We start from the raw sequence: 72,089 nt of genomic DNA on the forward strand, positions 1-72,089 counted from the left end.
TCTCTCTCTCTCACTAGTTTTAATGGGGTTTTCATTTGCAATTAAAGATCCCCTGATCCACCCACATTTTATTTTCATAACATCTTAATCTTGTGTTATAGAATGTATACTCTGCCTTGCATTATGGTTATTTGTGTACATGTCTATATTTTGCACTAGGTTCAGGGGTGGGAGTTAGTAGGAAAGATAATCTAGGTGAGTTTCTTCTTTCTCTCCCCTTGGGACATAGTGATATTTTTACACGTATCATGTCCTCAATAGGGATAATTGTTAAGTGAATGAATGAATGAATGAATGAATGAGCATACAGCTGTGATAATACAGCTGTATTTAAATACAGCTTTAAATCTCTTTCAGGATTGGGAAGGTGATATTATTTGTAATTTATTTTTAAATCCCCAAAGAACTCATGACTTAGTTGAGTATTATTTGATTAATTTATTTCCATTTTTTTTAAATAAAAAGCCAAGTAAAGGAAAGATAAAGGGTCCTGAACCATTGCTCTGATCCTGGGTAATAGAAAATTATGTGGGCACAGAGTGGAAATTGTAAACTAACCCATCTGTTACTTTTTTAGCCATGTCTTTCTTCCTAAGAAAATAGCATGTGATGAGGTTACAAGTGGCAGTGGGTGGCACCTTCATCTTGAGATACACAGTTAACAGGTGCCCTGAGTCTTGTTTAATTCACTGGGAAAACCAAGAGTAACTGTGGCCCAGCAGCCACAGAACAGCAGTGGAATATCTCAAAGGGCATGAGTGTAGTGAACGCTGGACTATCCTACTTGTATTCATAGTCCTCCACTATTTTTTGTTTATTTCAGTTTATTTTTTCATGAGAATGATTTGGTATCTGTGTAAGAATCCAGAGGAGTAGTGCTGCTAGAACAGTAAACCATTTTTAGAAAGATTCACTTTGCACATTTTCAGGCTGGAGTTGGAATGCTCTCATGTCACCTTCTAAGTGGTACAATTATGGGTTTGGACCAAATAATACCAGCCTCATGTGGAAAGGGGAGAGGTGACTTCTTAATATGGAGGGTGTGTGTGTGTGTGTGTGTGTGTGTGTGTGTGTGAGTGTGTGAGTGATGGGGGTACCGGGTAAGTACCTCTTCATACATATGCTTAGGGTCGCTCTGGCTAGAGGAGCCACCCTAGCTGGTGTTATGTGGAGACCAAGTGTTTTTCCTGTAGAGGGAAAGGCCTTGGTCACAGGCACTTTTGGTGCAGCTGATGTGACTGCACCGGAGCTCAAAGTGTTGGCTGGGGCCAGCTTCTGTTGTGTGAAGACTGAGCTAAAGTTTCTCATTCTATCAGAGTTCAGCTTCCCTTTGATCGCAGAGCACCTGGTCCTGGTTATGTTTTTATTATGGTTATTATTTCATGTTCATTTAATACCCTCAAACTAGTGGGTTCGATTTCCAAATCTGTTCTAAGAAGGGGACCTAATTTCCTAAGAAAATGTGCAGCATCTCTCAAAATAGATTGCAGTCATGGTCATGGGGCCATCGATGACGTCTCTGGAAGCAGAGTCCAGTGGAAGGTTATACCCTGCTTGGGTGTGAGCTTGGCTTTGCCATTTCATATCTCTGTGATCTTGGGCAAGTGACATTTTTTTTTCTTTCTCCACATCTGAGTTACTTACCTGAAAATAAGATAAAAATAGCTCTTCTGTCATAAAGTCAAAAAGATTAACAGATCTCCTTATGACATATTTAGTGCAGTACTTCACTAGCAAGTAGCACAGAACATGTTAGCGATTATTGTGAAAACTTTGTGTTCACCACATTGAATTTGTAAAAGGATGGAAATAAGAAAAGGCTAAATCAATGCTCGCATTTATGGGTGGAAGCTTCTTTGTAATAAAACTGAATTCCTCTCCTCACCTGTCAACTGACCTAGGACTCCCTCAGCCACTCTCAAGACAGAAATCGTCAACAAATCCACATCTTTATATTTTGAACTGGTGGGTTGGCATACACATGTCTACCCTGGAACAGGAATAGCAGAAGTTGCCGAGATGCCCATATCCCCACTTTAGCCCTTTAAAAACACAGCTGCAGTAGAACCCTTTGTGTGTTGTTATATGACATAGGGACCCATTCAGAGGGTTGTTTCATTTTCTGCTAAGCTTTCTCACTCTGTTGCTTTTCATATAAATAAGTGAAACATTTTTTTTTAATTAAAAAAAATATGAGATCAGTTAGGAATGTCCTTGTGACTCTTTAATGGAGTATAAAGTAGACCCTCTGGGGAAATGAATCATGTTAATTTATAGTTAGCTGGCTCATGCTAGGGAGGATACACATACAATAAAAATACTGACTTTCAAGTAATCTCCCACACTCTTCTTGCTCTCCCTCTTTCCTCTCGGCTGCCAGAGCATGTAGTTAGTAATAGCTCAGTATCAGCACTCTGCCAGATTATTAGCTCTAGGAGGACAGGGACTCTCCCCTGCACGTTTTTTACTCAGGGACTAGTACAGTGCCTGATTCATAGTACTATAGTAATTAAGTATTTGGTATATTAATAAATGAATATTCAAATGTTAGCTAGAAAAATAAAGCATGTTGCATGCCAACATCGGGAAGTAGTGGGTCACCTATTGTTAGGGAGTTATGCGACTACTCCCTGGAGAACCTATTTAAGAACCTTTGTGGCTTGTTTAAATGTGTTGACTGTTGAATGAAAATTAATGAACAATATTTTGATGTACCAAGCTACATCAATTAGAATGTATACAGAGCTAGAGCTGGAACTGGACTAAACCTACACAAAATGTCCCCCTTCAGAAATGCCACCAAAAGAATGGTTCAAGTAGATGGAAGTGAATGGTTGTGTTAATCCAACTTGGTAAAGTCTTTACATTGTTCTCTGTTTGTTTTGTGATGGATAACTTTTATTTTTTTTCTTATTATACATTGTATATACCCATTGATCATGAAATACTGAGAAATACAAATACTCCCCTCACTAAAAGGTGAAAGAAATATTTTTATTTCTTTTCAACCAGATGTAACTTAGAATAACAGTTGAGAATGCATCATCCTAGTCACACACACACACACACACACACACACACACACACACATACATAAAATCATATAAATCATGTATATATATATATACATATATACGATTTATTTTTATGGAAATTAACAATGTTTTTCTTATCTTCTCTTTATTATGGATATAAAAGATACGTTAAAATCTAACTATATAAAATATTAAGAAATAAAATGAAAGTTTCATGTAATATCATGCCCTAAAGCCTTCTACTCAAAATGTGGTCTATAGACCTGAAATGGTCTGCCTCAAATTGCTACTGGTCTGCTATGAGATACATAAAGAGAAAATAAACAGAAACTTTAATAGCAAGTTGACATTTTAATTATATTTTACAAAATTTTTGGTCCCCAAAGGATTAGAAATAATAACTTTTAAAACCCTGGTTCTTCACATATAGATTGGAAAGCAGTGCACTAGAGACAGTTTAGTTTACATTACTTAGATAATGTTCAATACATGTGCTACTACGTGTTTCTATATATGCATGTCTACTTATTTATATATACAGACACACAGACACATACATATATTTATTCACAAGATATGTATACACACAAAGATATATAGATATGTATATCAAAACTGAAATGTTAACAAAAGTAAAATTCTAATAATAAGGCACACATATGGAGTATATATTTTCTTAGTTAATCCTCCAAACAGTAGCAGGAATTTGCTACAATGATTATCCCTGTTTCACAAACAAATATCTGTTCTATAAATTCAGTAAATTTTCAGAAGTAAGCCATACAAACACATTTCAAATTAAAATATGCCTTTATCTAGAACTTTTAAATAGACACACACACACACAACCAAACAAACAAACAAACAAACAAAACCAAAACAAAACAACAAAAACCTTTGAAATAACTCAGAATGAGAGCTGGGAATCCAGAGAGTGGACTCAAACAATCAACAGAATCTCACTACTTTATTTTACAGGTGAGGACACTGAGATCTACGGTAAATAATGTGTAAGTTGTGTAAGTTGACATTGTGTCAACTTGCCAATTTGTGTGTTGACATTGTTAAATCCATGGCTACAATTCCACTTCTCCAGGTTCCCTTTCCTGTGTTCTATAAAGGATCTGACAGTGGAATATCTGTTAATTGTAGATATTGTCAGATGGCCCCTCTTCCTGGTAACAATAGGTGTTGATTTCAAGGATGGAAGTCAGGGATAGAGTCAAGGGTAGGTTATCTTAGGGGCAATCGCAAGAGAATGTCTGTGTTGACTATTCTACTTGGACCAGGAACACTCAGTAAAAATTTTCAGGAAATCTGAATTAAGTCTACTTGGCCGAATAAGATAATATAGGCATAGAAGAACATTTTGCCAATCATTTATTTGAAACTTCTTTTTGCTTTACGTAAGCTCATTCCTAAAGTCTGCATTTGAGCAAAAATCTGGGTCACTGATGTTGCTCATTATAGGCTTATTCTGTAGAGGTAAAAAGTTTTACCTGTAAAAAGCTGACTTGCATTCTTTTCTCAGAAGCTGTATGTTCATAGCAAATTATCCTTTTTTCTCTATTTTACCCTTCCTCTGAAAGAAAACGTAGTGTCTAATATATATATATATATATAGTGACAATTCTGGTAGAGGGATTTGACGTATATGTTACCACTGAATGAGTCATTGATTTACTTTATTTTTAGTTTGCAATAAGAACTGAAATCATCAGATAAGGCGTTTTTTTCTTTTCCTTGCCTGCACTGCTCCATGAAATAGTCAGTCATAATGATGACACCAAGCCAATTTTTCTAAATTCTGAGGAGCTTTTTGTTCCTTTACTAGTCACACCTGTATCACCCCATAGCCGTCGAAAATACTTCACATGAAGTCTGGCTCAATGAGGTCGGCCACCTGACACAGATAATTAATCTCATACTTCAAAAGATATAAGAATTTAAGTAGGACCCTTTCACATCAGGTATTCTCCTTGCTGGTTTTTGAAATTTAGGTCCTTATGATTGATTGCCAAGTCTATCATCACATACTAGTCCCGATGCAAAGACAATAAAATGTGTGGTTTTTTTTTAAGTCACTTTGTATTCAAAAGGATATTAATACTGATTCTATATTTTTTAAAACAATGTATAACTATATAAAAAGTTGGAAGGGTATATAAACTAAATGACAAGAGGAAATTATCTATAAAAGAGGATTGTAAGTTCTTTTCTCTTTTTTTGGTTTGTATTTAAACTTTTTCTGCACTAATTATTGCTTGTTTAAAAGTAAGTTTTTAGGAGTCAAGTATTGTACATAATTTCAGTTATTGAAATAATAAAATTTATAATGAGAAGGTCATTTTCATTTAAGGAGAAAATTATTGTGCTTCATGATTGTTAAGCATGTGGTAATTATAAGAGGGAAGGAATGAAATATCCTTGACCTTTGTATCCAACAAATCTGGGTTTAAAATCCTGGCAGTATATCATTAGTTGGATCATCAGATGAAATAAAGGATACCAAGTTACATTTGAATTTCAAATCCCAATTGGTAAATTTTGGAACATACTTAAATTAGAAATTATTTGTTATATATCTAAAATTCAAATTTAACTGACATTTATTTATTTGTTTGTTTATTTATTTTTCTAAAGTATATTGGGGAATATTGGGGAACTGTGTTTTTCCAGGGCCCATCAGCTCCAAGTCGTTGTCCTTTAATCTAGTTGTGGAAGGTGCAGCTCAGCTCCAAGTCCAGTCTCTGTTTTCAATTTTTGTTGCAGGGGGCGCAGCCCACCATCCCATGGGGGAATTGAACTGGCAATCTTGTTGTTGAGAGCTCGCATCCAGATGGCTCAGTTGGTTAAAGCGCAGGCTGTCAACAACAAGATTGGGTAGGTTAATTTCTATCTGGACTTTAGTTTTTCATATGTCAAATGAAGAAGAGTTAACCTCTATCATTGGTTGCTCTGAGAACATATCAGAAAGAGATTTTCCATGAAATTAATGAAGTTTATTCCACCTTACTGGTGTGGACTGTAAACACAGTCCTAAACCTAATTTTGTATGCATCATTTTCTTAAAGCTTCCCCATAATTATGTAAGCTTTGGGCTTTCTGTCTTCCCTTGGAAAACATATTAATGTTTACTTACAGCTTGTACTGAGTAGGCATTCAGTAAGAGTCAGTCCTTTTTTCTAACAATAGGCATGTTATAAAATTGAGTCCTCTACGATATTGTAACTAGGACAGGTGACAGCCAAACGACTATACTTACATCAGTCTTCTGTATCGCTAAGTTTCAAAGCACCATCCTCTACAATGTAGGACAAGTCTCCCCAATACCCCCAGATCCTGACACTTTCTCTATGCATTGAGAATGGGGGAGTATGGAAATTTATATAAATCCAGGAATTTGGGGCTCCAATTTATAAAAGCTCTGGAAGATGTGTAAATAATAAGTAGTGAGCCTGATTGCCTGGTACACACGGGCTAACTGATGAATTTACAAGAAAGGCTGCCCAGGGCCCTAGGCACAAAAGTCCAATTCCCATGATTTTAGCTCCTATCCAAACTGCTGGACTCCAGCTCTCCTAGAATCAAGTGCACATACTCAAACCTGGTACCTCAAACTCATTAATCACTAGAAGTTCACATTAAATGTAATAAAGATACCCGCGCCCTCCCCTCCCCCCCATAATGCTTCAACTCTGTCATTCATTTCACCCCCAAAAGTCTTGATTCTCACTAACGGTCACTAAATACTCAGTATCCATTTAATGATGAGCCCTGGAAAAAATTCCTCATGTGTTTCAGGAAGAGGAACAACTGTGCTCTCCCTCAAAGGTTTAATTTTGACGAAAAACATGGTCAGTCTCATACCTGATTGTGCTTTTAAAGTATGTTTGCCTGGATTGTTACGATAATCTGTTTCAAAATTGCCACATGTGTAGCACATCTAGAAGTACCCAGGGACCAGCGTTATGGACACCAATTAATACATCTTAATATTGTTTTTCCAATCTGTCTCTTTAATTGTTTTAGTTTCCACAAATTGGTATGTTTTTCTTCCATTGTTATGTATATATTTCTGGAAACTACCTCGCATTTTCTTTCTAAAGAGGTGTTACATAAATACATAAATAAATAAATGTTTATTTAGTAGCATGGAAGGAATATTCTGGTTAAACCTTTGGTCAGGATTTATTTGAATCAAGAGCATAGAGGTCTGACTTTCTTGATTTCTTTTTATTCATTAGCATTCTGTGAGTGTGAAAATGGCAAGTGACATATTTGCTAAAATTTCAGTATGAGTAGAATACTATTTGCAATTATATAGGAGGTAAACAAGAAAGTAAAATTAGACTTCATTCAGTTTGGCACTTATGAACAAGATGGAATTTGAGTGTTATTTGAAGGGATAAAACTTGATTTATGAGGTATGAAGTAGGTCAAAAAAATGTTTTCTTTTCAGTTCTCACCACCGCCAGGTGGAGGCCAGCCTAGAAATGCAGTGTGCGAGGACCGGGCTGATGGATCCTTCTAAGTGCCCACTGGAATATAATTCTATGGATCCCAGAGAATAGTTACCCTCCTTTTATGGCAGCCATTTAAGTCAACAGAGACTCAGGAGAGAGTCAACTCTTGGTGTGGTAAATAACTTAGACCAAGAAATGAATCAGTAAAGAGGAAACTGGAAAGAGTTGTTTACCTTCCCCTCAGGAAAAAGAGGGTTTTCAGTACCTGGATGGGGAATGAACACACACACACACACACACACACACACACACACACACAATCCTTTGCATTCATATGTGCAGTTTCTCCCTCCCTTCTTCTGGTCAATAACTATGGATATCTCTTACAGAACACTTACAAAACACACTTGCTATAGATTTTATTTACTAATTATCCCTTAGTACTTTTAAGAAACAAAGTTCCTGCTATTTTTACTATACAATAAAATATAGTAAAATAAATTTTTAAAAAATGTGCACATTAGTCTTGGGACAATTAACTGATAATAAAACTTGAAGAAAAGGAAACAAAAGTTAGCCTCTAACAAAAGTTAGCATGTAACCACTCTGAGTATTACATTCATCTACTTCATGAAAAGGATCATTTTTTAATGGACTAGTACTTGAAACTACGTTGAAAGAAAAGGAAATTCAACAGAAAACATTCTTAAAAATAAACCAGTAGATTATTGATCTTGAAAGGGTATTTGCTTAAAAAGGTGACAAAAGTCAACATGAGTTTTAGTAGCCAAGACCTTTCCCCAACTTTTCACATCAGGTGCTTTCAGGGCATCAGCAGAGTTTGATACACAGACGGAGGCTGGCTACTCTGCACTCAGGTGCCTGTGTGAACCCTGGATTCATGCAGAGGTGTCCCAGGTCACTCAGGATGGGAATGGCATCCAACTTTTACCTTTCTGCCTCTTCCACTATCGCTTAGAAAATAGAAATGAACATTGTCATATACATTGCCAGAACTTACATTCCACTCTGTTTTTCATTACAGAGACCAAAAAGAGAAATAATATGAAAGTGCAGGACCTTAGTATATTTCCCTAATAGTCTTAAGAAAGAAAAAAGGAAGTGTAAAGGTTCACTTCATATCTCATTAACTTCAGAGACATTATAACTAGATAGAGGCTGAAAGCTCTAAATGTGGTATCTAAATGCCTGAAGTCTGAATAGCAAGGTGATATTACGAATTAACATCTATACATCACAGTGGGCACTGGGACACTCACCGACACTTGCACTGCATGTGTCCTTGGACCCCTTCCTCCAATTGTCAAGCCAGATCTAAGGTTTGAAAATGGCTGGTGGAGTATCACAATCTCCATTTCAGGGCAAGTAGAAATGGGTACCAAAGTAAAAGGAGAATCTTCCTTCAGGCTCCATCATTTTCTTCTTCACATACATGACTAAAGTATGCTTCCTTTATGATCATTCATTCTCATTTATGTAATTCAGCTGCTAGCAGTAGATCTTCTTAAAGCTCTACTGACTTACAGTAGACCATCTTCTAAGACAAAATTTATTTATCAGTATACAAATATCTGTAAATATATTTTATTGTGATGAGACCTTCACAATGACTCTTGAATGTAGAAAGGCCTAAATTGTTATGTTACATTAGATATGGGGGAATTGAGGCTCTATTAATTTAAGTGACTTGCCTCGGTTACGAAAATTTAAAGACTCAAGCCCTGTTGGGTGTCCCACCTTCATCTGTACTCTGCAACTCCCTCTTCATTAAAAATAGACCCATCAAAATACTTGATATACTAGTTGATGTTGTTTTGGCAATTCTGAATTTTGACCACAAGTTAAATTTTGTCAAGTAACTAAACAAAAGTGTGAGTGATAGTTGTTGAAAAGTGGTCACACTGGTTGTATACCCTCTGAGAGTTTCCTTTGCCATTTGCTTACCCTGCCCTGGCTTAACTTTCTACATTTTTCTCACGTTCTACTTTAACATCAGAAGCCCATAGGGATATTGAGAGGATCAATATAGTAAAACATTTAAACATATTTCAAGGGCTACTGAAGCTGCTTCCTTGTTTTATGATGATTATCAGAGTTTCACTTGGAGATGTCTCCATATTGATGGCTCTATAGCCAGTTTTTGTAGGTTAAATTTATCAGCATTCCTGAAACTTGGAGATTATAACATCCTAGGAGGGAATCTTACTCTAAATTTGCCTGGTCCCAAGGACACTAGAATTTTTGTTTTTTCTTCCTATAGGAGCTTTAGGAAAATGAGACATATCATATTAAAAGTTGCCCTTAGTTCACATTCATTTTCATGAACTCTTTGGCATAAGGAGTATATTAATACCCCTTTAAAAACCATGTATGTGAATAACTGAAATAAAACACACATTTGAAAAAAGCGTACCTAACTTTACTTTTCCAGGGAATTATTTTTCAGGGAGAAGAATAAAGTCCATTTCATTTCTTTAAACTGTTCTTCCATAGGAGTCAATACTTTGAATAAGACAAGACCAGTCATTGCACCACTAGAACTTGAAAGTGTGTTTTCTTTACAAAAAAAAAAATAAAGCCTGCTGCCAAGAAAAAATCTTTTCTGTCTTCTATATAAGGCAATATTGTCCTAAACCATAAAGTTCGGCCATTTGATTTCTTGCTGTCAGGTTTTATGACTAATATGAAAGGCATGATTCAAAATGTTGTAAAGTCATTGATATTATGTAAATAATTTTTATTCTCTCATTGTCTACAATTCAAACAAATATCATTTTGGATAGAGGCTAATGGGGCTAGAATGTGCTTCAGGGCAAGGGAATTTACTTAATGAACAAGCAAAGTCATGGAATGATGCATTTAAAAAAAATTGTTTAGAGAGATTAATGCCACACTTTTCTATTAAGATATTCCAAGAATGAAATTAGATTTGTAGTCTAAATTTTCACATCTTCAAAAAACTACTCGTTTACTCAAGTCTTCTGTTTGAGGCTGTAGCTGCTGTGGTGCCACTGAATTTAAAACCATTTTTATCTTTGTAATTTGCGGTTTAATCTGATCTCAGAAGACTGGTGGTTAAGGATGTACATGGCTCTTCCCACTGATATTTAATAAAATAATAATTATAATGGAGATAGAATAGTTGTGAGTAACAAAAAATAAAATACAGATTCCCCTTTCTCTTAAAGAGCAAAATAAAGTAAAAGTCTCATTCGTACCACCCCATCCTGAAAAAGTGTATAATTCTACCGTTTGTTCTCCTCAAAAGAAAGATTTAGGCTAGGGAGAGAGACAGCTTAAACTAGTCTCATTTGCCTGTTCAGCTCTCCAAGTAGGTAATTGCAGAAAGAAAAGACAATTCTTTGATCTCAGTGAGGTGCTAATTTGTAAGATTTTTGAGCTGTTTGGGCCTTAGGAAGCAGGGATCAGTAAATAAACAATGGCATTTATCTGGCAGCCTATTACTGACACATTACTATCTTAGTACTTATTCATTTATTCTGCTGTTTGAAGACAGGACTATGTGTCAATAAAGGAATTAGACCAGACACCTCAGTCCATCAGGTTTATCTCAGTTTGCTGACAGGAACAGTAGGTGACATTAAGCAACAGAAAACACTTCAAAGTTTCCTAGTCTTGGTTTTGCAACTAAGACAAACAACCTTTACTGCTTTAGCAGCGACAAACAATGAGCGTAAGACTGCAGAGAGAAGATGAAAGAGCACTCCAAGTTATCAAACGCAAAGCCTGCCCATGCCCCATTTCTAGTGGTTCCCTGAATTTCATTAGAGAGATTTAAGAAAGAGAGAGATTTCAGTGATAAGTAGTGTTCATTTGGACCTGTTAAAAGGAAACCCTCTTGAGAAGGTTGGTAGGAACCAAAGGATGAGAAAACTTTACTTACTCTTTTTTTGTTTTTTTTACCAGCTACTCTTCATTTAAGATTTTAATATTAATTTATTCATTAATTTCAGCATCTTTTCAGGACACCACCAAGGTGGTCTACTATATGCTGGAACCTGCATAAAGATAATGCCATTGTTATTACAGATGCCTGGAGATTTGAAAAATAACACAAGGCTATATATAGTACAGCACAATTTTTAGGTGGATGTAAGGTCACAGTTGAAGGGCTGTGCAAATGTTATAGATGAACTATGTTTTCAATGGATTGGTAAATACTGCTTATATTTTTAGCATTATGTAAATTGAAAAAAAAAAATGTGGAAACTGTAGGACCATCAAATGAAAACATATCCCAGATTTCTTCCTCTATACTTTTATGTTTGGAATTATTTGCCAGAGTATTTTATACACCATTTTGTTAATTTATTGAAATATAGATTAATTTGTTTATTCAGCAAATATGTATGGAATACCTAGTACGTCAGTCCTTAATCTAGTCTGGGGTAAAGCAGAGGACAAGACAGACCAGATCTTTGCTCTATATGAAGAGATAAACAATACGCTTGGTGTGTCAAAAAACTCATATAATGTGAATAGAGCAAAGTGGTGGGATAGAATAAATGGGAGGAGTTGGGGATAGTACTGGTTATATTGGTATTTTAGAGTGGGTAGTCATGAAAAGAAAATGGAATAATGAGAAGTAATAATAAAGAGAAAGAGCATTCTAGGCAGTGGGAACAACAGATAGGACCAATTATGAACATGCTGGAAAAACAGAAAGAAGGCCAGTAGTAAAGCTAGAGTACTGTGAATGTGGGAGAGAGTGAGGGTCAAGACGTAGCCAGAAGCCAGGCCAGGTTGAAGATGGGAAAGAATAATAGGAGATGAAGTCAGAGAGGTAACGGAGATCTGATTGTGTGGATGCTTGCAAGTCCTGGTAAGAAGAATTCTAGAAGATACTCTACTCAGAATGTATCTTACTTTTACTCAACTCACATGCAGGATTTAGCTTAGTTAATTCTTCCTTCCTCCTGGAAACCCTTTCTTCACTTGGCTTTCAGACACCACACTCTCTGGTTTCCCACCACCTTCACTGGTTGCACCTTCTCAGACTCCTTTGATTCCTCCTCATCTTCCAGTTTACATTGGACTCTGTCTTCACACCTCTTCCCTTTTCTTTTTATATTCACTTCTTTGATGATCTCATTCAGTCTCATGGCTTCAAATAATATCTGTACCTGGATGACCACCAAATTTGTATCTCTAACTTGTCCCTTTCCTCTGTGCTCTAAACTTGAATATCCAATTGCCTAATTGACATCTCTGCTTGGATGTCCAATATGTATTGCAAAGGCATCCCATGTAAAACCAAGTTCCTAATATGCATCCCACCCCATCTCTTTTTCCCCTCATACTTCCTTTTCTTAGGTAATGGCAACTCTGACCTTCCAGTTGACCAGGCTAAAAAGTCTGACGTCATCCTTGACTCCCCTCTGCCCTACCTTACAGAAACTCAGCACATCTTGGCTCAGCAAATTCTAACATCTTCCCTAATGTACTGCAGTAGAATTCTAACTGGTCTCCTCTCCTCACCCCTTGCCCTCCTTCAGATGATCTTCATCACAGTAGCCTGTGTCCCCCTTAAGCCCTCAGTCAGAGTATGCAGGGTCCTCCATAACTCTGCCTCTGTCATCTCTCTGACTCCTATGATTTCCCTCTCCTTTACTCTGCTTTTTTACTCACTTTACTTTCTTCTGCACTTGTTCTTTCTTCTTCCTAGAATACTATTCCCCACCAGCTTTACCTGTATGCTGCCTCACCTCCTTCAAATCTTTACTCAAAAGACACCTTTGCCGTGTGGCCTTTTCAGACCACTCTGTTTAAAGTTGCAACTCCTATTCCCAAACTTCTTACCCACCTCCCTGTTTTTTTTCTCCTAGCATTTATCACTAACATGCTACATAATTTACTTTTTTTTTTTTTTTTGGTTTGTTTATTATCTATTTCCCCTCATTATAATGTAAGTAACATTTGGCAGGAATTTTTGTTCATATTGTTCACTTGCATATTCCCAGCAATGTAACTAGTGCCAGGAACGCAATAAGCAGATATTAATATATGTCAAATTAATAGGTGGAAAACTATGGAAAATCTTAAGCAAGGAGTGACAAAGTCTGACGTGTGTTTCAAGATGATTCTTTACTCTGTAGAGAATGGGTTCAGAGGTGGAGTTGAAAATGGAAAAAGAGACACTAATTGTCGTGCAGGAGACCCTGCTCGCCGCTGCGCCATTTGTCGTGCGCGGAGGCCTTCTCGCTGCGCCATCTTTCAGGCGGGGCGGCCTGCGGGGTCTCTGCTCCTGCTCCCCACACAAGAACGCAGGATATGGTGAGGCCGAAAAGGAACACCCACGGAGCCATAGGTAGGGGAGTCATACCACTACGGTCTCACTGGAGGCTGGGTTCACCGGACGCGTGACCTGCCGTCAGCCTTTCCGCCGACCAACCGACGGACGACTCTCCTCCACTCTCCTCGACTCTGTTCCTCTCTCTCGGCTCTCCTCTTCCGCTCTCTTCGGCTCGTCTCAGCAATCTTCGGCAATCCTCCGTAGTCGCAGCAGTTATACCAGCGGCCAATCGGCTAACCGGCCGCAGCCGACGGCCAATCAGCCATAGCCGACGGCCATTCACCACCCGAGCCAGCACCCTTCCACGTGAGGCCGAGAGCCTGTAAACTACTTTCTGGGGCTCTGTCCCCACACTAATTAAGAAGCAAGAGTAGTAGTTCAGGTAAGAGATGATGATGGCTTGGGCTAAGGTCATAGTAGTGAAGATGGGGAGAAGTGGATGTGTTTAAGATATTTTTTTGGGGGGCTGACTGGATAATATTTACAATTTTATAACCAGACTACTTCTGATTATTTCTGTATTGAGCACAACTATATACATTTTCAACTCGTGATTACTTTTCAAACAAATGCTGATGGATTATGTGGTGTGGGGAGGGTTCAGGGGATGATGTAGAATGGTGCCGTAGACTTTTGACTAAAATAACTGGGTGAGTGAAGTTGTCATTTACTGAGAAGAAGATCAAGGTGGGGGAAAATTTTAGGAATTGTTTTATTTGAGACATCTCTTAGATATCAAACGGGTAAATAACAAGGAGGAAGTTGGTTATATAAATATATCCCATAGTGGAGGGATCAACAATAGAGATGAAAACTTGGACAACAGCATATGTAGATGGTTTTTAAAACCATTGGGTTAGATAGGCACATGCAAGAAAAAATACGTAGATAAAAGGGAAGTGAGGATCCTGGGACATGCTTGAATTTAGACATTGAGCCAAGGAGTTAAATCCAGCAAAAGAAGATAAGAAGGAACATTCCAGAAGCTTGACCTTTATGGTGGAAAAACACTTTTGAGATTATATAGATCCTAGAACAGGAATGGACAATCTATAGTGAATGGAGCAAATCTGGCCTGATGCTGGTTTTAGTAGGGCCCATGAGCTAAAAATGATTTTCACAGATTAACATCTGCAGTTGATTTGATGGTAAGGAACAGTAACTATGTACTTCAGTTAAGCAAAATGTTCCCCCCAAAAGGTAACTCTGTTTTCCTTATTAGTATGCCTGTATTAATATATGCATGTGTGTAATTGTGAATTACATGTATGTGTATAATTTATGAGTTTTTTTCCCTTGTTATCCTTGATTATTTTACCTCTTGTCCCACAAAGCTTACAAGCCTAACATATTTATTTACTCTTTTGTCCTTGTAGTAAAAGTTTGCTGAACCCTACTTTAGACTAATTCTTTCATATTGATGAAAGATAAACTGAGGCTTTGAGATTTCAGGTTATTTTTCAGTGTTACCCAAAGGGAGACTGAGACTCAAATTTGTGCTTGAACTTCTGTTTCATTCCTGCTCCACTGTACTATTCTATTGCTTTGTCATATACACAGCAGGCTGGCAAATATTTATACCTCAAAATAGGAAAGAAACTCCATCATATCATGGAAATATCTTGTCAATAAAAAGTGAAATAAATGCAACAACATACCAATGGCTGAATACATTCAATTAGAAAGACAACGTTGATTCAAAGGAAATCAATCTACCTGTTTAAATGAAATTTAAGTGAGGGAAAACCATCTATCTGACTGATTTTTAAGTTCTTTAAAATACTGTGAAGGAATATGGCAATTACCCAAATAATTCATGTATGAAATTCCAAATGTTTAGGTTCATATTTTCTCTTGCTTGTTTGCCAAACTAGAGAATTAAGAAGGTACTAGGATAAATTGGGGGTTCATTGGGGGCTTGGAAATTAGAGTTGGTATCATTCTTTTTTGTTGTTCTACATACTCTAAATGTCTTCCTTCCTTACATACTGAAATCTTAGAAATGTAGCATAATCATATTTCTCATACATTTACCATTGCTTTTTTTAAAAAGTATGGTAAAATACACATGACATAAAATTTACCAGCGGAACCATTTCTAAGTGTACAGTTCAATAGTGTTAAGCACACTCACGTTGTTGCATAACCAATCTTTGGAACTTTCACATCTTGTAAAACTAAAACTCTATACCCAGCAAACAACAACCCCCCATTTTCTCCTCCCTCAGCCACTGGCAACCACCATTCTATTTTCTGTTTGTTTTTGTTGTTGTTGTTGTTGTTGTTTTTGTTTTTTTGTTTTAATTTGTCTATTCTGGGTACCTCACCTAAGTGAATCTGACTGTGTTTTCTTTTTGTAAACTTTCTTATTTCATTAGCATAATGTCCTCAAGGTTTATCTGTGGTGTAGCATGTGTCAGAATTTCCTTCCCTTTTAAGGCCAAATAATATTTCATTGCATATATATAGCACATTTTGTTTATCTATTCATTTGTTAATGGACACTTGGGTTGCTTCTACCCCTTGGCTACTGTGAACAATGCTGCTATGACCATGGGTGTACAACCGTTGCTTTTATAATCTGAGTCTCATGACCTCAACTCTGACTGCTTTCCTCCTTACACAGGGAGTTTTAAATTATCTTTCATAAGATATGTGACACATGAGAGGGATCTTAGAACTGATGAAGAAGAAACAGCATCTCTCCATCAGGAAAGCAGGGAAAGTCTAGTAAACCCTCCCAGAGAATGTCTCCTCTCATCTTTTTTACTAAGATTGGGGCATCCCCTGGACCAGTCATTCTGAGCATACGATACTACATATTGAAGAAAGTGGGGCAAGAGAAAAGATATGGGATTAGGAAACACGTGCTTAGGTTAATTGGGCATATTTACATCCAGGCCTGCAGGAGAGGATTGCTGAGGACATCACTAATGAATGTCTCCTGTGTAGAGCAGTTGGCCAGAGGCAGGGCGCAGTTGTGAGCACATGGTAAGGGGATCAAAAGTTGGACTAAAGAGTATAGAGAGGAGTAAAACTTTAAACCTTAATAAGCACAATCAACTTTATAAACAAAACTTATACTCTTTTTTAAGCCTAAACTTTTGAACTAGGTCAGGGGGCTTTGTAATAAACCAGATATGAATTTGAGTCTTGACTTGGCTGCTAACCAATGACAGGGCTTTTGATAAACCATTGAGCTACTCTGTGCCTCCATTTGCTCACCTCTAAAACAGGAATGATAACACCTGCCTTGCAGACCTATTTTGAGCCCTGTAATACTAATCATGTAGTGCAAACTCAACAAATGGGAGTTCTTTTTCAGCTATGATTTTTTAATTTTTTATTATTATTGACAGAGGCTAAAGGCCAAACTAAAGAAAAATTTTTTTTACAAGGGAACACAAATTATCAATGTGAAAGAACAACTTTAGAATTATAGTAAAAATCAAAGTCTTTCTAGCTTAGCGTGCGTGTGTGTGGAATCGTTGATTTGACAAAGTGTATCCATCATAAATGTCCTTTCTTAAAAAACTTTGGATGCTAAACATAGGTACTCCTGAAAAAAAAACAACAAAAAAAAACCCAACATATTCCAGGTTGATGAGTAATTCCATATTTATAAAGCTGGTGTTTAGACATGAGTGCCATTTGGAGAAATCGTACTTTTCATTCTGTCTGTGCCTGGATTAATGTTACACATCAGAGTCTAAGAATCCCCTAAATAAATACCATATGCCTCTGAATGTTGACTTTCTGATTCTGTAGCCAACCCTTTTAATGGATTTCAATGCATAACCCAGAGTCAGCATCCTGTTCCCTTAAAGGCACACAGTCAGTGGTGGACAGAGAGGTTCCTCAAAGTGCTAAGTGTCCCAGTTAGGTATACATCATTTGTTAAGTCCTCATTTCTCCCACTCCAAAATTCATAACACTCAAAGGGTATTTTTAAGAGAAAAGTAAACACAACTGTGGGATGAGATTGCCCTGGACTTAGTGCTCATGTCTCTTCTCCTATGTCTCCTTGGCACCAGTGTTGCTAACCCTTTGGAGAAACAGAATAAGCCAGAAGAATTCCTTTCACCTTCATCAAGAATGGGCAGTATTCTTATGGGGGACATTGGGTTGTTATACACTTCAAGCCCCATTAATTATTCCCATCTGCGTCATAAGGGGGTAGGGTAAGGCTGCTGAGATCATCAGTAAACAATGGTCCTTTATAGCATTCTGATGCTGAGACACTGAAAAGCATAGAGTGGGACTTTGCCCTCTGCGTTTGTTCAACATAGATGTGTGGAACACTAGCGCATGTTCTGTCACTGTGGTGAGACACAATGATGAGTAGCTTGAAGTACTATCCCAAGGTCCTGCGGTATTAGGAGAAAAGATGTGCACAATAGTAGCTCACATTCAGGTTGAACACTTACTAGAGACACTTACGTGTATAAACTCATAATCTCCACAACAGTCCTGTGAGGTTGGTGTATTAGTCTTTCCCTTCCCCTAATACTGGGACCCCAAGGAATAGTCTTTCCTCAGGTTCACATAAGTAGCCAGGAATTAAACTACAGGAAGTTTGACCCCTGAGAATGCAGTGCTCCTCTTACACACATACACATGCACAAACACAAAACATTGAGATAAAAGATGATGGGTATCATAGAGCATGGGTAGATTTACTGAAATAGGGGTTCAGAAAAGGTATCAGGAAGGCTAACATTTATATGGAGCTCTGGAAGTTAGATAAGATTTGGATATGAGAAGAGGAAATTAAGGAAACTGGGAAAGGCTGGTGTTTAGGGCTGGTACTGATATATATTAGGGCTGATGTTCTCTTCAGTTGGAATATATAATAGCATGTATGAGACATTGTTGAAAAAAAGGTGAGTTGCACCAGCTTGCAGAAGACTGTAAAATGCAAGATTCGATAATTATTACTTTATTTGATAGGCAATGAGCAGTCAATGAAAAATTCTGAATAGAAAAAAAATGCATATTCTTAGTGGTTTTTCAGAAGGATTAGCTGTAGATATTTGCAAATGGTGAAACAGACTGAAGGCATGGAAAAGTTAGGATGCTATCAGAGCAGTCCTAGCAAAGAGTAATGCAGGCTTAGGCAAGAACACTGGCAGCAGAAAGGGAGAAGGCGATGGATTTGAGAAGATGCAGAAACAGAATCAACAAGACTGAGCAAAGGAGTAAATTTGAGAGGGTGGAGACAGAAGTTCCTAAAGAGTTTTGAAATGAGCCTTGAAAGAAGCACTTGGTTTTTATTTGGTAGAAAAGAGAGAGGGAACATTCTTAGTGGGGAGGATAGGCAAACATTCTTAATGGCGGAAATAGGCAAATATTGGTTTCTGTCTTTCTGTAGCTATTCTGAGAATACCCAGGCTGCAAAATCCTGCTCTGGCACTGACTTTCATTCCTGCCATCTCAGTTTTGACCTTCCTCAAAAGATAACTGGATATATAGTGGACAACCATTAAATTCTTAATGACTTTCAAATGAAGAACTCTGAATTATTGGAAATTATACATTCATGCTTCTTACATCATTGGAAACAGTTTCCAGTGCTGAATCAATGTTGTTCTCTATTTTCTTTTTTCTTTTATTAAAATCAGAGAAGTCTTTCAGAACGATTACTGATTCAGAAACTTTAAAGGATTTAAAAAAATTAAGTGTTTTCTCTCAGATTAACACTGTTCCACTGTTAGACATTAAAAGAATTCATGTAATTATGGATAATATTTATCCTACACAGGTTGCTATTATGAAATCATCTTTGTATATATAAAACTTCTTATAATTGGGAAACACTTTTACATGGTAGCCACCGGGTTGGAGTCCAGAATATACATTCATATAAAAGCTATTTTACGTATTTTACATTTTTTTTCATAACATCTATTACTTGTGGTAAGTGATCTTTCATTGCCTTTAATTTGTGGACACTTTTTAACCACCACTTGTGGGTCTTCAGGGAGCAAACTCCTTCACAGAAACATTTATTTGCCACCACGAAGACCATGAGGAGAGCGAGACAATTCAATATTTATTCTGTGTTTAACAGCATCCTTTGAGAGTTAGAGCAAGACTTTCAAAATATAAAACCAAAGGAGAAAATAATCCCCAAATCCAGCAACCCCCCTGGAGTTCTATGGAGAATGGAACAATAGGGCTGTTTCTAATACATACAGTCTGGGAGGTACTTCACAGTATATTTGACAAAGTAGTGGCATTGAAAATATGTAACACAAGGAAAATAAAGTAAAGCTCTAAAGTAAAATGTAAAGACCGCTGGGGTGTCTTCTTAGGCAATATAGAATTATTTACCTCATCTTTCTGTGCCCCTGCAATGCAAAGTTACTGACAGGCCTAGCAAAGTTGGCTCTTCCATTTCTTATGCATGGAACACAGGCAGATAGATGCTTCACCTTTCTGAATTCTGGTCTTCCCATGTGTAAGTAGAAGACAATGACACCTGACCGACTTACATATATCATAGGGTACTGTGAGGGTTAGAAACGAAATGAAATCATGTATGTGAAAGTGCTTTATAAACTGTAATATATTACAGGCAAAGTATTATGTTGAAATAGAGACACTGATAGTCTCCTTTCTCTACTTTGTAAGGATGTTGTAAAGAGAAATAAAGTAACACACATTAAGGACTGAAGGCTTGGAAAGAAAGCTATGTAAATGAAAGGCCTTATTATCTCTTATTACCTTATAATTAATTATATTAACTTATAATAATTCACAAAACACAACAGTTTAGGCTCTGAATCTGTGTGGGAAAAAATTTCCAACAGCTGAAGTGCTGGATGGATTTCTTTTCTAAATAGTTGACAAAAATCTGGGAAAGATATTTTTACAGGTTGAAGGTCTGCCTGAATGATGGCTAGGATACATCTAAAAACGGGGTGTTTAACTGTATTATTCCATGGGTATTTTCATGCCTTGAAAATGTGAACATTTTTTTTTCTTTAAATGCAAGGCCGTAACTCAGACCTTCATCCCTGAACTTGTTAAAGAGATGCTTCTTCAAACTGTAGTGCTTTGTTGAATCTGAAGAACACTTAAATATTTAATAGGCCAAAGTTTGTTCCCATGATCTGCCCTTTAAAATTTTCTATCATATTCAACAGAAACATGTTCAATGCCAAGTAAGAGACTCAGAACAAAGCACCTATAATAATTACGTTGTTCATATTTTTATTCACTCCTTCTTCAATTAAAGGAAAATAGCTGGATTATGTGCTGTCAAATATGGCAATGCCATTGATTTGTAGATCAAGGCAAAGTACAATGTTGTTGTCAGAAGTATTGTTTGTTTCTCCCTTACCTTCTAAGCTGAATTACCTTGAAAAAAAATGTCGGCATAATGTAGGTGTTCAAAGGCTCCTGGGCCTCCTAAGGAAAATAAAATTGACTCCAAAGATATTGCATTGTTTTTAACATATAAGTTCTATGTAAACAATTCTGCTGACTCAGTCTTAATGATGACTACCAGAAGGGCACAGGAAGTTAATTGTACATAATTTAGAGTGTCACTAAAACATTTTGTTCTAAGAAAGCCCTATTTACTGTATCGTTCATTCATAGACACTCTAATTTTCTAAAATATTAATCAAAAAACCATGAATAATGCTTTGTATATTCGATTGTGGTATCACTAAGTTTGCCTAAAAATCATAAATGAATAGTGGGACAATATTTTGGAATAGTAATCCTGTCATCCCCCAATCACAGCAGCGGCTAGTCTATTTGAAACTCACAAAATAATGCAGATAACAAAGTGATCAAATACTGACCTTTGACTCCAAAAACCTAGCCATGGTCATGAGACAAAAAACTGGGAAGAACACCAGAGGAGTAAGTGCAAACTCACGTCCTCTGTCCCCCTGACTTTTCCATAGATAACAGTAACTTGAGCTGGGGAAGAGACTCAGAGAGGAAGAAGGTCCCTCCAGAGGAGTGGGGCTCTACTCTGCCTCCGTCTCACAGTTCAAGACCTGGGGGAGGGCACAACAGAAAGGTATGGGAGACCTGAGGGCAGAAAAAGCTGTGTTTTCTTTCCTAGGAGAGTCTGGATGTGACCATGTTGCATCTAGGAAGGATGGTTGCACTCCTTTGTAGAGTTCCTTGCATTTAGGCTTGGGGTGGAAGGAGAATGATTTCCTTGCACCCAAGAGCAACAAGAAATTGGGGAGGGTTTTAGAGTATCTCAGCAAAATACCTGCAGAGGAAAAAAACAGGGGAATTTTTATACCTGTTTCTTACTCCAAATGTACAGAGTAAATTAGATTTCTCACAATGAACTAGGGAATGTTTAAATCTTGGGCCTTTCTGGAAATACTCCCCAGGCATCCTTCCCAAGTCTTAGGTCTCTTTGGGTTTGGTTCTCTGTAATGCCCTGCCTAATCACCTTCTCTTTCCTGTTACCCAGAAGTCTATTTAGCTCAAGTAAGAGCATACTCAACACTGAACTTTATTCTCTTCATGATGGCTTCCATGATAGTTTCTCTTTGATTACGTCTACTCAGGTACAACTTTTAATGTAGTTTAATACTTGAATGCTTTTTTCCAAGACACTGTATTACCTTCACCAAATGGAAGAATCAAATATGTAGATGGGGACTGTCATCATATTTAAATAGTTTGTACTCTCTGCCCTCGGCCCTTTCTCTACATTGGTTGTCTGGATTTATGCCCAAGCACAAATAGTTCTCCTCAACATAGCAGCATGTCTTTAAGGGTTATGTTGAAAACTTCCTTACCTCTTCTTTGCCTTCTCTTCCTCCTTCCTCCACCCACAACTCCAATGCATATAAAGCTGCCACATTCTACCTCATCAACACACCTCTACTTCAGCTTGCTACCTTCAGAAACTAGACTTCCTTAAATAAGTTCTTTGGAATAAAACATGAGGCCTTTGTCTTGATTTAAACGATATTCATTTTTAACTGTTCATTCCAGCTGTCTGGCTTGGAGGAAACTTCTTAGGAGAACTCTAAGAGTAAAAATAAAGTCTTACTCCTCTAAGATGAGTGAGGTACAGTGTTCTCTTGAGCTACCAAATTGTACTAGTTAACCAAAAAAGACTTCTTCAGTTTTTAAGTGGTCAGTTTAAATCACACCCTGTAAAAGCGACCATACTGTAGAGCTTAACTAAACTTTGAGAGTAGTGTCTATAATTAGAATGCTGTACTGAGATGGCTCGCTGGCATGTTGTCATCTGTGCATGCTGAATACATTTCCATAAAATTGTTTCAGTTAATCCTCTTTTGGGATCCAACGTGGGGGGTCTGCAATTTCACTGCTCTTGTATTTCTTCCACTACCACTGAGCCTCTGTGAGCACAAGCTCACTGCTGAACTCTTCTGAGAAACATGATTGGTTTGCCCATGGTCTTTCCCGGGTGTGTGTGTGTGTGTGTGTGTGTGTGTACACGCTCGCGCATGTGTGCATGCAAGGACACGGGGAGATGGGACTATCAAAAAAACAAAAAGGAAATCTGTTATTTTAAGCATCAAAGCTGAGGTCAAAATATAGCTTTTCGTTAGTGTGGTGTGATCTACAACCCAAAATGCCAGAACATTTAAAAATGCAGCTCAGAAAAAAAAAAATTAATGTCTTTATTTCAAAACTTGCACACCCACTGCTCTTTCACCTTCTCCTTGCTCTTGGTCACACTGGTCACTTCTTTAGCATAGGGGTTGAAAAACTGTCTGTAAAAGGCCAGATAGGTAGTAAATAGTTGAGTCTTTGCAGGTCTCTGCTGCAACTACTCAGCTCTGCATTTGAAGCTTGAAACCAGCCAAAGATAATATGTAAGCAAAGGGGCATGACTGTGTTCCAATAAAACATTATTTGGGCATTGAAATTTGAATCTCGTATCATTTTCATGTGTCACAAAATATTCTTTTGATTTTTTTTTCTTTTATTTATTTATTATTTATTTATTTATTTATTCATTTATTCTTTTAGCCGTTTAAAGCTAAAGAAACCCACTCTGTCTTGCAGAGTATACAAAAATAGGGAGCAGACTGGGTTTGCCTCATAGACTGTTTGCTGACCTTGATCACCATTCAATATAGGATACCCTAATCACTTTCTTGGCTTTGGAAAATGACAGTTTGTTGTATAGCTTTAACTTGCCTATAGACTCTGGCCACAGCAAACATCCCATAGAGTTTTCATTCATCCCTCAAATGCTTCCATTTCTTAAGCCAGAGCTTCTGTGATGCAGCAGGAAAGTTGTAAGCTACTTACAGCCTATGCATGTGCCCCTTTGGTGTCCCAGACACCAAATTTGATTATTGCCACACGGCCCCAATGTAATTCATACAGGCCAATTTGCTTGGCCATCTAAAAAAAGCTTCCTCCGCCTGTCTCTGTGGGTAAATTCGGTAGTGGAAAGACGCAGGCCTTTGCTCTCAAGAGACAAGCCCAGAGGGCACTTTGGCCACTGGGGTTCTTGCTGCAGAGATGCCAAACCACAGCTGTGAAGGGGGTGTGAAGGGAGGAGTCTGCAGCAGCCCAGGAAATAGTCCAGCTGGAGAAGCATGTCAAGAAGTGAGACAGCTTAGGAATAGTCCAGGCCTCAAAGGAGTGTGAGCAGCTGGCAGGAGTACCCTCTTTTAATTTGCTAGCATTGTATGAAACTTCATAGCTCTGTGACTTCCGCTGAACTCACTTTCCTTCCTCCACAGTCCATTCAACTGTCTCCTCTTCTAGCATTTTCCAGTTCTAACTAGAGAAATGGGATGCTCTAGGTTCTAAATGATTTCTTCCTCTCTTTGGTCCTGAAGGCAGTGTTTATCCTGTGGAGATAAGGGAATCTTTTCATACATTTTACTCCATCATCAATCACCTTAAACATCACTTCCTCCCAGAAATCTTCCCCTGTTGGTCTCCCAATCTTACTCCTGTTTCCTCCTCTCTGTACCCACAGAGTATTATATGCATCTCTGTTCAGCCTTTGCATTACTCTGATTTGTAATATGTATAGGTTTTCATGGCGGTCTCATTTAGCCATGAGATTTTTGAAACTAAGGGACAAGAACAGTGATTTCTAATCCTTGTATCATATATTACCCTGCAATGTAGCAAAATGTGGAGGGAAGAGTTTCAGGAGACGCTTATGAAGGGAAGGCTGTCATTGCTCTGACTCACATATTTACTTTCCCTCAGATAATCTCTAATACCTGCTTTCTTTCTATATTATTCTTCCAATACATTCTTTATTGCTGGATATGAGAATGATCTGTCTGCATCACCTTACTGATCTTTAGCACCAATGCGACTGATCTGGCTGTTAGGATTTACCATCTTTTACCTTTTTCCTTCATACATTTTCTCTATCAACAAAATAACACACACACACTCTGATATATAAGCATACATATTGACACATATATTTTTTTACGTAAATCACTTATTTTCGTTTTAGAACCATAAAAAATTAAATTATCCATAATTGCATCACAAAAAATATCCACTGCTAACATTTTAACACCAAAATTCTTTATCCTGAAGCGACCATTATTTGTAATTCTTTTCTCAAAATGTTTTTTAATGTACTGTGTTAGGAGAGATCAGTAGATTCATATTCATATATCAAGTCAACTAGTCCAGAATTTCTACTGGTGGCCTGTGAAATAAATTTAGGTGGTACCTGGATAAATTTGTTTTCTTGTCAGTGTATTTATTTTACTTATAGCAAGAAATGCTGGCTTTCCATGTATATTAGCGATATACATACATACATACATACATATATATATATATATATATATATATATATACATATGTGTATATATGTGTGTATATATATATATATATATATATATATATAATTTATTTTTAACTAGGTGTATTAATTTAAGTGAAAGAAGCAAGTTGACTTGCGTGGACATGGCAAAAGTCACTGAGAGTGATAATGTGAATAATTCAGGTTTGGGACACACTTCTGAGTTTATTACTGATTTATATATTGTACAAGTCATCCTGTTTGGTACTGCAGAAGTGTCAAAGATGAGTAAGACATGGCTCCATCTATAAAGCACTCGGGGATTTTGTCACTAGGACATTGTAAAACAGGTGCACAGTATGCCTTCTCTGGGTAATACTTCATCTCTGCTATAAAGTGTAAAAATACAAGCTGAGCATTACAATAATAATCAATGTAGTCTACGTATAGTAACTAATACAGGTCTCCGAGCTTACTCGTATTTTCTGATTCAACAGCTCCAGCATGGGTCCTGCATGGGTTGGCGTGACTGTGTTATGAAATTGTGAGGGGACAGTTTTGGCAAGGGATGGCTGTGGTCCGAGTCCTTTGAGTATACAAGTTTTGCAATGTCTATGAAATAGTGGCTTACTAATGTAAGGAGAAATAGAGAGGCTGCAGACTGGATTACACTGAGGAGATAAATAGTACAATTGGCAATCACAGAGTTAAGAACCACCAGCACCTACTGGGTACTTGGTCTTTTTTAGGAGGTGAAAGAAGGGTAGAGAAACTGAACTCATTATTTGGCTTTAAAACTTATTTATTGTAAAATCATATAGTCACTATGAAAAACAGTAGAATTACCATATGATCTAGCAATTCCACTTCAGGTATATAGCAGGGACTTGAACAAATATTTGTACACCCATGTTTATGAAAGCATTGTTAACTATAGCCAAGAGGTAGAAACAATCCAAATGTCCATGACAGATGAATGGGTGATAAAATATTCATACAATGGAACATTATGCAACCTTTGAAGGAAGATTACACATGCTACAACATGGAGGGACCTTGACATTACACTAAGTGAAATAAGCCAGTCACCAAAGGGCACATACTGTATGATTCCACTTACATGAGGTACCCAGAGTGGTCAAATTCATATAGACAGAAATTAGAATCATAGTTGCTAGGGACTGAAGGAAAGGAAGAATGAGGAGTTACTATTTGATGGGTATGAAGTTTCAGTTTGGGAAGATGAAAGAAGTTGTGGAGATTGCTGACGGTGATGGTTGCATAACACTGTGAATGTATTTAATGCCTCTGAACTGTATACTTAAAATAGTTAAAATAATAAATTTATATTATGTGTATATTACCACACTTTTAAAAAAGGGAAAATAATCTGTTTCTGCCTACCATCTTCTTATGCCTACAGTAGCTCTCTCCGTTCTTCATGTGTGAACACAGCCTCTGCCAGTCGCCCACATTGTGTAGAATTCCAGATGCAATGCATGTGTACCATGAAGGGGTCATGTTCCAGATTGTGTGTGTGTGTGTGTGTGTGTGTGTGTGTGTGTGTGTGTGTGTTTCAATTTTATAGTAACCCCATAATAAGCCCTTTGCTTTCAGGCAGCCTTACTCCTGCTGGAATTCACTTCCTTGAAATGGAAAGTTCCACCACAGCAAAAGTGGCATATTTTGTATTTGATCTGGAAACACTGTAGGCCCCAGTTTAATTAACAAACAATGGTGGAGTTCAATGAAATTATCCTTAGGAAAAACTTTTGCTAAGTAGTATAGTCTCATTTCTACCATCAGTGTTTCTTCTGGGCCTCAGTTTCCTTCTCCATGAAACGGGTCAAGCATTGTTTGAGGCTCAGTCTGGAAATTTGTCTATATTGGACCCTAATGATCAGGAAGTATACAGGCAAAGTGATTCCTTGGAAAAAAAGGGTGACACCCTCTTTACTCCTTATACACTCTTGTCTGTAATTTGCATTGAGGCTTACCTAGCACAAAGCAGACTAATCCTGCCATTAACATTACTGATAAAGGCAAATTGGCACACCACTAATGTGGTGGTTAGGCACACAGACTCTGAATTCAGTCAGCCTGTGTCCCCGTTTTACCACTAGCTGTGTGATCTTGGGCCACATTATGTAGCCTCAGTTTTCTTATCCATAAAATAGGATGATAATAACGATTATTACTACATAAGGTTGCTGTGAGGATTAAATGAGTTTATATTTATAAATGACATAGAGTAGAGCTTGGCATCTAATGTGGACTATATGAATATTCTCTATTATTATAAATTATTAGCTACCGCATGCATGGATAGACTCTCACAGACCTGGAGTGATGTAAAGTGCACTTGTAAGAGTTTAAGAATCAGACGACTTGTATTCCAGTTCAGTTTCAGCCATTTATTTAATGTTACCTTGAGCCAGCCACTTACACTTTCAAGCTTTATTTTCATCACTGTTAGGGTTGTTAATATAGGAAAGTGTCCTTTTCAGTCTCTTAGCACGCAACTATATGCATCTAAGTTGTACAGGCTGTAATGTTTATTATAGCTTCCATTTTTGATCCTTTACCTTCAAATCTGAATTAAGGCAGAGAGAAAATTTTTCTATTTAAAAAATAATGGTTATTTTACATGCTAGAAATGGTACATGCTTAATGTAGAAAGTATGGACAATAAAGAAGATTATTTTTAAAAACCCATTATTGTACCCCTTCGAGAAAGCCGTTATTAACATTATACTTTTTTGCACTTATGGTAAAATATATAGCTTTTTTCTCTTTTTTGGGGCAAGATCTCAGCTAGGGAGACATATGTATGGAAAAAGTTAAATAAACTTGATCTTTGTATTCTTAATTTTCTATAAGAAAATGAAAGAGTTATTTTAATCTTAAAACTTATTTCTGCATGAAGAAAATAATAATTTTGTTATGTTTACAGTGTTATTTGAGAACTTTCAAATTTGCATAAGTCCTAATATGTTACAATATTAGAAATGGCTTTAATGTATTTTATTTCACTAATGCTATGCAAATCTAGGCAAGGAAGATAATGATTATAAATGTCAACTCTGTTTGAATGAATTATCTTAACAACTATAAACAATATCGGAACTTTCTCAAAATTAGGCTATTTTTGTACATGAAAGCAGTCAAAATCAATTTTTTATTCTGGAGAACTAATTAGTTTGTTTGGAATGGTTTACCACAGCTGGGTAGTGACTATAGATGTAAAGCCTTCAGGGAGTATGGTTCAATTTCTCCATTGACTATTTAAATTTCTATTGTGATGAGAAGGTCTTAGACAAGGCAAGGGGACATAGAAGATACTAGGTGACTTCCTGCCTTTTCCCATTCACATATTGCCCTTCCTTGGAAAAACTGGCAACTGATGCTCTTTGTCATTTGTTTTTCAACAGTCCTCAACCATCCTTTCATCCTTCTCTTCCCTAATCGAGACCCCCATCCACTGAATATCACAGAAGTTTCATATTATGTGTTGTGATCACCCACAATATAGAAGCATTAAACATTTTTAGTCATTGATCTTTGATATTATTTATATCAGAAATTAAAATCATTTCTTTTAACAGAAACTGATGATTTGATTATAAGTGGTAATGCACGTGATCCCCCTGCCTTACATCAAATGGCCTGACTTGTGGTAAATGAAACATCATCTTGCTCTCCCCACTATCCTTAGGAATAAAATGGCAGTATTCCTTTACTGAACTGCAGCGGAAGAGTAGGTAGAGATTGGAAGCATTGGGGAAACCTATTTAAGGACTCGCAGTAAATACTCTTCCCCAGTTATCTACTTTTTCTTGCCAGCAACAGACTGAGGACTGTGAAATGGAGGCTCTTGTAATTTGAATGCTACGTGCGTAACTGAGGCAATGGGATGATTCACATATGTCTCTGAGAACCTTACCAGTGGCACATAGGAATCAAAGCAACCTGTTTGGCTTGTCCCAGACAATCTCCTGAAAGCACTTGGTCAGTTCAGTTGGAGCACTTAGGTCAGACAAACACAAAATTAAGAAAACATTCAAAGAACTGGTGGGTGGCAGAGTATTTGGAAGGATTGGAAAAGAGCTCAGTATTTGCCTTATTTCCTCTGAGCTCATTACTTGCTCTGAGCAGGTTAGCCAGGAAGGGAAGATAAACACTATTTAGTTAATAAGTCCCGTAAGAACCCCACAGAATGTCTTTTCTAATTTACCATTGTATGGTTGGAAAAAACACAATATCCTCTTTGCTTGTATTTTTTCCCCCCAACCAACTTTGAAGTTGATGAATAATTTAGAGTGCAGACGAATGGTGAGAGTTTGTTTTTTCACATCTTTCACAGGTTAATGTGAAATGTGTTTTAGACACGTTATGGGAAAAGGGAATATTACTTGGGCCTCATCTCTTAATGCAATTTTAGATCAAATGGAAATGTTTCCTGACTCAATATTTACAGCCTAAAACTGATTTTTTTTATTTCCATTTTGGAGAGTTAAAAAGCAGGAAGGAGCATGTCTGTATTTTTTGGTGCTTGCAGTGCCCCAAATTGACCCTCGTGATTCATTCACCAGCTTTGGTTCCTACCAAACAAATAAAATTCCTTTAAGAGCAGGTTAAACACCGTATATGGATAAACTGATTCTCTTCACATGACTGAGAAATGGCACATTCCTGGTTTATGCTCCTTAATACCAAACACAAATGTTCTGACTCAATTAACCTTAAAACATATTTGTAGGACGAGTAGGGGTGAGAAGGGAAGGACAAGGGAGAATTGAAGGGAGGATAAAGGAGGAAGATACTGGTAGGGTATTCATTTAAAATTAATAAACACATTTAAAAAATAACTATGCCTTGAGAATGAATAGTAATCCACAAAAATGAACAGTGTTCCACAAGTAGCAAATCTAAAATGTTTTATGTTGTCTTTCAAAAAGGCAATTTGTGCATTCATTTTTTGTGAGGCATTATAATGTGCACATTGAAAACTTTTGTCTGAGTCATCTGCACTTTGCGGTCCCCAATGTGATTGACCGTGTATGTTGGTAAACATGACAGTAAAGGTTAGAGCCAACAGAGTGAAATTTATCTCAATATGAAAATGTCTCATCCACATTAAGCTTATTTGTCTGTGAGCAAGTTGAGAATAAGTAAAATTTAAAAATATGAGCCTTACCCTAAGGAGTCATGCCATCCTCTCAGTCACTGTTGGTTAGTCACTAATAAAGTCACTATCTCCATAATAGGAAAACATCACCAGTAATTATAGGTGACTAAAGAAATCTGTCAGTAAAATTTTTGTGAGCATCTGTTTTAGCAGTCAGATGGCTGATATTAAAACTGTTCCTATGAGAAGTATTGAATGTGGGATATTAGACAAACGTATAGAAAAGTTGAAAACATATATGGCTCTTTCTTGTTGATTTTTTCCCCCATTGCAGTGTACTTCTCTACTGTACAAAATTAATAACAGTGCGGTGTTGCGGCAGATTTTATTGCCTCTAGATTACATTGCAGAACGAGTTCCATTAATGAATAGAGAAGGCTGTGGGAAATGATAGTCAATCGTTCTGTTCACTTGAGGCATAAAATAATATTTTAAAGAAAGGCTTATTCATGTTAATTGAAAATATCATGGTGCCCATGTTTCTGCCTAATGGTGTACTATCCCAAAGAAATAGTAACAAAGAAGGAAAACAAATTTAACAATGTATAAAACAGGTTAGAGAACAAAGCTATAGGATCCAGCAAACCAAATGAAGGTTATTCTTGGAGCACCAGACAGTTCACGACAGGCATGTGTTCAAAACATGGTTGCCAAAACTTTGGCACTTAAGAACTTGGAACTGTAACTAGACTGTAAAAATCTACAAATATTAGTGGGGAATCTAATCCAATGAAGTGAACAGCACCCAGCTAGGGGGAGAAAGAGGAGCATAGGACAAATAGAGAAAAAGCAAGAAGGGAGCTGCGGGAAAAGGACAGTGAAAGAATGAGACGAAGTTATATGAAAATAGACACTTTTAGTCACATCTGAGCAGTCTTTACATTTTTCTTAGTAGGATAGAATTCGAGCTTCACATCAGAACCCAATATATATTATATTTTGCTGTAGAGAGACATTAAGTAATTATATAGTAAAGTATGTGAGCAGCACACCCTTGATGCTCATGTGGATTCTGTGCCCAAATTTTCAAAAATACCCATTTTCAAGTAGAAACATATCTGTACAAGTGCCTGGCTTTTCCTGCAACACATTAGCTAAAGAGTCACATACTATTTCACCAATACACAAATTATATTTTCATTTTTCATTGTAGTTTTATTGTTTGCTTTGTTATATCATGGAATATTTGTGAATGAAAGAATGAGTTATAAACTACAAAGCTATCTTTCAGGACAGGTGCGGGACACTTGGCTTAGTCTTACGTACCTGCTTTGTAGGGGATGCTGTTCAGATTATCCCTCAGCAAAATCAAATGGCCATGTCATAAAACTCATGCTGCTCTTGAGTAATAAATTATCTCAATGTTCAGTTTCAAGATGCCAAAGACTTCCCATGGTTTTCATATGACAGTATGAGGTCAGTTCTCAAAAAAAATCATTGTATTGTTTTTATAATGTTCTGATTTAAAGAACTCAGATTTTATTGCTTCTAGATGGCAATGAAATAGTCTCCAAACTTCAAAAAATTTCCTATTGAACCTAAGAATTTATCTCATGGGTATGCTCAATATTTAACTCTAAGAATGCGTGTGATATTATTTAATGTAATATAGAAAAATCAAAATTAAAAAAAACAAACTTAAATGTTCCCCATAGTCAAAAAAATCATGCTATGTTTTCTTGATGAAATACATACATTCTGTAAATCAATTTTTAAATAAAATTTATTTTACAGCCTGGAAAATGTACATGAATGATATGGTTATCTTTGAGTGCAAGGCTTATTAGAGTTAATTATTACCTATGCAATTTTCCACATTATCTATTATTTAAAAAAAAAAAGTATTACTATGTCGTTAAAAGATAAACGCTATTAACAAAACTTCCAGTTTCCCAGAATGTGCAGACCAGTGGGACATTAACTATCATAGAATGTTTCCTTAATATATTTTATTCTCCTTTGCAAGTAACACGTTGTGCTAGTAAATCCCACAGTGATTAAATGCAGATTCCCAGATGTACTGAATCAGAACCTCTGGAAGTAGAGGCTGGTGCACAGATCAGCATTTGGAATCCAGTAGCATCAACTTACGCAGAGTTCACGCAGTACAAACACAGAGCCAATGAAACTAGATTGAGGAAAGTATTGCCTGGATTGAGAAAAGTAAAGCCCTGTTGAGGAACGTATTATGGGAAGTAAATTGTAACTGATTTGAAAAGGTGGAGATAAGAAGTAAGGCCTCACCCTAAGCAAAACTGAGGGATCATTTGCCCTCTTTGTTCTTTCTGTGGTCTGTGCCTTCCTCCACGTTCCAATGTTGGTGAATACTTTCCTGTTGTCTGAATCTGATATCGGCAACTTCTAACTTAGTGTAAATTCAATTCCAGCTATATTGCACCTATCAAAAAACTTGTGTCTTAAGCTTCATATCTACCCTGGAAATGAAAGGATTTGTATTCTCCTAAGACATTCCAGGTGTTAGCAAGCACATGATGGCTGAGAAAGCTGAGGGATAGGGAAGGAAGGCATAATACTCATTTACAATCCCATTGGGAAAACATGACCTTCTCAACCAACCAGCTAGGAAGATAGCTAATGAACTTTCAGCACTTTGACAATTCCAGTTTTAAATTATAAATACCAGGATCAATTAAATTATGGAATACGCTTGGTATTCAGGACTTTAAACATGTGGATATTCAGCTATTTTGAAGCTGTCCAGAAAGTCTGTGAAGTGTAGACATTTGTAATTATGTGGAGGCACTAATCTGAATCTTGAGCTCTAAGAGACCATTTTATGGGAGTAATCCTTTAGGGTAGACTAGCTGACCATCCAGAAACTATAACTCAGTATGGCTTTGTATTTTCTTCTCATCCTTAAATATGCAGCAGTTCTCAGGAAATTGTGTTACTTGGGAAAATTGCCATGTAGTGGCAGGTAAAACAAATATAATCTAAAACTTTGCAGGATATCCCTTTCCCGACTGCCTCCCTCCAAAGTAAGTTCTTCTGTTATTTCCTAACAGAGAAATGCAATTTAACAAACATTTATGTAATACTCTGTGTCATTCTCTGTCCTCAAAAGTTTGCACATGTTAGTTAATGTCTTTAATCCGTGTGAAAATGCTTTGTGTTACGTGCAGTATTACCCTATAGGAAACTGAGGCAGCGATGTTAGGTACATTTCTCTAAGGTCAGGTTTGCAGTAGATGGGAGAGATGGGATTGGTACCCATGCGATCTGGCTGCAGAGTTCCTGCTTTTAGGCTGCTATTATGTAACCTCTCATACTATTACACTTAGTTTTTCAATTAGAAGTGAAGTCACTGAATCATCAGAGTATGCTAGAATATGCTGTGGTAACTAATGACCTCAATAATCTCAGTGGCTTGCAACCTAAAAGGTTTATTTCGTATTCCTACTCTTTGTACATTGCAGGGTAGCTCAGCAACTGTGCTCTATGTTTTCTCCACTTTGGGACCTAGGTTGACAGAGCAGCTTTTATCTGGGACATTGCCCAGTCATCGTGGCAGAAGGGAAAGAGACATAGCAAACCACATGTTGGTGCTTAAAGTTCTTCTGGGAAATAATTTATGCTACTTTCTCCCACATTTCACTGGCCAAAAAAATGTCATACAGCAAAGCTCGCCGTTAATGGGACTGGAAGTAAAATCCTCCCTCAAGGAAAGGCATCAAATATTTGTGAACAATCGATCACAGTCTTAATTATTCATTATAATTTTAATGATATATTTATTATTATTAGTCTCCATTATTCAACTTCACGCCCCATAGCTCCATCATTCACCACTTCATATTCAGTGACTCATATAGTATTTGGCACCTAGTAGGCAACTCACATATATGTCGAATGGATGAATCAATGTACATACTCATTGGTGGGGTGGGGTTGGTAAAAAACAAACTTTGGTATCAGATAAACAGTGGACTCCACTTTCAGTTCTTCTCTTAAATTACTGTGGAATCTGGTCAATTTACCCTAATAAGCCTCAGTTTTCTCATCTTTAAAATAAGGATAATAAAAATGCTTACTTCATAAGGCTATTGCAATGATTAAGTGAAACAATGTTTGCCAACAGTGATCAAGGTAATTACTAGCTGTCTACTACATAATACCTAATCTAATATTCTGTAAAATATAAGACACACTATTATTTTATGGACCACAAAGAAAGAAGAGAGTTACCAATTAAACAATTATAGAATATCTTCAAGGTCGACTCAATTTCAGAGATGTTAAAGTGTCAAAAAGTATACATTCTTAGAATTAATGATGTTTATATATTGTAAATTAAAAAAAAACACGTATGCAAATACTTTTGTTTTAATGAAGTTGCTGATTCATGAATGGCCAGATTATACTGGAGATAGAGACTTTATCTCTACTGCTTCAGACCAATGTGAGTTGCTTATGCAATAGCCATGCCTCCACTTTCCCCTCTCTCTTTCTGGAATAATCCTGATTACGTTCTGATATTTACACTGTGCCTAGGGAAAGAGATAAACTCTACTTTCTAGCTTCAGGGAGTTAATCATAAATTTAATTCAACACCGTCTCATTCCCTTTTCTAGTGATTGGTTTAAAAACAGTTTCGAGACCTAATTCTAGCAGATTGGATCTGAGAGAAAGTCTTCCTTTTACCTTCTGGGAGAGTTTTTTCTTCTAATTAAAAGAGCCTCATGTTAGGAAATACCTCCCTTACTTTCTGTAAAGAGGTATGCACATTTGTGGTACCTGGAGCCATTGCAATTGTGTTGTAACAAAATGGAAAGGAGAATTGAGATTAGGGTAAAAGCCTCCAATTCAAAAAATAAGAATTAGTCATTTGTTCCAAAAGTAAATGTATAAAATGTTCTCATATATATTTTTAAATTTTTTCTTCTTTTCCTTTTTAGTTCTTACAAAAAAAGAAAGAAAATAAGAATCTGTTTATATGAAGAATTTTAGATTATCTGCTGATGTACGATAGATGCTTAAATTCCTTTAATCCATGAGACTATACCTAAGAAATATGAATGGTATTAGTTAAATGTTGGTGGAGAGGTTAAACATTTTTTGGGCTTAAATTTTTAGTCTTGTTATTGTTTGGGGGAGTTCTCAGCTAAGAAGAAGGAAAATGAAAACAAACAAACAAAAATGTCATGGTACAGCATTTGAAAAATAATAACTGATGTTTTATTGTGTCCTTACTGTATGCCAGGTACTTGACATAGCTTATTTTGCCTACATTTTAAGATTAAATATTGTGTTTTGAATCAGTTTCAAATCTACTGAAAAGTTATAAAAAGAGAATAAAGAACGCTCACATACCCTTTGTTTAGAGACCTCATTCAAATTTCACCGATTATCTCAGAGGTATCCTAGCAAAGAGTTCAATCCTGGGATGACATTTCATATCCCTCTTGTCGTATCTTTCTCGTCTATTTCAACTTGCAACAGTTCTGTAGTCTTTCCTTCACTTTCATGATGTTGATGTTCTTGAAACTTATAGTCGAGTCATTTTGTAGTACATCCTTCAAGTTAGGTGTGTGTTATGTTTCCTTATAATTAGAACCAAGAGCTGAGATGTTCTTACTGCATCCTTTTGAGTGGCCAATGATTCGCTAGCAGTGTTAATTTTGATCACTTGATTAAGATGATGTCTGCCAGGTTTCTTCTCTGTAAAGTCACTTGTCTCCCTTTGTAATTAATAGGTATTTCATAGGAGGATGCTTAGAGACCACATAAAAATTCCATTCCTTGCCTCATGTGCACCTATAAGATACAGCATCGTTAATGTTTCTTATTAGAATTATTATGCTGATGGGGACCAAATGGTGATTTTCTACTATCATATTTTCTTCCATATTTATTATTAGTTGGCTTTCTATGATAAGGGAGAGCTTTCTCATTCATTCATTTGTTTTTTTGTGTATATATTTGTTTATATCGCTGCGGACTCATGGACACCTATTTTACTCAATGTGTTATTGTAATTTACCATTATGATGATTTATTTTGATGATCAAAAATTATCCCAGGTTTTACTAGTTGAAGCCCCTTCATGTTAGTTTCTATATTATTTTGACAAATCTTCATCGTTTGTTGAGTATTCCTTACTTTCCGGTGTAACAAGAAGTTCTAGGTTTATCCTGTTTTTTCGTTTTGTTTTGTTTTGTTTTTCCTAACCCAGTTCTAGAATCAGCCAATCCTAAGAGGAGTCCTGGTTCTTTTCAGTGGAGAACGGTGTTTGGAAACCAAGATCTGGACAGTAGATGTGCTCATTGCTATGATACTGGTGCTCCCAGGCTCTTTTAGGGCACTAAGCGAGGAAACATATGCGTATGTGTGTGTGCGAGTGTGTGTGTGTGTGTGTGTGTGTGTGTATATATATATATATATATATATATATATATATATATATATATATAAACATGAATATATTTATACATGTATACGCACTATCTTACTCCGTTGGGCTGCTATTACAAAATATCAGAGACTAAGTAGTTTATAAACAACAGAGATTTATTTCTCACGGTTCTGGAGGCTGGAAGTCCTAGATCAGGGTGCCAGCATGGTCAGGGGAGGGTCCTCTTCCTGGTTACGGATTTCTCATTGCATCCTCACATGCTGGAAGGGACTAGGGAGCTTTATGCGGTCTCTTTTATAAGGACACTAATCCATTCATGAGGGCTCCATCCTCATAAACTGCATACCTCCCAAAGGCCGCTCCTCCTCCTACCATCACATTGGGCATAAGATTTCAACAAATAAATCTTGTGGGGACACAAACTTTCAAACCATAGCACATTTGTAACTATATTTATTTCTATATAGCATCTACAAAATGCTGCGTTTCTGCTGCTGCCTTTAATTCTGATCCAACAACAGAGGCTTTAATCTAGCTTTCCCCCTTCCACATTTGTACCTCCGTTCTCTGACAGTGAGGAAGCCAGTTCTCATTACCCCAAAACCCTAAATATAGCCAATTTCCTGACACCACCCACTGCCGCCCCTTTGCACACTGGCTCCAACTGTCAATGAAGCCTGACAGCTCTGGGCCACCTACTTCATTCGGACTTTCTTAATGGCTTTCTGATAAAAGAAAAAAAAGCAATAAATATTTATTTAAGGAAGAGAAAGGATGAAAAAAGGAAAGGGAGGAAGAGGAGGAAGAAGGGAAACCTTTATGTATACTATTACATTTAAGCCTTACTGTAGTCTCTATTTCACAGAGGTTGAGGAAGCTTTTTTACTTTATCAGCTAATAATTGATGAAGCTGGGATTAAACTCAGGGGGTTGGCCCCTAGCCAGCAAAATCAAACATGAGCGTCGATTGCCTTTTATCTGCCTTCCCTTGCCACTGTCTACATCCTGCATTTAATACAATTCTTCATCAGTCTATGTGCCTACCCTGGTTGAAATTGCTTAGCACCTAACGCAAGAAGAGTTTACTCCAAGTGGTAGAACTAATGTAAACAGGGAATTACATTATGACAACTACATGTGGCGTTATAATTACATCAGAATGTAGCCCAGTCACTGGGTGCATCGTCCGCGCCACACTGTCGCCATATTTGCAGATGTTCAGTCTTACTTTTATTAAGCATGACAATGCCCAGAAGGATCCATTTTGTCTGATTATCGTCAAATGGAGAAGAATATTAAAAGGCAGGATAATTAAAAATATATGCCCAAACAAAGGATGTGTCTACAATTCCTTTTCTAGTGCTTTGAAATAGTTCAAATTTCTCAGCTGGCTCTCGTGCACAGAGCACTAAAAGGATGTCTTAAATTTAGACATATGTCTTCATTCTGTTTAATGTGCCAGAACAAAAACATAGCTTGAGACCACCATGAATTGATGTCGAAGTGCTGGAACGCTAGAGAACACTCGTATTTCCACAGGGCTAAATGTCATAGAATTTGTGCTTGCACTTTTCCCTGTGAGAACATAGCCTTCTTTCTTTAAGGTTTGCCTCTTCCAAGTCTATGCCCATATTCCTCTTTGAGTCCGCATAATGGTTTTCTTTTATTTGATGCAAATTCAGATAATTCATATCCCCATTGGCAGTGATGCTTTTATTGAGAGCAAGGAAAAAATCCCATCAATTTCATACACGGCAGCAGCCCAGTAAACATTTTTTTAAAGGATGAAAAATGTTAGGTAAATTTATTAGGGTATTTCCAAGTTTGAGTGTGTTTGAAACCCCTTTAAGGAACGTACACACATGGGTTTGTATCAGACAGATAAGAGGTTTCCAGCACTTGGCATGCCAAATGGTTCCAGTGGATTAGTATTTAGGATTTTGATGAAAATAGTGTGGCTGGAAAAATATTGGAAAAGAGATCCTGCTCTTCAGTGTTACCAACTTGATGCTGTACCGACCATCTAGCTGGTCCCTGAATGTGGGAGCACAAGCTTCTGAAACCTCAGGAAGTTTTCTTTTTGGGGGTAGAGTCAAACTGGCATGTCTTTAGAGGAGAAGAAACTTGAAATTATGTGATATGAGTAACTGCTGAATCAATTAAATGAATGGACCTACTTCAAAATAGAAAAAAAAAATGTAAGAGAAAACATGGAATTTATCTTAACACATTTGAAAGAATGTCTTATAAATGAAAGATTAAATTTTGGACTGGCCCAAGTATGTACAGCTAATATCTACACATGGAATTCATGGAGATATAACATTGGTTTCAATGTAAAGAGGGTTTTATTATGATGGAAGCTGCCCAAAGATAAAATGATCTGCCTAATAAGGTGGAGATTCGGTATCACTAAGGTATTTAAGAAGAGATTACCATTATCATATAGCAATGCTTCTCAAAATATAATGTGTATATATATCACCGGGTCTTATTGAAATGCAGATTCTGATTCTGTAGATCTGGGGAGGGTCCTGGATTCTTTTTCCAGGTGATGCATATACTGTTAGACCACAGACAGCACTCCCTGAGTAGCAAGGTCATAGAAGAAATTAAAAGAATGAAAAAAGTATTACCAAGTATTACCGATCATGAAAGATGATTACCTATCATCTTGGTAAATCTGAAGTTTAGCACACCACTGTGGAATAGTAATGTAAACTTGATTTGATAGGAATAGGAGGGGCATAAAAACAAAATGAAGAAAATCTAGAAATTGTCTTACTGCTACAGCGGAGAATTCCAGAGCAAAATTGGGCAGCAACAAAAACACTGCCAGGATCAAAATAGTCCTAAAGAAAGGTGGAAGCCATCCCAAAGAGAAATCTACTTGGTGAGAGCAAAGGGAACCGACGGCACTGAGAGCCACACACAATTTAGAAAGAGCTTCCAATCAAATCTGTGCACTCACTAAACTGCCATAAAAGAACCTGAGATGGTCGAGTTGAGCAGCTGCTGAAATAAGGGACTAAGGTTCAACAGTGGGTTTTTCCAGACAACCTCTGTCCTTAAGTGAGAATGAATAGCGATATTGTGAAGTTTTGAAAATCCCAACATGATGCTGCAAAAATCCTTGTCTAAGGTAGGGACTCATCGTTATTAGCCACTTGGTGGCATTCACTGATGGCCCGAAAGGAACAAGTAGCCAAGACTCTACCTGTAACTTGTCTACCCAGAGACCAAATGCAACTTTCTCAAAAACAATTTTCCTCTTGAAAGATCTTTTCCTTTGTAGCTGTGTTATAGAACTGAAAAACCTTAAGAACACATAGGCCTCTGATTATCTGAAGAGTCTTCTATAGCTCTTAATTATCATGTCTACCATTTTGATCATTTAGGTGTAGTGATAACACAATAGCTTCTTTCAAAACACTAGTGCCCTTTCCAGAATTCAGCTCTTACCCAAATTGGGATGCCTGTATTCGTGTACCATGTTTTGCTGTGTATAATGTGACCTGTGTTTTTGGCCCAAACTTCAGGGGGGAAAAAAAAAAATCTCTCGTTTTAATTTCTTAATTCAAAGTTGTATTTGTTTACATTTAGGTACTTGTTTTTTGTATTATAAATGAATTTTAGCACTTATTTTTCAGATATTATGAAACAAAAACTTTTATGTAACAAATAGTTACAAAACGCAAGAACAGATACAAGGTACAAGGAATTTTATGTACTGGTAACAAATTTACGATATTTATGCATCACAGAAGGCCAAGAACTCTTCATCGTTGCCAGTTCCTCCTAAATTCAACAAAACTGATGACCCTATTCCAGGGTATTATTGTGCATATGGATATTGTTATTGATTTCTAGAGTTACACTTTTTAACTCATAAGCATAAATAAAATAATTAGAAACAATCACATAGATACAGAATTAGTACTACCCATGTATAATGCACATCTTTATTCTTCCCTCATAAATTTGGGCAGAAAAGTACGCATTACACACAACAAAATACGGTATATGTTCTTCTGTATTTATTATTCTCATTTCACATTTTAGAAGGGAGTGCCACAAAAATGTGTGTTAACTTTTATAGGATGACTGACTGTCTCATTACGTTAGGGGTTTTCACAGATCCTTGGTGTCTCATTGAGGTTGAACTGAGCTGTCTGGTCTGTCCAAAGTGGAGCCTCAAATTCTTGGCATTAGCACAAGCCTCCTATATTTCTTTTAATGTAGCATTTCAGATTTAAATGTGCAAATCAAAATCACTGAACTTTTTTTATTAGACTAAAATGATAATAAAATGTAAAGAAAAAATATGTAGTTTTCTTAAACCGTAACCTCTGAAGAGAAGTGACATTGTTAAATTTAGTGCAATTCTTTACTTGATGACTAGATTAAAATCAACAACAACTTTGACTGTTGGACTACTTTGATTTCAAACAGTGAAGTTGTTACAGAGATATTAATTTAATAGTCGATTATTTCAAAATTCAGCTGATATCGACAGGTGTGTGTTAAATTTAAAAATAGTTCAAATAGTAGTAGTGAAGATGAGTAAGTTTGGAAAATAAGACTGACAATAAAGAAAGAATTGGGAAAGAATTAACTTGGAGAAAAAAGAATGAGAACAAGTTGAAATGTTTAAAAATGTTTTATAAATTACTATTGTATAACATTTGAACTATTTTGAAAAGTATAAATGTAAAAAAAAAAAATCCACTTACAGACCATCTAAATCAAGGAAGTTTTTTAAGTCCTGTGTGTGTGCGTGTGTGTGTGTGTGTGTGTATGTGTGTGTATGTTGTAATGTGATGTGATGTGATGTGATAGAACAAACAGTGTTGACTCTTCAGCAGGACACAGATTAGTTATAAAGCTCTTATAATGAATGTTTTTTGTTTGTTTGCTTTAGGTTTTTGACATTGAAGGCTAACATTGATGAAATTATTTGTAAAAGAAGATGATAAGTTAGGATGTGTTTTATCAGCCTTAATATTAAAGACCTGAATAATTTCAAAATTGCATATTTGGAATCCCCATTATTAGCAATCTGGTCCTAGTTTCATTACTTGTATGTAAAATGGCCATGTGCCTGAGTTAATCTGGATTCTTTTCACCACATCTTGCTATTCCAATCTAGTTTTGGAGGAGGGGTGATAACCTTACAATTCTTATTTTTTTGAGGTGTGATTGAAAAGTTCCTTGGCTTAAGTGCTTCTAGTAAAGTTTTAAGGGAATTTACAGAGGTTTTCCCTTTGAATGCTTTGCAAATGTTTTCACTTTAACACGTGACTCTATTAAATATAACACAGTATTCTGGCCCTCAGCAGATCTGTCTGATGCCAAGTAAAGAGGGCAGGAATGTATTAATAATTAGGCTGCAGACACATGTGTTTTCTAGAAAGGCCTCATAAAAATATTCACTTTCAAATGTTATACTTTATATCTAAGTTCAATAGAGGTGACATTTGGTCCTTAAAATGCTCAATGCATTGTCCTACAAGACTAATTTTGCAAATTGTACATATTACTGTAAGTTCAAAATATATATCAATTTTAGACATTTTTATCATCTGTAAGATTGGTTTATAATGAGGGTGATGGCTCAGATCCTCACATTAAACCCATACCTAACATGTGTTTGGATACTGTTTAAGTGTATGGTAATTACATCTTTTAGAAATCATTTTATAGCCAATAAACAGAAAGAAAAATACAAAATGTTAGGTGACCCAGTTAAAACTGGGCTAATTATAGTGATCTGATGGTTGAAAACATGTTTTTATATGTATAGGTTAAATATGTATGGATCATCATGCCTCATAGCTTTCCTGGACAATTTTATTATTATTTTTTTTAATGTGAATCTAGTTTAGAGTCCTGTGACAGATATGAGGGGTCAGGATAGACTGACAGATCTTGGGGCTTCTGTGGCCTTATAATATAAACAGGGAAGCAGGACAGCCAGGGAAAATGTATTATAGCTAACACTATCAACTAGCAGATTTGGAGTGATGGAATGGATATGCGAGTATAATCAATATGTTCTAAGAACTTAGTATTTTGGAGAATTGTGTCATTTTTAAGAGGATATTGACCAGGAAAAATATGTTTTTGGGGTGAAAAGGTGATATTGAAGTTTTGAGAAGAAACTTCTACTTAACCTAGAAAAAAAGAGAAATTAGAACTAAATAAATATATGTAGGATGCTTTCACCACCAGGCCCTCATTTCTTGAGATACGATATGCTCAATTTTTTCCTACAGGTAGTAAGAATTAGATGCCTATGTTTCTATCATGTGACCCTCACTCCCTAATCCACAGCTGATTGGATAATGGGTCAGCAGCTTCAAATCTATCAGGTTAGTAATAAAATGTGTTCCCCAGACTTAAATGCTGTTAACTCATTTCCAATTGCTAGGATCAAATCTGCTCTTATTTATCATGAGTCACCTTCACTGATAAGCAGACCTATGAGCTGGTATACCTTAGATAAGCCCTATGCCCTAGTATAGCTGTTTAGTTCTAAGATTCCCTGTCTTCTTCCTGTTATCTGAACAAGGATTCTGTTTGCTTCCATTTGTGCAGGGTTGATTATCTTCTAAATCAGTTGTTTTCCAACTTTGATGCAAAACAGTAAAACCTGGAACACTGGTTACTGGGCCCCACATTCAGAATTTCTACTGAATCACCTATGGATTTAGTAGGCTGGGGTAGAGCTGAAAAATTGGCATTTCCCAAGTTGAGGCTGATGGTGCCGGTCCAGAGAACAATACATTGAGAAACACTGTAATTTGCCTAGACATTCTTTTTTAAATTCTCACAATGAGAATTTGTGAGATAGGAATAATCATTTCTCCCATTTTAAAGTTGAGGATGACACATGCTCAAATGTTAAAAGAAAGTTGCTTCAATTGCACAGGTTGGAGGGTGCAGAGCTAAAGTCAATTCCCAGGTAATCTGACTCCAGAGACAGTGTTCCCGATACAGCTTGGAGTTTGTCTTGTAGATTTGCCTATGTCCTAAGCAGCTAACTTTTTTTTTTCAACTTATATCATAAATCCTCATTTTAAAATTCTGGTAGCTGAGCCATATTTATTTCTGCTTCAATCCTGGAACCCCTGTTTAGGACCTTTTAGCTGCCATCACCAAGGCTACCTAGCATCCTGGTTATTTTCCTGTGCCATCCACCTTTTTCTGGCCTTGTGTTCCTCCCTGCTGTTACTTGTTGAAGGATTAAGCTATCCTAAGGCAGGCCACACATGGCATTATGACTGTGTGTCAACCTATGTATTGATTTTATTTATTTGGAAAACGAAATAAACTCTTTCATCTCCTTCTGCTTATCACAGATGAGTCTGACACTTATTAAGCAGAAAGGAAGAAAGTGGAGATTTAAAAATACTAGGGTTTGGCAAAACTATGAGTGTTTGTTTAGCTTTACACAAGGAAGAGGGTAGTTGGCTGATGGATAGAGCTATTTAAGTCTATAAAACTGTTTTAACAAAGAAGGTCCCATCGGATTACCATGCTTAGGTTGGTACCGTCATCTCGGAAGATGATTTACTCTCCTTTGTTGTGTTGCTAGCTGCATCAAATTATTTGAATTTAGATCTTCACTTTGTTTTCCCACCTATCAACATTTTTGTTGCTTCTAAATTGTGAATCAATGAATGGATAGCTACTCCAGGAAGATTTATCTGACTAATGTAATTAGTGTGGTCGATTTAGGAGTTTCTTCAGCCAAAGTAAATTAACATTGACTTTCTAGCTTATAAATGATAATCTTAAGATTTTCTTGGCATAAATTAGTTTTCTAGGACCTGATTTAAGTTATTATTATAAACCTATTGAGTTGAAGACCAGATTCTGTTCCCAGTGATAACCTTCCCAACAATCTGCAATCCCATTAAAAAACATTTAATTTAGGCAGCAAGCCTTTACCCTGGACAGCTATGAGAATTATCTGGAAACCTTTTTTTTTTTTTTTTTTAAATATGGATGCCTGTGTCTTATTTTAGGAAATTCTGACTCAGTTGGTCTGGGGTGGGGCCTGCACATTGATAGAGTTTCCAGGTGATTCTAATGTGCAGCTAAGGTTGAGAAACACCCATATAGATGATCATTACTGCCTTGTATGAAAAAAGGAATTATGCTTAGTATTAGTGCTATTAAAATTTGGTCCTTTTTTTTTTTCCCTTGAGAGGGCCTGATTAATGCTTGTTTTTTTTTTTTTTTTTTTTTACCCCTGGTTACTAGCCTAGGGCCTGGAAAAACTGACAAGCAATTGTGACTCTCTATCTCCACCTCGTGGCCAAAAGTATTATAGCCTACAGAAAATACAGTAATGGAGAGAGACAATTTTAAATCTCCAAAACCCAACAAAGTTATAATGTTGGCCACAGAGCTGACAACTGTTTACAGGTGTGCTCTCTGGCTGAGGTTAACAAAATCCGCAAGCCAAGCAGAGTATTGATTAGTCCCTTTTCTAATCTTGTTCTACGACTCTAATTTTTATTTTGCTTTTGAACTTAAAGCTGTCAACTAGGTAACATAGGAAATGGGCTTTTCTTCCCTAGCATACTTCCTTTCTGTATGGATGATGGTTGAAGTTTGGCTATAGTCAGTTGGAAATGCTCTGGAAGGAACTGTATTGGGTAAGAGTAACTTTTTTTTTTTTTAGTTATTAAAAAGTAAGTGCAATAACCATATGATAAAATATGAATTAAGTATGATTAACTTCAAAATTACCCGTTTCCAATTATAAGTTACCTGTTACCAGTTACCAGCGTAAGCAGTAATGATTGCTTCATAATTATACATCAGGGAAGACAGAATTGGAAAGGCAGAAATGGCCATTTTTGAATGCTTATATATTCAATTCACCAGCTGTGTGACTGTAATTAAATAATTTAACCTTTCTGAATATCAGTTACTCTGAATATAAAATGGGGAGAATACTTGTGTGAATTACATAGCCAGTGCCTAGCCCATTGTAAATGGTCAATGAATTAATTATTAACACAGATGATAGAAGTTGCTCATATTTTGGATGTGAATGGGGCAAGTAACATGAGCTCTAAACAATTTATGTTTTGGTTGGATTTATTATATGTTGATTACATAAGAACATGGACTCTGAAGTTAGACTACTGTGTTCAAATGATGGCTACTCTGCTAATTAACCTGGTTATATTGGTTGCTTGCGATCTCGGTGCCTCAATTTTTTTCATCTGTAAAATGGGAGTGCTAATTATATCTACCTCATTGTGTAATTATGACTATGAAATATGTTATGACATGTAAAATTGCTTAGAAGAGGTCCTAACACATAGACTGTTTTCAATAAATATTAGTTGTTATTGTGATTTCTTACGCTATTGCTGTTATTATTATTTATTCAGTATTGTGTTAGGTTCCAAAACACTAACATTGTCTGAAATTGCTAAATAGCTTAGTAATATAGTGAAAAGGGAGCATGCTGAAAATACTAAATCATATTTAAATGTATCAACAAAAAAGAAGCAAATATTTTAACTGCATGCCAATATAACTCTATTTTGACAAGTTGGCTTAGGTTGTCTCTGATTAGTTTACTGTCCTCCACTTTTTGATACAATATATATTAGTTACAATTTCTTAAATTGAAATGAGCTTCGGAATCTGATTCCACTACTCTTTCTTTCTCTCCTTCTGTCTTCTCCTGTCTTCCATTACTTGCTGGTAAATGGTTTTAACCATAGTGGAGGGACGATAAGGTTAATAGCATTCTGGAAGAAAGAGAGGGATATTAAGGCCATGAGAAACCCATAATTATGCTTCAGTAGTCTCTTACTCCTTCTCAAGGTTGGCATTTCATTTGCAGTGGCTAATAATCTAGGACACCATTTAATATTTAATTCAATATGTAAATTCTATTAAGATCAAACTCAATTGTTGCTGTTTGTTGTTGATATACCCATAATGCAGTTTTTTGCCTAATGGGATCTATTTCAAATATGTGACCTTTAAATTTGTATATTTACCTAATTAAAACAAAAGATGCATATAATTATCTGTCTACAGATACCAATTTAAAAATCTAGACAGAATGAATAAAGGCAGGGATTTCACATAAGATTGTTAGTACAACATTTTGTAATAATCTTCCCATGTTCTAGAACACAGGAAATCCATAATCAAAGAACGAGTAACTGAAAAGGAAATGTTTTTGTTTAACTTATTCCATTACCTTTGATCAGAATATCACTCACAGTTTCCAGATTCAACTCATTTTTTTCTACTGAGAATTTTTATGAATCATCCCAGCAGTTTGGCAAGTTCAGGACCTTGAGGATTCAGTTACCATTCCAAAGAATTCATTCTTATTAACTCTTGTTGGTTTGAAGTAATAGTTGTCATTCTTTTCTTCTTTTGTACAATTCAAAGAAAGAGGGATACAGCTATTCATGACTGAAGAAACTAACCCTGTATTTTCTTACTGTGAGTGGAGATATTAAAATGTAAAAAAAAAAAAAAACGTATGTTCTACCATCATGAGCTAAAACCTGTAAATGGTATTTTTATAAGTGAACTATATGACCAATGAAAATTGGGAATTATATTCCAATGGAAATAACTACTATTATTTTCTTTAAAAAGTATTAAATTTATTGGGGTGATATTGGTTAGTAAAATTATATAGACTTCAAGTGTACAATTCTATAATACACCATCTAAATGTTATATTGTGTGTCCACCACCCAGAGTCAGTTCTCCTTCCATCACCGTATATTTGACCCTTTTTTCACTCTTCTACCCCCCTTATCCTCTGGTAACTACTAAACTGTTGTCTGTGTCTATGAGATTTTATTTGTTTGTCTTTATTTGTTGCACTCAGTTTTATATCCCACATATGAGTGATGTCATATGCATCTCAACTTTTCTGTTTGACTTATTTTGCTTAGCATGATAATCTCAAGATCCATTCATGTTGTTGCAAGTGACATTATTTCATCTTTTCTTATGGCTGAGGATATTCCATTATATATATGTACCACATCTTCTTTATCCTATCTTCTATCGAAAGGCACTTTGCTTTCCAAGTTTTGGCCACCATGAATAATGCTGCAGTGAACATAGGAGTACATATATCTTTACGGATAAATGTTTTCAGATTTTTTGGATAGGTACCCAGATGAGGGAATGCTGGGTTATATGGTAATTCCATTCTTAATTTTTTGAAGAACCTCCGTACTGTTATCCATAATGGCTGTACCAATTTACATTCCCACCAGCAGTGTATGAAGGTTCCTATGTAATTTATTATTTCAGGTCTTATGTTTAGGGCTTTGATCCATTTTGAGTTAATTTTTGGTATATTATGACGTAACAGTCTAGTTTCATTCTCTTGCATGTGGCTTTCCAATTTTTTCAGCACCATTTATTGAAGAGGCTGTCTTTTCTCCATTGTATGTTTTTGGCTCCTTTGTCAAAAATTATCTGTCCATGTATATGTGGGTTTATTTCTCAGTTCTCAGTTTTATTCCATTGGTCTGTGTGTCTGTTTTTCTGCCAGTATCATGCTGTTTTGATTATTGTCATTTCACAGTATAAATTGAAGTCAGGGAGTGTGATACCTCCAGTCCTGTTCTTTTTTTCTCAGGATTGCTTTGGGTATGTGGGGTCTTTTTTATTTGTATGTACAAATATGATGATTTTTTCTATTTCTTTAAAAAATGCCATTGGGATTTTGATGGGGATTGCATTAAATTTATATATTGCTTTGGATAATATCACCATTTTAACTATGTTGATTCTTCCAATCCATGAACACAGGATATCTTTCCATCGCCTTCTTCAATTTCTTTTAATAATATTACATAGTTTTCAGTGTATAGGTCCTTCACATCCTTTGCTAAGTTTATTACTAGGTATTTTATTCTTTTACATAGTTGCAATTGCGAAATAATATTTGTTTTCATTTCTTTTTCGGAAATTTTATTGTTAGTATATAGGAATGCAATGGATTTTTGTACATTGATTTTGTATCCTACTACTTTACTGTATTTGTTTATTGTTTCTATTAGTTTTTTGGTGGACTCTTTAGGGTTATGCAAGATGTGACAGTTTGACTTGTTCTTCCCAATTTGGATGCCTTTTATTTTTATTTTTTTCTTGACTGATTGTCCTGGCTAAGATTTCCGACACTGTGTTGAATAACAGTGATAAGACGGGGGCATCCCTGACTTGTTTCTGATCGTAGAGGAAAGCTTTCAGTTTTTCACCAGTAAGTATGATATTAACTGAAGGTATGTCATATATGGCCTTTACTATGTTGAGCTACTTTCATTCTATACCCATTTTATGAGATGTTTTAATCATAAATGGGTATTGCATCTTGTCAAATGCCTTTTCTGCATCTATTGATGTGATCATAGGATTTTATCCATTAATTTATTTATGTGGTGTATCACATTACACAAGAATACTATGAAGGACTATATGTCACCAAATTCAATAACCTAGAAATAATGGACAGGTTCTTAGAATATATAAACCTTCCTAGACAGAATCACAAAGAATTGGAAAATATAAATAGACCAATCAACAGTAAGGAAATTGAAAAAATCATCCAAAACCTCCCCAAAATCAAAAGTCCAGGAACAGATGTCTTCACTAGTGAATTTTACCAAACATTCAAAGATGATTTAATGCCTGTCCTCCTCAAACTCTTCTGAAAAATTGAAAAAGAGGCAATACTTCCTATCTCATTTTATGAGGCCAACATTCCTCTGATGCCAAAACCTGGTAAGGATAACACAAAAAATTAAAACTACACACCAATATCTCTGATGTATACAGATGCAAAAATCCTAAATAAAACACTACCAAATTGAATACAACAATGCATTAAAAAGATTATACATCATGATCAATTTAGGTTCATTCCAGGGACACAAGGATGGTTCAACATACGCAAACTATTATTTTCAAAATGTCTTTGTACCTATATGCTTTTATTCTAACAAACAAGAGAGTGAAGAGGTATTGCAACCCAAACGCTATACTGTTTCCCTATAGAGTACTCAAAACACAATGTGACAAATACTCATAGTTTCACTGTGAGAAAAGCAGTGGGCATGTTCCTCGAAAAATTAAGAATAGAGTTGCTATATGACCCAGCAATCCTGCTCCTGGTTATATACCCCAAATATTTGAAAACATTTATCCGTAAAGATATATGTGTTTCATGACTTGGAAACAACCAAAGTGTCCTTTGGTAGATAATTAGACAAAGAAGGTGTGGTATATATAACAATGGACTACTACTTGGCCATAAGAAAAGATGAAATAGTGCCATTTGAAACAACATGGATGGATCTTGAGATTATTATGCTAAGCAAAATAAATTCGACAGAAGAAGTTCAGAACCATATGACTTCACTGATATATGGGATATAAAACTAAAAGCAACCAAGGAACAAGACAAACAGATAAAGAAACAAAAGCTCATAGACACAGACAATAATTTAGTGGTGATCAGAGGGTAAGAGGTGAGGGAGTGGTAGAAGGAGGTAAACAGGATCAAATATATGGTGATGGAAGGAGAACTGACTCTGGGTGGTAGACACACAATGTGATACACAGGTGATGTATTATAGAATTGTATACTTGAAACCTATGTAATTTTACTAGCCATTGTCACCCCAATAAATTTTAATTAACATATGAAGAAATAGTAATATACAGAGTGCACTAGTTACATTCATTATTAAAGATATTTTAAAGGCTATGGTTATTGTACAAAATGTACCTTGCAAAATGACCCTGGGATAAGTTGCTTATCTCTTATCATGTGATTGATTGTGATATTTTCTTATATCAGATATTATGCTTATTTCACTCTGATAATTAGATATTCATAGTTAAATATTATGCTTACAGTATTTATATTAGCCTAGATATGTGTGTCTGGTTTATTTAAGAACATTTTAAATTATAATTTTTATGTTAACAGTCTTACTCTATATGTCTTTTTTTTTTAAAGCCCCCAATTCTTCCTGAAAGCAGAAGTATATAATAATATAGGAGAATTAATTCTTAGAGTGGTCAAAGTGGCGCTGTATAGAAAATTGCAAACATCTTGCAAAGGTTTACATGGTGCATACTGACACGTGCAATAACTTCTTGCCAAAGGACTGGATTGTGTTAGAAAACCATGTGTTTTCAACCATCTTTCCTACTCCAACCAAGAAAGTGAATTAATTTGTGACCAATCAAAGGAGCTGAAATAAATAGTGAATCTCAATTCTTACTTTTACATTGGTCTCAAGACTGATGCATATAGTATGAGACTTTAATTATCTGACCTTTCACATGAGTCTTGTGTAATGAGCATAAGAATCAGTTGTTCTATGAAGAAATACACTAAAAACTGGAAAAATCCTTAGCATACTGAGTAGATTCTTACCCTTATTAACTCTACTGCATTAAACTCTAAAAGGGAAAAGTAGATATTCATTAAGTATAGAAGTATTTGAATATATCTACCTAGTTATTATGAATTTTGGATTCATAGATTCATGAAATATTTTAGCAGTAGACTTGTCTGATAGATGCTTAGAAGAATGAGGTGAATTGCCTGCAGTTCTTCAAGTTCGTGAACTTGAGGGCACTCCTGCGGCTAGGAATTTGAATTTATAGTACAATGGCCTGGTATACCACAATAGGTAAGAGTGCTGGCTCCAGGACAAATTATGTAATATATCTTAGCTTCAGTTTTCTCATCTGTAAAATGGGAACATACCTGCATAATGGAGCTATACTGAGATAATGTATGGAAAGTGCTTCACATAACTGGCACATAGTAAACACAAAATGATTTCTGATAAATTTTTAATATTTTCTCCTAAAATCAGAAATTTGGAGTACTCTTTATTCCCTACAGTCAGATATGTGTCAGTCCTTTGGGTGTAGATTCTTTCTACTGGATCAATATCTTGAAGACAGTGAGGATAAGTGCGTCTGTATTATTTACAAACTATTTTGACAATAAGGAAAGATTAAATACCTTGATTTCTCAGGTACGTTCAATGTGGATCAATCCAAATAAGAATAAAATCCATCCAAATATTTTGACACAAAAATTAAGTATTACTCCTGTTCTAGATATCATTTTACCAGGCAGATATGATGATATTGCTGGGTTTCAGTTTCTTTAACTATAAAACAGAGAATTTGACTGTTCAGGCCAAGGTCCCTTTTAGTTCTCAGAATAAGATGTTCTTATTGGATGATTGGATAAGAATAATTTCTCCCAGGAATCTCGTTGCATATCTTTCAGTATTTTCCCCAGCTCCTCTTTCAAATCAATAGCAGTAATACATTTTACAACTGAATATTGGATTAGGACAGATTTTTCAAGTCATTCATCTGTGGTAGCATTTGAACCTTAGCAATAATTTGGGGGTAAGGCAGTCACTTCACTGCATGTACAAGAAGTATCAGTGGACCCATGAAAGCTGAGAGAAATATGATATTCAGAATTCTTAGCAATTGCCTGACTGCTAGTGTGACAGAGACCTTCCTTTGGCTAATAATTTCTCGTCCTTCCCACCTCTTTTCTTGTTTCTCCGTTGCCCATCCTCTCACTCTAGTCAGGTGGTCCACACTTCCAGGGCCCTGTTCCTCCCATTCTATAATTACATATAATATAATTATAATGAGTTGCTTTTTACTGAGGATGGATTACATCAGAGGTACTTTGCTAGCCATTCTACATGCATTACAATGCAGTGTCATGTTTTATGGGTTAAATGGTCATGTGTCCCAGTTTGTCACAAACAGTACTATTTATCCCTATTATCCTAGTGTCATTGATGATTGTGTCCAGTTTTATTCTTTTACTCTCAAAAGGGACTTCGTTAGGACAACAAATTATATGGTCATTGTATGTATCTATCATGTGAGTTTCCTAGGGCTGTTGTAAGAAATTATCACAGACTTGGTAATTTAAAACAACAGAAATTTAGTCTCTCACAGTTCTAGAAGCTAGAATTCTGAAATCAAGGTGGCAGCTGGATTATGCTCTCTCTGAAGATTATAGGGCATAAGGCTTTCTTGCCTTTTTAGCTTCTAGGGTGTCTGGCATTCCTGATTTGTGGTAGCATAACTCCAGTCTTCACATTGACCTTCTTCTGTGTCTCTGTAGTTCTGTGCCTCTCCTCTTCTGTCTCTTATAAGCACACTTGTCATTGGATTTAGGGCTTACCCTAATCCAAAATGATCTTATTTAGAGACCTTACTGTACTTACACTGCAAAGACCTTTATTACAAGTTAGGTCACATTCTGATATTTTGGGTGGACATATCTTTTGGGGACTACAGTTCAACCTACGATATATATCATATATATGTGTATGTATATATACATATATATGTATATGTATACACATATACATATACATATACATGTACATGTACATGGTGCCAAATTTTTTATATACATTTTAAGAAAGAAAAAAAAAACTATTAAAATTGTAATATTCAATATATACTGATAACAAAAGGTGAATACAGGTCACGTTTGACTTCTGCAGTTACAAGAGGTGCTCAAAGTCATTACCATCAGCATCCAGACACTTCTGATTACGGCTTGAGCAACATTGACTAAAGTATCCACTTGTATACATTTTTTGGCAACCCTGGGATATATAATATAGGTGTAATAATAATAACATAGATATAGTAATTGGATACAATTAATAGATAATAAAAAACACTTTTAATAACCAATGCAGTAACTTTAAAATTATTTTATATATTTAAAAAATAATATACATTCATGATTTTATAAAAATAGAAATGGTACTAAAGATGTAAAGAGAAAAATAATTCCTCTGGGTTCCTCAGTTTGTCTTGAGAATCACTATGATTCATAGGCATGCTAGAAATATTTCTATACATATGTAAGTACATACATATGATGATAAATATGTATATCCTTTTAGTTTTAAATAAGTGAGATCAAACTTCACATCGTGTTCTATAATCTTTTTCATTTAATAGTAAAATGGGCTGTTGTACAGATTTCCCTGATTCTTCATAACTGTGGCCTAACATGACTTTACGTGGATGTTAAAAACTAATCTGGATGATTTTTATAAACAATGCTTCAAACAATATATTTGTACATGTACCTTGGAAAATGATGTTTTAGCTTGAGGATGAATTTCTCGAAGTAGAAATCCTTTGTCAAAAGTCATGCTCATTTTGAATGTTGAAAGACATTGTCAAGTAAGGGATATGATACTTTTTGAAGCAGGGAAATCTATTTTTGAATGTTTATAATTGTCATAATTTCATTCTTACATCGAACCAAAATCAGTCTTACTGTAAATTCCAATTACTGGTCCTTTTTCTGACTTTTGGAAGAACACAAAATATGTTTGTTTGTTTTTTCTCCTGTCAATGTAACATACATTCAAATATTTTTTTAAAAGCCCCATCTAAATATTTTCTTCAGCATGTAAAACCTTTTCAGTTATTTCAACTATTCATTTTTGAAATAGTTTCCAGGACCTTTACCTTCTTGTTTAACATCCTCTTACTCATCTTAGTTTATCGCTATCTTACTTTTAAGTGTTGTGTTCTCCAAGTATAGTCTTGTGGAAAACAAAAAGAGATCCCACTTAGGATATGTGTGGTTCAAGGAACAGCCGTCATATATCTCCACTTCATCTATCAGTGTGTAACAAGACATTATTTAATTTATTAAAATTGTTGTTTTTTGAATTGGAATGAATTGAAGGTACATCCCACCATGGCCCATGATTTACTATGATATGAAACTGAGATTATTTAGATCAGGGGTGTCCAAACTTTTTTCAACGTTTTTTTACCAAGGGCCATATGCGGTAAAATACACAAACAGCCTGCCACCCACTCAAGGTGAAGTACATATTGCCTCACCTGGTTTATTTAAGTAAACTAAATATATTTTTGGAATTTGTTGCGTGCCAATAAAAAATGGATTGTGGGCCGCAGTTGGCCCGTGGGCCACAGTTTGGACACCCCTGTTTTAGACAGAAATTTGTAATGAGCATATGCTACATTTTAATATTTCTTTTTTTAAAAGGCATCAGAGAAAAGTTAGCCGCTGGTTCTCATACTTTTTCCGTAATTACATTGTTCTTACTCCTCCATACTTCCCATAATTCATCTATTCCTCTGTTTAGAAGATTAGAACTCTCTCCCCCAATTTTCTCCATTGTATCTCAAGGATTTCTCCAAGATGACCGAATATGGCTCCAAGATCATAACATCCAGTCTTTTCAGTACCCTGAGATGTACTAATCCGGATCTCGACTCTGAATATTTTGGAGTGACTTAGCAACTTCCTACTAACTTCTATACTAATTTGGCCTTCAATTCCCTCTGAATTGTATTTTCTAGATCCTTTTGGATTTGAAGATGCTTCTGTTGAGAAGTGGAATAGTGTTTTTGATTTTTTTTCCTTCTCTCTCTCTTTTGTATGCTATTATACACCATCTTCTAGAGAGGTGTTCACTCGCATAATTACAGGTTTTATTTCAATTTTAAAAATTCTGCTTTTATAAAATCAAGGGCTTTATAGAATCACAGTGTTGTTTTCATCAAGAGAGTTACACATTTTTCATATGAAACATCTGAATAAAATTGGAACTATCTGTGATAAAATCCTACATTTCTGATTATTCAGATGCATCAGTAGGACATTGTGGTCCCCACAATGTCAGCGTTGTTGGGTATTTCAAGATTTGCCTTCCATTTAATCTGTGATTATTTTAGGAAAAAATACTGGAAACAAAGTTTGGGTGTTTATGCAACATTCTCCGCATGTCCCAAGATAGTAAAATTATAGTAGCACAAGGAATATTCCTCTATTTTTATTCCTTTGATTGTAAATAATTAGTGCTCCTAGAAATACAAAGAGACAAGAAGTCCATGATTTAAGAAGATGCAATGACTGAACTAAAACCACAGGAAACTCAGAGTCAGTGGTATGTTATAGGTGTTGCGGGACTTTTTACATCTGTTGTGTGACCTTGTAAATCCCTTGGCAGAACTTCAAACTTTACCACCAAAGTCTGCTCACTTCAGAGAAGAGTGAAAATAACCAGATTCTGTGGTATCTGAAAGAGTTAGCTAGACCTACCCCACTATAAGCATTAACATCTGACATCTAGAATTCGACATCTAGTGTTTCGATTTTAATTTATACAGTATAGTACTTCTGTTGTTTTAATATTTTTTAAAAAGTCTACTTAAGTCCTTGAGTTTTCCTTTCAAAGCTCCTGGTAAGACTCATACTCCAGGAAGATGTTTTTGAAACAGATTTGTTGACATATAGCTGGCGAATGATTATCTACACATATTGAAAGTGTAGAATTTGATGTTTTGACTTATACATTTGCAAAGCCATCACATAATGAAGATAATGAGCCTATCTATCACTCTAAAGTTTCCTTATGTTCCTTTGTAATTCGTCCTTCCTACCCCTCTTTGTACCTCTCCCTGTGAGCAAACACTGATCTGCCCTCTGTCACTACAGATTACTTAGTATTTCTAGAGTTTTACATAAGTAGAATCATCAATACATGCTCTTTTCTGCCTGTTTTTAATTTTGCATAATTATTTTGAGATTCATCCATGTTATAGCATCTGTAGTTTATTCCTTTTTGTTGCTGAGTATTATTCTGTTACATGGATATACCATATAGTAGAATGATAGACATTCTAATGATAGAGATTCAGGTTGTAGTTTCGAGAGGTTACAAGTAAAGCTTCTATAAACACTCATACAAGTCTTTGTATAAACATGTGTTCTGTATTTATACTGTGGCTCGATAGCAACCAGGGTACACATACCCTTAATGAGTAGCATGGCCTTCAGATACTCAAGATTTGCACATGGCTTATGTTCAGTAAATGTTTTTTAGAATGGATAAATAAATGAATAAGGACTTTGGAAAATTATAGAAATGCGCATCGTGTAATGAAAAGGACTCTCAATCAAATTAGGAAAGCTCAACTCAAACTTTTATTTCACTGTATAGCATTATGCAAATTACTTAATCTCATACACCTTGACCCCCTTACTATATATAGAAAGGAGATGATGTATATATGATCCTTTTGCCATCATATATACTGAGGTCTCCAAATCTCTGAAAATCAAAAGATTTTTTATACTCATTTGGTGAGAAAACTTGATCAGACTTGTTCTGATTTATTGGCAAAATCAAACATGAACTAATGAGAATCTGTTTGCATTCTGTTCAGCCCACTAAGTTTAAGTAATATAACATCGCTGCAAAAATATTAATAAATTTGATTATGGGTTGCTGCTCTATATCCCACTAGTGTGTTATATAACGTACATTTTATATATTGTATTATCCTGCTAAACATCCCCAAATTTTCATTTCTGAAACATGTGTTTCCTTAGTACGAATTGTAAGCTCTCTATCTACCTATATGATAATTAGATTTGGTTATAATTAACAGAAGACACACACAAAATGGCTTAAATAAAAAGTTTATTCTTCTCTCACATGCAGAGAGAAGGAGTCCCAAGCTTTTATGATGGCTGAATGATGACAGGAGCCCAGGTTTCTTCTATCTGGAGACTGTCTTGCTATATTTTTGATACTAAGGTCATGTCATAGGTGAGATGGCTGTTTGAGTACAGGACATTACATTTGCTTTTAGCCAGCATGGAAAAGGAAAGGGGGAGAAAGGCTAGATCACATCTCTTAAGGACACTTCCCAGAAATTGTACACATGAACAGTCTTAGTCATAGGTATGAATGTACCTGGCTCAAGGGCATGGAGGAATTGTGATCTTTATTTTAGACTGCTGTTAAGTCCAGTGAAAAATGGAATGTCTTGTTACTATAGAAGATGAGGATGGATATTGAGAAAAATGGCAGTCTTTGCCTCTGCCATCCTATTTTATTGGGTAGTTGCAGTAATGAAGCAAAATAATAGACATGAAAACAACTTGAATCAAAAGCTGTACATAACTTTTGGTTTGATAACAATAAGGATCTTTAATAGGGTATTTTGCTTTAAAAACATTCTTACAGAGTTTTGATGTATACTTTTGGCGGTTTCTCAGCATATCATTAGGATTATATTGTAAATGGTGGGTGGATGTCAATTTCTGCTATTACTCCAAAGCTTTCTTAATTATTTTTTGTCTACCAGGAAATCTAGTTTTTTTTTTTTTTTTTTTTTTTAAAGACACTTGAACATTTGGCAGGTTTCCAAAAAACCATAATGCAAACTTGAAACAGCTTTAGCTTCAAACATGATTTTGTTCACGCTCCCTACCTCCCAGTTTTCTGGATCTTTTCTTAGAACTGTGAACCTCATAACAACTCTGTGGCTAATAAATCTTAGTCTCACCAACTTATGCAAATGCTAATATTATTTTCTAAATATCCTTTATATTTTAATAGGATGACTCTTTAATACTTGCTATTATGATTTAAAACAATAAACAAACAAACAAACAAAAAACAAGACAATTGAATCTAGAGAAGAATAAAAGAGAAAGGATTAAATTCAGTTTTATTTAGGTATTCTTTGGGGGGAGTGCGTATTTCTACAAGTTTAATTGTGATAAATAGTTACATGGTCCAGGCACAATTTACATTTCTCCCCATGCAACAAAGGACTAGAATTCTGAATCTCTGCCTGCAACTGGTTGAGTTCAATTTAAGGGGCAAGGATTAAGATCTCTAACTTTGTTGGGTTCAAGCCACATTTGTTTCAGCTCTATCTTGCCACCAGTAAATGTAATATTATATATTACTCCCCATTGATTGCTGTACCTGTTTATAAACCAGCTTAAAATTTGAAGAGGGAATGGGATGATTTAAGCCCCCAAGTCTCCATCAATACTCCTGGATAATTATTTAATAAAGAAAGGACAGCTGGTTGAGTGAATGAGTGGGCTGGCGTGCTTCCCAGCAATAGGGAAGTTAAACTGTAGATGTGTGATTAGTGTTTATATGTTCCCCCAAATAATGTTTGAGATATGTCTAGGAAAAATAAGGTCATTCTATTCCAGTGAGGAAAGAGTCAGAATTTGGCTTTGAGTATATATGGGGGAATTGAATACTGGGTGCTGATGTGTCTATTTGAAGAGAAGGTGGGGTGATGTCTGGTGCCGTAGGAGAAGCTCTATCACTCAATGAGAAGGAGGACTCCCAGGATGTCGACATCTCTAGGTATAGCCTCAGCCACACACTTATCAACCCTCTAGGCTCCACAGTAAATCTGAATCTTGTTTTATCATAATGTTGGTAAATGCTTATTTTGGTTTGAAAAAAAATAAGGAGATAAATACAAGCTGGTGTTGATTCTGTACAATAAACATGCTGTTAGCAGAGCCTAAACTAGGACCGATTCTGGACTGGTACTTAGGAAGTGTAGTCAGCCATGAGATTTTGTCCAAAGGCTATCAATGATCATATATCTCTGTTTTCAGCACAGTTTACTCCCTTTATGTCAGTCACTCTTTTCTACTTGGTGCTCTATCACTCTGGATAGAATGAGGATTTTCTTAATGGATTTGAGGAATTAAGTGTTGATGGCTCCACAATGTCCACACAGATGCTCTAGTGAAAAAAGAAGAAAGCCTCTGGGTTGGTGCCTTTATTTTATTCTATGTATTATTAGTTTCCATCCAATGAAAGCAAAATATAACATTGCATTTTTCCTTTTGGTTTTCATCACAAACAGACACATTCAGAACTTTTACCAAGGCCAGTCCTTGAGAGTATTGTGCTACAGCTGTTTTTTATTCTTGCTCCTAGGTGGCCCTGCTGAAATACAATTTTTCTCTTTAGATGCATAGATATTTGGTTGGAAAGTGTAAGTAAATTGAGGGGCTTCTAGTTTGCCTGAGTAAATCTGTATTAATTTAAAATGTTAGAAATGTGCGACTGCATTAGAACAAAGAAAGAAAATAGGCTCAATGTATTTTTAAGCTAAATTTTCTTACTTTTAGAGACTTTAGAGATAATCTAATGGAAGTTCTTATCTCTCAAGAAAACTAGGGTGAAGAGATGTTAATATTCTTAATATAGCTGGTTATCCAGTATCAGAAATGTGATTAGGACCCAGCTCTCCCCAAATCCAATTCTAGATTCTTTGTTTCATGCCAATTTGTCCCTTTCTTTAAAATAAATAAATAAATAAATAAATAAATAAATAAATAAATAAATAAATAAGAAAAATACTGTGAATGCTTCATGGAAGTCGACTGGCTGATGCAAATAAGAAAGTCTATTATGGTAAATGTCAGCCCACATTGAGTTGTTGGAGATAAAGGGATGTCTCTCAGATTGTAACTCTTCGTGGGGCCCAGGAAGTTTCCCCTCTCCCTTTTTCCCTCTCTCATTATGAATACCCCTCCTATCCAGTGGGCTCCCAGCTTCTCCAGTCAAGCCTCCTTTTCTCCACAAAGGAGATGGTCATAAAGATGTTAGTAAAATGAATGTAGTCAAAGTTGCAGAATGCTTGTGAATCTTACTTTTATCAGCAACAACAATAAACTTTGTCTTGCAAAGGGTCTCAAGGACCTACCTCATTTTCTCTGATCTCAGAACTGATACAAGCTTAAGTTGCTTGTGGAAACCTATGTCCTTTCTTCCAAAGATAATAAGTAACAGACCTTCTGAGTGTCTGTTGAAAAGAGGAGAAAAGCTGCTGTCTGCCTTTGTGTTCCCTGGGGAGCAAGAGCTATTGTGAGGAAGCAGACAGGCCTTGTGCTGCAGCCTGGTTCACAATGGCACATGTTAGTGACAAGAGACATAACATCGGGGCTGTGGCTCCTGCATGGCTACAACTATTGATACAAGTTATGTAGACTTGTAGTTACTACTACTTCAATCAGGACACTGCATTCCAAATAGTAATCAGTACCATACAAATGTTTCCAGTGTGCACTCCTCAGACTAATTAAAATGTAAAGGCAGTGGAAGTACACATATGAAAGCAAGTTGTCTTTCTATGGAATAAATTATCTTCTTTTTAAGGTTAGTTAGCACTTGACTGGAGTCAACAGAAGGAAAAGCAATATCTGTTTTATTACTGATGGGAGGCAAGAATTTTAACATCCGCAGATAAATTTAATGGGGACTATCTTTCCTGTCTTTGGAGGAGTATACTATACATATGCAGTGCTTTTCAATCTAGTGTGTTTAAATTCTGTGTGTGTGTATGTGTGTGTGTGTGTGGTGTGAGTTTGCACATGTACAAAACAAAAATCTAGTGAAATTAGAGTTTTAGAATTAGAGGGGAACTTAAATATACCAACTCAACTATTCTGTTTTATAGTTATAGAAATCGAGACCCATGAGAGATTAAAGATTTGTCTGTTAGCTACAGAATAAGAACAAAAATTCAAATTCTCTTCATTTTTCATTTTGGTCTAGATGGCAAATTGCCAGAAAATTTATGGAACAGGAATTTAAAATGCAAAGATAAGGGAAGAAAATATTAGTATCTATAAAACAACTTGAGTTATTCTCTGTATCATTAAGATTTATTGGATTTTAATGCAATATTAATTTAAAGTGTATTTTATGCTATTTAAAATTATTATGTTTTAAAGATTTTTCTCAATTGATGACAGTTTTAATCAACTGCACAATTTATGTCATATTCTGGTTAATTTAATTATTTTTATTCCTCATCTTCTAAGGAACAAAAAAGTCTTTTTTTTTTTTTTTTTTTTTTTTTTTTTTGCTATCAAACAAGTCAGTCTAGATTTCTGAACGGATAAAATTCCTTATCTCTCCCTTTTACTGGAAGGGACATTGATGGTATTGTTTTCCATTAGCAGGAATGTTTTTACATAAAGTTTCTAGAAAATTCTACTTTTAAAAGACTTCATATCACCAGCAAAGAATGAAAATCAAACTGGAGGTAGAGAAGAATATAAGGAAGGAATTTCTTGCCAGATGCTAATATAAAAGTGCAGGGTCACAGGTAAAAATCAGGTTTTGGTAAAAGGGAGAGACATCATATCACTTTCCAAGTGTATTTAAAAGTTTATTATATAGGCAATGAGAAATGGTAAGAGAAAATAGAGTTCAATTTCCAGTTCTCAAACTTTAACATAATAATTGGGTATATGCTTAAAAGTAGATCCCTGGGCCCTATCACAGAGATTCTGAGTTAAGGCACAAAAATGTTCAGTTTTACCAAGGAGGTACAGGATACCGATACAGGTAATCTTGGGCCACATTAAGAAACTCTAAGTTTAGTTATAGTATGAGGAATTTAAGGTTACATAGAAGAAAAAGTACAGTCTGATGAGTACTATAATGAATTTCCATGTGAAAAAGTGACTTTATTAGAGCAATATTTTACAATAATCATAAGCTAGTTCTCATAAAAAGGCTCTTCTACAGATCCTAGAAGAATTGTATACTATAATCAAAATTTTTAAAAAAAGGACAACATTCATGGTGTATGTGTATGCGTGAAAGGTGCTGTAGTACAAAAGTCTCTCTAACTCTGTTTAAGCCAGTTTTCTAAATTTACTTTGTCATAGAATCCATTTTTATTTAAGCAAAAATTCTTGCTGATATCCCATTTAGTCTATTCTCAGAAAAAAACCTTGAGACACATTTTGGTTGGAAAAAATTTAACCATTTTGGTTGATTATGCAAGCACCTTCATTACCAAATGCCCACAATGACTACTCTGCAATCCCTTTACCTGTGAAGGGGACGTTCAGGTTTTGTGGGCTTTATCCAAGGACACTTTGTGGTTTCTGTTGTTGCTCTGGCCGAGTATTGCTTGAAAGCGTCTCCTCCATTACTAGGAAGCCCTATTTATATTTGCTTATTTTATCTCCTCTATGATTAGAAGTCCTCTTAAGCTACAGCGGCCGGTGTTGAGTTATTCAATTGAACTATTTTATGCCTCTTTATATATTTCATCACAATCATTTAGTCACCAATTTTGGTAGTGACAAAGTGATAGTAGATAAAACAAACGGTTGGCTGAATAATTTCAAAAGAAATTTGAAATCTGTCCTTTCCTTACGTTGTGTGCTCAAATTCCAAACCTGGAATGAGCAAATCATCTTCTGTGTCTATATCTCCTTACAAGCATCCAAGTTCTGCTGGAGAAGGTCAAAGAAGTGGAAATGTGTTCCAACATGAATTTATGGTCACCAACCTCAAAGAGGCCTTCACCATGACCAGTCAGTTCTACTTTGTATCTCTCCACACTCACAAATGACAATTGTAGAATTCTCTCCTTTTATCTTCTCTCTTTTTCTCTCACCCAAATCTGAACCCCAACCTCATGATCTACTTTATGAGAAAATAGAAGCATGAATTAGAAACTTCACAAAGGACAGAACTATTCCTAGATCTGGCCCCATACTATAAATTTTCCTTTTTTATTATAAGAGCTTCTCGTCTTCCTCTATAGGCTAATCCTTCCACTTGTGCTATGGATTCCTTCATATCCCAGATCCTAAGGAATCTCACAGCTGTGTGTTTTTCTCTCACTAAATATTTATTGAGTATCTACTATGAACCAGAAAGTATTCTAGGTTCTAAGGATAAATCTGTGAACATTAGATAAAGACTGCTGCCTTTTGTGAAGTTATATTCTAGTGAAATATTTCCACTCTTTTTTCTCATTAAGAAAAGCAAAAACAAACAAAAATATCTCACCAGCTATTACCCTATCTCATTTCTCCATGTCATAGCTATACCTCTTAAAAGAGCTGCCGATACTTGCTATTTTGTTTACTCAGCCTCTATTCACTCCTTATTCACTAAAATCTTACATCTGCCTCCATTATTTCACGCAAATAGCTTATTTAAGACAATAATGAGCTCCAATGTTGCTGTATTCCAGTAAACCTTTTTCAGTCTTCATTTTCCTTACTTCTCATTAGCATTTTACTCTGTCAACTACTTCTTGAAAAACTCAATTTCCATTGATTTCTAGGATACCATTCACTCCTGTTTTTTTTGTTTTTCTAGGCACTTATTTTATCTCTGTTTTTCAAACTCATCCACTTCTACCCAGTCATTGTATTAGAATTTTTCATGATTCAATTTAAGTTTTTTCCTTTCTCATATCACTCTATAGTCTTTTCTGGAGAATCTCATTCAAGTCATTAGTTTGAAATACCGTTTATATGCCAGTGACTCACAAATTTATACCTTTAATTTTCACTGAGCTCCATACATATGATATCTTGAATGTCTCAAAAGAACCTCAAACTGAACATGTCTAAATCTAAATTCATGATTTGTTAGACTTCTTAATTTAGTTTTTCCTCCAGTGTTTTCTATTTTCCGCAAGTCAAGATCCTAGAATTACCCATTACACATTCCTCTTGCTCACCTCTATTATTTTACCTCTTAAATATTTAGAGGATAAATATTTAATCCATCCATTTTGCTTCACTTCCACCACCTCCCTGGTAAAGATATAATTTCTCACGTAGAAGTTTATATTGATAGTAGCTTCCTAAATGGATTATTAGTATCTCTTCTTGTCTCTCTATGGTCTGTTCTCACTCTACAGCAAGAATGCTCCTTTGTGGTGGTCGTTGCCACAGGGATATGAAAATCAATTTGGGGAATGTAATCAATAATGTTGTAAAGATTTTGAAGGATATCTGATGGACACTTATCTCATTAGGGAGACCACCTCAAGGATGATGTAGATGCCTGATCGCTGCACTGTATACCTGAAGCTGAAGCTGAACAATAATGAATGTCAACTACAAATATATATATATATATATATATATATATATATATATATATATATATATATATATAATTTTATATCTATATACATACATACAAGAAGCGGAGTACAGCATTAGAAACAGAGAGTGGAAATGTAATGGCTGTGTGCAATGTCAGAGGGGTAATGGATGGGGGGAGGGGCTTGTCACTGTGTGAGAGATATAAATTATAAATGTCTATTACATTGTTTTGTGCACCTGAAAATAATAAAAAGAAGTTAAAAAAAATGACAGCTATTAAAAAAAAAGAATGCTCCTTTGAAAGGAAAAGCTGATCATATCACCTTATTGAAAACCATCAAGTTCATATGCACTAGAGAAGACTGTATAATCTGGTGTCCTGGGATGAAAGGCTCTGTAAATGTTGATTATGTGACTTTGTTCCAATGTGTAATTTAAGGCTAATATTTCTTTATGAATTTTCTGTTGGAATTATCTATCCATAGCTGTCAATGGAGTTTTTAGGCCCCCTACTATAGTATCTTTCTGTCAGTTTCTCCCTTTATTTCTCTTAGTAGTTGCTTTATATATTTTGGTGCTCCCTTATTGGGTACATATATATTGGTAAGTGCTATATCTCCTTGATATATTGTCCCCTTTATCATTTTAAAATGTCTGTCTTCATCTCTTGTCAGTTGCTTTCGTTGTTTTTACAATAAGAGTAAAACTAAACTCTCTACTTGGCCTGCAAGGCTGCCTTCCCAGCAGTCACTCATTCCATTTTCCCTTGTTCTTGCTCCGCCTGCTGTACTGCCTCTTTCTGTCCCTTATTAACTTTTACTTCTCTTTGCCATTGGGCCTTTGTGCATGCTATTTTCTTAACTGGAATTATTTATTTATTTATTTATTTATTTATTTATTTATTTTACTACATATTGTAGAAATTATACATTTTTCCTGGACTAAATAGCTATCTTTATAATAGTAAAAATAGCTTGCTGTATTCCAATATGATATGTGAAATATTTATAAATATAAGACATGCATTTATATATTTAATAATTATGTGAATGAATTGTTGATTGGAAGGGTTTTGCAAATGTGTGAGGTTAACCAGGGACAGGAACATTGAGCTGTAATTTGTAGCTGAAATTTCAGTATTCTGGATTTGGGGATAGGAACAGCATGGACAAAGCATCTTCATACTTCTTACTATTTTTAGAGTTGAACACATATTCCAAATAATTATAAAGCAAGTCAGTAAAAATGTCACATTCATAGCATAGGTACCAGCTGCTATAGACATTTGAATTAGAGCAGAATCCCTGATACGTGACAAAGATCTAGTAAAAATAGAAGAATTGAATTTAATATATATGGGTTTCTATGAAAAAAATATGCATACATATATGGAGGGTGCCAAAAATGTATACACATTTTAAGAAAGGAAACTATTAAAATTATAATAATATATACCGATAACGAAAGATGAATACATGTTTGACTTCTGCAATTACAAGAGGTGCTCAAAGTGGTTCCTATCAGCCTCCAGACACTTCTGATTACGACGAAGTACTGCTTGAGCAACATTAACCAAAATGTCCACTTGTATACATTTTTTTTGGCACCCCTGGTATGTGTATGTGTGTCTGTCTATCTATCTATCTATCTATCTATCTATCTATCTGTCTGTCTGTCTGTCTGTCTGTCTGTCTGTCTGTCTCTCTCTCTCTCTCTCTCTCTCTCTCTCTCTCTCTCTATATATATATATATATATATATATATATATATATATATATATATATCTGTGTGTGTATGTATCTATATCTGTCTATCTATCTATATCAGAGAAACATTATAAACACTCTATGGAAATTTTTCAGGCAAAAACAAACAGATAGGTTCAATTCTATTAGATAAAAGTAACCTGTGTTAACCTTTGTGTATATTTCTTTACCAAAAAGGGTAATGGAGAATATTTTGTTTTATTACTTGAAAGCACAGTGTGAAATATTTTCCATGTCAATAGAAGTTAGTCTGTAACATAGACTTTTTGGTGATATATATATATATATATATATATATATATATATATATATATATGATCATATAATGATATAATAATGGGCACTGTTCTATTATAAATTACTATGATAAGATAAATAGTCAAAAATTTCGTGGGGCATAGCAGGGGATGAAGGTGGAGATATTCAAAATGTTTAGCTAGGTGTGAGCTGAGCTGTGAAACTTAGATAACTAAATTTAGCAAAGGTAAATGAAATCTCCTGTGGAAGAGTAAAAGCCATGCAAGATTCTTTTGCACATTGAATTAAATATAGTGTGAATATGTTGTGCTAACAGAAGCCTAAAGTTAAAGAAGGCAATACAGAAATAGAGTAATTAAGAACAATAGCTATAGATTCAGATTCTAGGTATATAACTCCTAACTTTGCCACTTAGTATCTGCTGATCCAGGGCAAGTCATTTCATCTCTCTGAGCCTCAGTTTTGAATGATGGGGAGAATCATTCCTAGCTAATAAAGTTGCTGTAAAGATTGAAATGATGCATTTGGAGTGCTTACTATGCTGCTCAGGATACAGCCCATGTCTAGAAAATATTACCTATTGTTATCATCATTTTGAAACCCTTGGGAAAAACATTTAAAATTTTGAAAGACAAATACTAAAATAGTAAACATGGGTCTATACAAACTCCCCAAACATGATGACTTTTGTATATTTGAACTCTTAAGATGATTAATTTGTTTTCCTCATTAACCATGGTTCCTTTTCTTCAGAGGTTGTTAAAGTCATTTCTGTTCTGTTGCACATCTGCACACTCAAGGGCTTGAATTTTCAGTTAGCTCCCAGTCCACCCTCCACAAATAACTAATGAAAACAAAAACACAGCACTTGGCTAGCCATCACTTCTTTCTTTCAAAGACAAACAAATTAAGAGATTTTGTCAAATGACAGTGCTCTCTCTTTTTAAAAATTATCCATGTATTTTATTCAGACATTTTCTAATGAGAAAGATGTATATATATTTTGAATATTACACACACACACACACATACATACACACACACATATCATGGAGATATAATGGACATATAACATTGCATTAGTTTTAGGTGTACAATATAACAATTTGATATACGTAGGAGGTGTGATCAAAAACTATGGTGAATATTTACATTAAAAAATATTATAATAAAAGATACATCACCATTAATCCCCCTCAGAATACTCCCCCTTGCTTTGAACACACTTATCCCATCATTCTTGCCACTTTCTGAAGTAGTTCTGGAAGTCCTCTTTTGTAAATGTCTTTAGTTGTGCTTCTGTGGCTGCTTCCATGTCCTGAATTGATTCAAAATCTTCACCTTTCATGGTCATTTTGACTTTGGGGAAGAGCCAGAAGTTGCACGGTGCCAAATCCGGTGAATAAAGTGGGTGAGGACACACTGTAATGTTTTTATTTGACAGAAATTGCCATACCAGAAGTGATGTGTGATATGGAGCCTTTCTGTTGTGATCACAAAATACACTGAATTCTGCTGCTGAGTGCCATCCAAAGGAAAGGCAGGGATCTTCAATATGGAAGCAGAGCCTTTAACCTCAGTAGCAGTGTGTGACAAGTTTCAGCTTGTTCAGTGCAGTCAGTCAGGTATGAGCTATGGTTGAGAGAAGGTGTGTTTTAAAGTGTGCCCTAAATCATCCTTCATCATGATAATGCTCCGTGTCACACATCGCTTCTGGTATATGGCAATGTCTGTCAAATAAAAACATTACGGTGTGTCCTCATCCACCTTATTCACCACATCTGGCACCTTGCGTCTTCTGGTTCTTCCCCAAAGTCAAAATGATTCAGGACATTGAGGCAGCCACAGCAGTGCAACTAAAGACACTCACAAAAGAGGACTTCCAGAACTTCTTCAGAAAGTGGCAAGAATGATGGGATAATTGTTTTTGAAAGGAAGAAGACCATTTTGAGGGGGATTAATGGCAATGCATCTTTTACTGTAATACATTTTTTTGTTTAACCATTCACCATATTGTTTGATCACACCTCATATATTTTGTAAAATGATTACCACCTAAGTTTTAAGATCCATCACTACACATAATTACACTTTTTTTTCTTTCAATGAAGGCTTTTAAGATCTGCTCTCCTAGCAACTTTCAAAAACATAATACATCATTGTTAATTCTAGTCACCATGCTGTACGTACATTCCCAGGGCTTTTTTATCTTATAAGTGGAAGTGTGGAACTTTTGTACTGAAAGGTACAAAAGGCAATGCTCTTAAACAGAAATCTACCATTAGAAAAATCTGAACTTTAATAAAAATGCACTTTTACTTTTCTAGGGTTACTACCATAAAGCATAAATCTACATGAAAAGGGGAAAAGAAATTCTAAATCCTTCCACGTTAAAAGCACACCCAACCTAATGAAAGCTACACATTCACTCACCCATAGGCTCAATTGATTAATAAAAAATCTCTATAAGAATTTAGGCTTCAGAGGAGACCCACGCTGTCATGATATGTGACAGAATAGGTCTACTTCCTACCTAATACAAAATTCTGCTAAGGGATATTCATAATGTAATTGAAAGTAGAAGCAGGATGTTTTAGTGTAAAAAGCACTTGCTATTGCTACTCGTAATATCTTGGATGATTCTTCGTTTCTCTGAACTTTAATTTTCTTATCTGTAGAAAGAAAATAATATACGTCAACTTTGAGCATTTTTTTTGAGGATTAAATGAGTAATGTGTATGGAACCCCCTCGCGTACGTCCCTTAATATACTACATTTTCATCCAATTCAGCTTAATCCCATTATCAAAGCTAATCCTAGGAGTAATATTTATAGCAGTGATTTGACTGCCTTGCCCCTTTTGGGGCACTTGGCTTAAGCTGAGCCAGTGAGACAAATGTGTAATTGGAACACAGACACTCTAAATGTTTAGTCTGGATCTCTTGAACTGGAAGATCAGAGATTATTTAGAGTGGGGTTAGACCATATTCAAGTAAAGGAAGTTGGCCTGTGGAAGGAAAATAATGAATCAGTTGTAGAGAGAGAAGCTGAGATGAGAAAAACCATGCAGCTCTTGACAGATGGAGAGAGGGAACAGGATCTTCAACTTCTAGCTCGTTTTCCAACTGCTAGTGAAACCCTTCTGAACTTTTTGTCCTTGTGGGGTATCATTCATGTTTTCATCCATGTATTATTATATCATCAACACCCAGGAAAGAGTAATAAATAAGACACATATGGTTTTTGTAGAACTTACAAAATACCTATGTTTGATTTTAATAACATTCCTTTCTACCGAGGACAGCTTATTTGTATTTGGCTTCTTTCAGCCACAATGATTAAAAACCTGAGCAAAGCTATAAATTGGGGGTGATATCTGTCTTATTCTGATAGAGATTCATACTGAGGATTCTATTATCTAGTGTCCAAATGTGGGCTACTCAATGTTTCCCTGCAATGACACATCTCTAGGAAGTCTTTCTGGATCTTTCAAGGTATTGTCATTCCCTCTGTCCTTGGTGGCCCCATACATTTTAACAGTTTCCCTCCCACTCCCCACACTCCTTCATGATATACTTGCTGGGGTTTAAGTCAAGATTGAATATGTGTATAAATATATTACAGTAGTCTCCCCTTATCCATGGGGCATATGTTCCAGTGCCCCCAGTGGATGCCCCAAATGGGTAATATTGAAATATGTGTGTGTGTGTGTGTGTGTGTGTGTGTGTGTTTTCCTTTACATACATACATACATACATACATACATACATACATATATACATACATACCTTTTCATTTAAAGAACATTATGGCTTCTCTTTGGCATATACACAGTGTCAGGATCGCAACTCTTGTGCTTTGGGGACATTATTAAGTAAAATAAGGGTGACTTGAATACAAGTACTGCAATACCACAACCGTCAAACTGATAACTGAGACAGCTACTGTAACTAATGGGGGGGGGATGGTATACAGTGCGGAGATGCTGGACACAGGGATGATTCCCGTCCTGGCTGGGAGGGAGCTGGACTGCATAAAATTGCATCATGCCACTGAGACAGTGTGCAATTTAAAACTTGTGAATTGTTTATTTCTGGAATTTTCCATTTAACATTTTTGGATTATTGTTGGTCATGGATAAATGAAACCATGGAAAGCAAAACTGTGGATAAGGGGTGACTACTGTACTGATTTAGTCAGTCCTACAAGCTGCTACATATATTTCCTCTGAGTCTAAGAGGGAAAGAAAAAGAGTAAAATAGAGGCATTAGGATCTGAAATTTGCTGTCTAATATTGTAGTCACTTGCAACATGTGGCTCTTTGATTTTAAATTAATTAAAAGTAAATACTATTAAAAATGATTTAGTTCTTCAGTTGAACTAACCACATTTCATGGTCTCAATATCACGCAGGACTACCATATAGAGCAATGTAGATTATAGAACATTTTTTTTCATTGCAAAATGTTCTCAGACACAGCTGATATAGAGAAAATATAATAAATATCTTTCTTTTACACTTCTGTTCTGATTCATTTGAGGAATGTTACAACATAGAAACTAGAGTATCAAACTATCACCGTTATTACAGATAAAAGCGAGATTGGACAGCACACATGTATCTGTGGCTAAGTGTGCTTATCTATCCAGACTTGTCCGTACAAATATGGGAGAGCTGGACTGGGGCAGTTTTCACTGTGTTGTGGAGTGAGCCTGTCCTGGAGGAATGGTGGAGATCTGGTGAAAGGTATATCCAATGAGGAAGAAAAGTCAACTTGTTTGTTCTACCCAAATTCATTTGGATAGTTTGTTGCACCTCCTGTGGAGCATAATGAGCCAAGTAACAGAGCCAGGGCATTGCAGTCACCGATCCCCTTTCCTCTGGAAGAAACAAGTATAAGGAAATAATTTCCCTAAAATAGAAAATAACATAATATTCCCAAACTTTCATTATCTATTATGAATTATAAGGTCTCTGTCTCTAGAACTAGACTTCCCCAACCATGTGTCTTGAGATAGTGATCCCTTATTTTTGGTGCATGAGGAAACCAGAACCCCTAGCTGATTGTTACCTGCTTCTAAGACGCTTCATGAAGAGCTTCAAATCCCTCACAATCT

Source organism: Rhinolophus sinicus, chromosome 15, assembly GCF_057876585.1.
Source record: "Rhinolophus sinicus isolate RSI-liver-muscle chromosome 15, RSI-T2T, whole genome shotgun sequence".
NCBI lineage: Eukaryota > Metazoa > Chordata > Mammalia > Chiroptera > Rhinolophidae > Rhinolophus > Rhinolophus sinicus.